Source organism: Anopheles merus, chromosome 3R (assembly GCF_017562075.2).
Source record: "Anopheles merus strain MAF chromosome 3R, AmerM5.1, whole genome shotgun sequence".
NCBI lineage: Eukaryota > Metazoa > Arthropoda > Insecta > Diptera > Culicidae > Anopheles > Anopheles merus.
Genome location: NC_054084.1, coordinates 4,444,460 through 4,516,548, shown reverse-complemented (window position 1 = coordinate 4,516,548; position 72,089 = coordinate 4,444,460). Strand labels below are relative to the sequence as shown.

At 47.5% G+C, this 72,089-nt stretch overlaps 1 protein-coding gene across 1 annotated transcript; it reads left to right on the top strand.

The window, feature by feature from the left end:
* The first annotated feature begins 11,734 nt into the window (after positions 1-11,734).
* On the top strand, positions 11,735-71,467 carry LOC121596836 (homeobox protein invected). Its single transcript, XM_041922129.1, has 4 exons — positions 11,735-14,021; positions 60,260-60,265; positions 69,719-69,861; positions 70,226-71,467. The coding sequence occupies exons 1-4, from the start codon at positions 12,476-12,478 to the stop codon at positions 70,532-70,534; spliced, it is 2,004 nt and encodes a 667-aa protein (XP_041778063.1). The 5' UTR covers positions 11,735-12,475; the 3' UTR covers positions 70,535-71,467.
* The last annotated feature ends 622 nt before the right edge of the window (positions 71,468-72,089 follow it).

Below are 72,089 nucleotides of genomic sequence, written 5' to 3'. Positions count from 1 at the left end.
AAAATCTTATTTACTTAAATAATTGTATCACTTTCTAATCTCCGTTTTTAAGTTATTTTCCATTTCATTGATTTGCTGTTCACTTTACTATTCTATCAAACTCTTCCCTCTTCCTCGTTGATATAATACTCATATTTCAGACACCCGGTAGTAGCATCAGCTTCATTTAAATGTGTTTTTGTTCCTCTAAGAAGATACGCCATTTCGTTCTACGGTCTACACCCGGAAGGTGAAGGTCCCCTAGCCCGCCCCACCAACAAACCAACCCTCGTAAAGTTGTGCAATTAATTAAATTTTATTTGATTAGTCAGTGGTGCGGAGTGGATGGTGTGCAGTCTAAATGAATGACCAAAATAAAGGGAAAAAACACAAAACAAAACAAAACAATGTATAAGGAACTGAGCCTATCCACGGACACGAACATCGAATTGAGGATGTGTCGTCCTCGTCGTACCTGGGGCTACTCAAGTCTTAGCATAGATGGTCGTTTTTTTTTTGGTTTGGACTTCGGACGACAAAAGCGACGATGAGGATAATCTTGGATTCCAAAAATGGAAGATGGCTCTGGAAGTGTCCGGAAAATTATGCGAGGAATGCTCGTGACACGGTGCAATAATTAAAAGTATGTACCGGACACGACGGTGGGTGGTGTGGCAAAACAAAAGGCAGAAAAGGTATCAGGAGAGCGAGAAAAAAAAAATCGTTCGCAACATCTACTGAAAGAATTCCGAAAGGACGCGCGCCTTCAAAAAGGTATGGAAAGTGTAAAAAAAAACAACACAGTGAGAAACGATATAAAATTCTCAAGATGGCGACAGAGCGTAAATTTACGGGTTTTAAATGCGAAAGGGCGAACGAAAAGTATTTAGACAAAAAAAAACACAACAACAACACGCAAGCGAAAAGGTAAATTGGTTGAGGTAATTTAGGTACACTTTTATTTTGGTTCCGAAAATGAAAACTAATTCCATTGCATCGCATTTTTTGTTGTCGAGAAAGGACAACTTTTATGTTGGGGCGGGCTTTGTTATGATTCAATTTGATTAATTTTTGATTAAAGAAATACTGCACAAATTAATACAGAAAAGGGTAAATCGTGATCGCAAATTAATAATTGAAACGAATTGAAAGAAATATAATTTTGGGATTAAAAGAAAGAGCATATTATCGACTTTCTTTTCCACGACCATGTTCATGTTGCAAATTTGAAGTCTACATCTCTGTTTGAAAACATCTTATATGCCCATTTTTGAGACTTTTAATCGCTTCCTCACGATTATACAATCGTTTAAGTGCATGTTTTACAAAATACATCGTGTTACAAACTCCATTTATGCACTTTCCCCCAAAAAAAAGCCGTTTGTAACTTTCCCCTTTAAAGTGTTTCGTGTCATTCGTGAAGAAGGGGAACGGGGAAGGTTTTCCCACTTTAAAAACACATACCTGTCAAACCGCTCATTTCATGGCCTCCGTGGATAATAATAATGATGATACTACTGCAGGGGGGGAGGACAACTCCCTCTGCCCAAACCTCACACATGGCAACGTCATGGCACACCTCATTATCGTTCGCAGTGCGTTCCGACAACAATCTCCGTAGTAGTACACCCACCGACACATGCGGACAGCGAGAAGGTGTCGTCTCCCGGAATTACCCTCATACGTACGTACGGTCCGGTCCGGACCGTGATGGCGGCGACCAACTCCACCCCCTTCCAACTTGAAAACACGCATTTTCAAGTGGATGTGGGGTGTGCCTTTTTTGGAGAGGAGGGTAGGGCGCTTGGGACATGGCTTGACCCCTTTGCAATGCTATTTATTGTTCCTTCGGTGTGGCCCGTGTGGCCATGTTCTTGCGACTGTGGGAAGGGTCCCATCCCTGCGAATAGCAACCTTTTATTATTTAATATATCGCAGTGCGTCGTCTTGGAACTATTTATTTAATATATCGACCACAAATGGCCGAAATGGATGGCACAAAACCCCTCGCACACACACACACACACGCACCCGGAGACACAGAGCTACAAGACAGCGAAAAGGGTCTTGGTTGGAGGTTGGAGGTTGGGAAAACATAACATTTAAATGGTCTATCGGAGAAAATGTATCGATGCGCGCGGGAGGGACTGTTGGGCAAGAAGACACGGTACACCATCACTCCCTTGATTGGCCGTAATTATTGGTATGCGTGAGGTGGACAAGTAATAGCTTTATACGGTGAATTGGGTGGGATATGGGAAAAATTGCTTCATTGATACTGATTCCAGAAAGGAGCCAGCTGGAGCTGGAGGCGCGGCAATAGTAGTTTACAGTGGGGATGTACTATTATTGAAGCAGTAAAGCATGTCTAGACAATTGCGGAGAAAGTATAATTATGGTACAATGGGGCATCATATTTTGTTTCGACCATAATTGCTGGAATAGGCTACAGTGAGGTGAAAATGGTGTACGGTTTGTAGGGAAATTGCTAGCTGTTGGAAGTGATCGAATGATGGTATTATAAATTTTGAATAAATTGAAAGTGCTACTTAAAGTCTTTATTTTACGACACAAAAGACTACTAAAAAGGATGTTTCTCAGCGAAGGATTACTTTGAATATTACTTGTTACGTTTAAGTATTATTGTACTTACTATCTCAAAGTTAGATCGTGCTCTGTGACATTTAAAAACAGTTGCATCCAACATATGGAACCATTTAAAGTAACGATCGTTCCATTTTCCAAACTGTAACACTAGTGCGTACAACATCGTGAGACCATAATGTAAGGACGGTTCATCCTTAATGTAAATGTGCGTAGAACATTCCACTTTAACGCTCCCAGCTTGTAACCTTCTCCCTCTATCCACTTCACCAAATTGTCGTCCAATTATGTGGCGTTGATTGCCTTAAATGCTAATGATAACATCGACTCCCGGAATTGTACCCCCGAGTAGCAACAAAGATGGCCGGAGCGAGTCGTGTACGCCCGTCCGGTGTACCGACCGTCGTGTATCGCGACACGGTCTCAATGTTTTTCGCGCCCGAATCGTGTCGGCATGTTTCCGGCATCCCCATTGGGCAGGACAAGGCGCGCGCGGAAATAATGAAGCGACGCGGTACTAACGACAGTTTGTAGCCGTCCCGTGTTGTGTCGACGTGGCCAGGAAACGGGAAGCTTATTAATGTAAGGCTCATTATTCGGATGCAGCAAGAGCTGCTGCTGCAAGGGAGCCGTTGGAGAGTAAAAATGAGAGCATTTGGTAGGAACAGATGGAACTCGATTGGAACACACGTGTGATCGAGCTGTAATGAGGCACAAGAGGTGAAGGAAGGTGAAGGCGTTTGCTTCGTTAATATAGTGGCTCCGTGGCTCGTGATCGGTTGCCGGGCCGGGCAACAGATTTTGCTTTATTGTTTGGTGTTGCGCACCCGTCCACCATCATTATCACATTTGCATGCCGTGCCGTGGCTGGGATGTGCATGAAAAGGTGTAAATTGTCGGAATGTGGTAATTAAAGGGATTTCTTTTGTGCATTGGCGTGACCGTGGAACGAAGCTGTGTGCTCTGCTCTGTGTTTTGCAATTAACTTCTGGTGTCGTTTTGATTTTATTCTAATTAATTCGATCGTTTCGGTACAATGCGATCGCCGATCGTACAACTGCATGAGACAGTTTGAAACATTCGTTTGATTCGAAATGTCTCCGCTCTCCACCACACGCTATTTAGCTCTAATGCATCATTTCCAATTGCACGTCCAAAGCCACGTGGTTGAGGCTTTGAGGTCGGCTTCCCTTTATTTTTCCTTCCGATCTCTAACCTCAAACAAGGCGCCAGTCATGAGATCCTCTCAACTGCTCATCGTTCAAACCTCCTCCTCCGGGTTACCAGATGTCCCAAATGTCGCTCGTGTTCGGTTTTGTGTGTGTGTGTGATGCTGTCATAATTGTTAATCCATGCCCAATCGTTGTCCGCTTTCTCTGCTCGGTGCACAACAGCGATCTATCACGGCATTACCAAAACCACAAATGGTCCGTTCCGCCATTCGGGTGGGGGGGAGGATCGTTTGCTCTATCAAAAAGCCGAAGCATAAATCAATCATAAACATGTTACCGCACCGGAGATTGACTGTTGCGGTCAAGTTTGGGGAGGCAAAAAAGATAGAGAGAACGCCAGAACGAACCCACCGCCGCTCGGGAGGATGAGTGACATTAATGATAGTTCCGTGATTGCTGGGCTCAATCGAACCGTTTACAGTGGTACGATGGGAAGCAAGCTCTAGCTCGGGAGTTTTGTGTGACATTAAACTGACAGTATGTTGTCTGCTAGATGAGACAATTCTTCAAACATTACGCTAATGAACACATGTCGTCAGTGAGGGAGGAATTCGAGATCACTGTCCTGCTCCAGCTCTGGTGCTAAATGAACAGAACTCTTTACAGGAGTTTTGGTTTTGTTTCGTCTTGTGAATGCAATCACTGCAATTTTTTTTAAATGTATTTCGCAACAAAAAACCTCAATCCTCCATATGTGGTCCACTGGGGCAAATTATCGTTGGCTAATGATATAATTAATAATTAACGTGTCAGTAAAGGTAGACGACGAACCTGTGGTGTCATGTTGTGGTGTGAAAATAAGCTCCTTCAGAATCAAGGACACCACAAAAAAGAGCTTCGAGGGACGTGATTGAGCATCTGAGGGCTGAAGAATGTATTATAACAGATGTTGGATTGGTTAAAATCCAGTTAAATTGTATTATTATTTAAAGAAGTAGATAATTTGTTTAAATGTTATATTATACTTTATTCAAAATATTTCAAAGTGAATATTCCAATTCAAGTCCTTCTTCATCTCTATTTTCTATGCTAAAAAACCGATCAACCCCACCATGTGGTAATGATTCTGTAAAGTGGTGCTAAGAATGGTGCATCAAACTAGCCGCCATCGAGGTAACTAAATCACCGACCACTTCTGTTCCACCAGCCTCGACAGATGCTCGACGACGTGCAAGAATCGTTGGTATGCTCTACACACACACACACGCACGCACACACGATCGCACGTAGATGGAGATCAATTATGTTCCATGCGCAACCCGACAAAGGCGTCAAACAAATACTTATCGCGTAGTCTTTTTTACTGTTTCCCTCTCTCTCTCTCTCTCTCTGTAGGGCTAGGCGGCCAGTGTTGAATCGTGAAGAAGTTAATTTCCTATTTGCTGTCTTCCTTTGAGCAGCGGGAATGGAGGCGGGCATTCTTTGTGCTTGGGGTCGAGAGCTTGGAAATCTCATTACAGTCCCGCCCGGCGGATGCTCCGATGCTTCCGGGCGACGATCGGGGACGATCCAGCTTTTGCTACTTCACACTCTCGTTCTCTCGTTCACTTGCGAACGTGACCGCTGCGGACGTGTAATGATGGTTTGGGCCACTTTTGGCGCCGTCCTTCTATACTGTAACCGTCCATCCGTCCGTCGGCAGGAATAGACGAAGCTACGGTGCGAACTCTTTTTTCCCCATTTCTTCTCCATCTTCTCGCCCACTCGCCCACACAGTGCGTGCGCGAGGACATAAATGGTGTCCACGGGATGCGATTATGCAAATGGTGATGCAGACATTCAATTGAATAAGGCATTAATTAGATGTGTTCCCAGCCGGCCACCGGGCCTGCGGGTTCCGAAGCGGAGCGGCGCGTTAACAGTCTCACTCTGGGGGGGGTGTTTGATCAAACCCGGAGATTGATTTGCCTGGGCCGTGGCGGACGCAATCTCGCGGGGGTTCTTCCATTTTGGGACACTGGACTGGGGTTTCCGTGATCGTGAGGCAAAGTGTCGATTGTGTGCATCTCGCAACTCCGCTCTTCCCCTTCAATTGAGGAGTTAAACACACAGCTCGCATCACACACAGTGCGGCGAAGAAATAAGGGGTAAATAAGTTTATTTTATTGACCATCCAAGATGCAGCAATTTTCTCACGCCAGATCAAGAAGAATGGCGGCAAACGACGTTAATAAGGTCCGTTTTTTTTTTAATTTGAATAACAGCAAGACAAGAGGAGAGAAATATTATCTTAATTGGTGTGATCTTTTATGTCATTATTAATTCGTTTTAAGTTCTGTTCAGAAGAAAATGAATAACATGAGTATTAAGATAAGGAAACCATGTTTTGTACTACTAGGTTTGGTAAATTCATTACTTTTACAAGAGCAACATAAAGCATTTGCTCATTTATTTTGGTATTTTCCCGATTTTTTTTGCTTTATAATTTCTTATGTATTTGATACCTAATCGAAGGGTCTTTTCGATATTTTAAAATATGCTACTTTCTGTAAAATACAATAAGTTGTGGAAAGCTGGCAAAAATCATAAAAAACTGTAATATTTCTTTCATTGGTCTTAACGTTAGAGTAAAAAAATAGCACCAAATAAATGATTATGAAGGCCAATTTGTCATACATTGCTATAAAACATTAATTACGGTTGTTCCATTTCGCTCCAGTCAATCAGCTATTATGATTGTGTTAAATGAGGTGCAATTATTCGCTTTATTCTCACTCGATTTTGAACACCCAACCGCCGCTTGGTGCGTTTCTAAATAGCAAAACTAAACCCATTCCCTTCGTTGGCGGGGAAAAGAACAAAGTCCTTCGCTGGGGGCGGGGAACGAGGGCTTTTTCAAATATTTACTCAAACGTATGCAAAACCCTTTGCGCTCGGCTTTGGGGTGCAAAAGCGAACCGTTTTACTGCGTACTGCAGTACAAAATACCTTTCTCCCGGGTGGCCAAAACCTGGGCCTGGGCGCCTTTAGGAAGCTGAAACTGCAGCACCAGCACCAGAAAGCGCCGGCTTTTGAAGGCGAGTCCTGTGGTTTGCGTGTGCGCCCGTTTTGCTGACAAATGGGAAAGCATAAATCAAACCACTACCGTTTCGTGGTTAGAACACGCGGTGGTGTGCTTTTAATGGGGAGCAATACAAGCACAAACTGATTCACCGTAAGCAGGTAAAAATGTTAACCAACGCCACACACTCTAGCACAAACATTCACCTTTTTCTATCGCTGTTTGTTGTTGTGGTTGAAGCCGAAAAAGCATTTTTAAGCAATTCAAAGTGAGTTTTGTGGTCGGAATGAATCCCGCCATTCGTGGATTGCAAATGCGATTAAAACGAGCACAAACTATGCATGCAAATATTTCGCTTTCGCTGGGCAATAATAGCGCTGAGGTTGAGGTTGTTTCTGAGGCGAATTTCATGCGTCATACGGCATTCAACACACAAACAAAAAAAGCTCCTTTTTCATCCGACGACTGCAGGTGTTGCCGGGGACTCTGTGTCCTTTTTTGCGGCTAAAACAATGTATTTAACTACACTTTTAAACTGTTTCAACCTTGATGATACGCTTGATCGGCAGGCTGTCGTCCTTTTTCCCCGGGTCAGGCGATTAGCTTTTCCAACCTCACACTCAGCATTTATCCGACCGTTTGGGAAAGGTTAGGCTGTCATAACAATCACCGACACATACACACACACGGGATCAAAACCTTCGGGCCCTTTGGGCGTCCGGATGTCCCGTGGCTTTTGGAAGCAATTTTCACCGACCAACCGTATCGACGTGTCCTGCGGGAGGGAACCCATCGGAACCGATTGTTGTGCTCGGTTGGTAAGCTGTTCTGTGTCGGCACTGGCGGCAGTTGGGCGTTAACTGTTTTGGCTGATGGCGAGCGAATGATGCGGGATGTGTGTAGTGTAAATATTTTGCCCAAAATAGACCTTTTTTGTGTTGAGGAAGAAACCGGCGTCTTGAAGGTTCTTTCCTTGCATTTATTTGATAATTTCGGTCGGTGTTAGGAGGAATTATAGACAGCTAAAATAGAATAAAGGAAATGGATGACAAAATAAGCAGGAGTTTATAAATATTGCACAAAAGAAGGGGAACAACATCAACTAGCAAAGCATCACGACTCTTCCCTGAGCGCGCGCGTGTGTAATGTATGAACAAGCCAACGGCAGCAGAGAACGCCCTGCCAGAACGACAGCGGACAATGGCAACGTTCGACATGAAGCGCAAACAAATAATAAGCACAAAACATAATCATGCCACCTCCTCAGTCCACCCATAACGCTCCATTGGGGGGGGAAAAAACACACACACACGCGAATGCAACACAATGCAACACGATCGTTAAACGGGAGATCATCCTCCCTGCCCTGCGAGAGAGGATGCTTTATGCAAAATTCGTTAATCGAATTCATGATGTCGATTGGTACGATTGTAGGTGGAGAAGATGTTTCGAGAAGGGATTGTGTGCCATCCCGTGGATAATAAGCACGCCAGCAGAAAAGAAGGTGACAATGGGCAGTAACGCTCCCGCGTTTCCCGCCACCACGTTATGCACGATCACGTTTCACGTTCAGTCAGGATTTGGTGGATTTTCTCCTTCTCTTCTTCGAGCTCCCGTTTTTCGTTTGCTGTTTCTGCTGTTTTATGTACACAAATTCGCAAGCTCCAAAAGGGAAGCGATATTTGATCTTTGCTGGAACAACAACAGAACCGAGCGGAAGAAAAAGGCGGAGAAAAAAAGCGCAACTGGAAGGAGAATGCATGAAGAAGTGTTCTGTTTTTGGTTTAATTCAATTTGCCTCCGTTTCGGAGCAGTCGTCAAGCTGTCTATTGGTGGCATTATTCTTACCCTTTGGCCAGTTCTGGGCCCCCGGTGGGGTTGAGCCTGACGCCCAACTGGCTCCCGAATACCGTACCCTGGCGGGGCCATGTTTGGTCTAATGAGGCAGAAATGGTTGTCAGGTTCGCGAGGGCACACACACCGACTGCATTCCCTTCCCTTGCTGGTTGCATCTGCTTTGCGATCGATCTTGGCGGAGTTTTTGGGCCCGAGCGATGGTGACCTTACATGGGAACAATATGATCGATTCCTTAACGCTTGTTTGCCCGTTTGCGTTTGGTGGTGAAGGTGTTTTTGTTTGCGTGTTTTTTTTTTTGGTCGATTTGCATAGCGAGGAATTTGCGTGCTCCTGTAGCGATCGGGACGCGATTTGCATTTAAGCAAATTAAGGAAACATCAAATTTGATGGACGTGCTGTGTGCGTTGCAGGGAATCGTTTATTTATATCGGAGACTGGAAAGGTTAAAAAGAAGGGATAACAATGTTTTATAAACGCGACACAAAAGAGTTGTGTTATCGAACTATTTTTATATCCTTTTTGTTGCGAACTTTTCTTTCCCAGCTGATGAGCTAAATCGATTTGAAACGTTTTATTCTTTATCTTAATCGTTTCACTATCAGCATGTCCGTTGCAAATCTAGTGCACTTAATGAACGGCGGCCCCTGAAGCAACCAGCGCTCTCCCGCTCTGCTACTTAACATTCCAGCTCGCGTCTATGCTTCGGCGATAGCTTTCTTAATCTTTCCCCCAATGCGAGCAATCCGTTGCAGTCCGTTGCTGTACTACATTTATCTGTAGCATTTACTTGCAGCTCGCTACAAATGCGCTAGCAAAGAGGGGACGATTGCGGGCAATGGGCATTCCAAAAAGTCAAGCCCCAAAGATTCATCTCTCCATCAGACTCCATCGGCTTTGGTGGGTTTGGAGCAGCGAGGTCGGTCGTGACGACGATGTACGTCGACCCGTCGACGATAATTTAGTACCAACTGCGGGGCACACACACACAGACACACAAACAAGGGGGCGAGATTGAAGGAGACAAAAAGCCGAAAGCAAAGTAAAAAGAAAGGAAAATCGCTACAACGCGGCAAAGTTGTGCACATGATGGTAATCATGATCATGGGCATGTTTTATCATCTTCGACATCGGTTCCTTGGGAGGATTGCGTTGGGAGCATGGGGAAGGGGGTGGTAGTTGGTGGGAGCGGCAGGAGAGTAGGAAAACTCGGCACAAACACTGTTGAATGGAAATAATCGTACAAAAGGGGTAGCGCTTTTCCATGGGACGGGAGGATGGATGAGGATGGTTGGTGGTGGTAGGTCGATGAGTGGAGCTCAAGTGTAGTTGGAACTGTTGGAACGGAGCAGAAACGACACAAAGCAGTGGTTTAGTTTGATTTGAACGTTGTTGTTTTTTTTTGTTTGCGCAGATTTGATTATCAATTTAGAGATGGATTTAATTGAAACTGGTTTAAAACGAATCTATCTTAATCGGTACTTTCAAAATAACATGGTTAGATTCGAATGGCTGCTATAGGCTTTAATTTGACGTTTTTTCAACTATTGAACCATTTTGCAGAACCCCATAACCCCATAAAGCATAAATATTATTAGTAAGTTTCTAAAAAAATTTGAATTTATCTATTTGCACAAATCAATTTTATAAGTTATTATGCACTCAAGCTTGTTTAATGATTTCAGCAAAAGCTTATTTTATGATGATTTTTTATAAACGAATGTTTACTGTTTGGTTTAATCCTCCCTTTTCCATGACAAAAAACGCTATCCCGTTTTTCACAAGCTATTTGTATCCGAATCAACAATCTCTCGCTATTTGATGCTGACAATCAGTAAACGATCGAAATCAGTAACAAGTAAAACGAGGTAATTTGAAACGTAGCCAGAGAAAACCCAAAGAGAGAGAGAGAGAAAGAAAGGGACAGCGACAATATGTATAAACACTTCATAATACGTTGAGCAAATACCAGAAGGAACCTTTTTTATTATTCCTCATTTCGGCTGGCTTTAGCTTACGCTATGTATCCCCAAAAAGCTTCGAATCTAGTGCCTGGCCAATGCGATACATCCAGCAACGAAAGGGGTAAAAGAAGCGAGCGGCAGACACAAGGCAGAGCTCATTAGCCCGCTGGAGGACTCGCGGCACCGACACGGCTACGCCATAAAAGTCCTATTTACCATTTAGCTTTTCGTCGGCAGCGGCCGGTGTGTGGAAGCTTTAAAGTCAGTTGCTAGCAGACGTGAGGGGGTGGGGGGGGGAATGAAGAAGGGGGAAAACAGCACATTGAAAAAACATGATGCCCCTAATTGTAGTTCTGTTGTGCCTACGGTTTGTGCTGTGCCATCAAAAGGGAGGCGAGATTCTGCAGCGCCACCGCTTGAGCTTTCATCCCCAATGGGTGGAGGGGAAGGAGGTGAAGAGCGCTAAGCAATGATGGCTCAACATAAGAACTGCTACATAAAACAGGCGCAAAGGGAAAGAACGAAACACATAAGCGCTACACGGTGGAGGGTGAAATAAAATCGCACGCAAACCCCTCCATCAAAAACACGCATGTGGCGGTGTTTTTCTCCTTCCATCGAGAAGCTTTTATCATCGCATCGAACACAACAGTGTGCGTGCGTGCGAGATGATGCTGTCAAGAGTGGGGGAAATTGATTGAAGCTGGTGTGCTGCTGCGCATGTGTTGCTGCGGCCTGCAGCAGTGTGCGTATCCACCGTGTGTAGCATAATTCCAATTAGAATTATGCTTATGCTCCGCCTCGAGCGGACCGAAAACCACTCCTACCGAGCTTTGCGTACACGAGCGCACGGTGTGTTAGTGAGGTGGCCGCTCACTGCCCGTTTGTTTTAGTGTGTTGGATATTAATTTAATCCAACGCAAAGGGCGCAATCGAAAGAGAAAAAAGGCATCACCGTCGCACCGGAAAGAGAGCAACCGAGCATGCGCGCGCACCGTGTGAGTTAGAGCGAGCGAGAAGCATTGTGTCCGCGCTGCGTTCGGCTGTCGGACGACGCCTACTACGGGCTGCTGCTGCTGCTGGTTGTGGGGATTTCTTATTGGAAACGGTTCTCAGTTGGCTCAAGTGTACCGCGATGGAACGACTGTTTTCGCGTTCGATTTTCGCGCTTGCCGGTACCACGCGCGAACAGTGTCCCCGCTTCCGTCCGTCCGTCCCGCATCCCGTGCCATCCTGTAGCACCGTTTAAAGCCCTTCCGCACCCCACCCCCTCCCTCGGTAAGGGCTTTCCCACCGCTGGCAGGGAAACCCGGTGCGGTTAGTGCGGACCGACCGGTGGGACAAGAAGCACACGGCGACACGGCAGTGCGCGGGACAAACGATTAACGCGGTGTGCTCCATGCTACTTAGCTAATTTTCACCTTAACCGCGCCGATTTTGCGAGTGTTTGTGCGGTGTGGTGTGTGCGCGTGTGTGTGCGATCATTGTTTAGTGTTTTGTTTTGGAACGTGACGAACACACACGGTTCCGGGGAGGTTTGCAAGCATTAAGGGTGCTTTTGTACATGGGAAGTTGCGATTGTGAAAATGTGGCTTAGAACATGTGTTCCGAGATAACAGAAATGTACTGCAAGAGGTGAACAGTGAAGTGTATGTGTGTGTGTGTGTTGCCAAATTGATTAAAGCATGAAGCGACGGTAGATGAGGGAATAGAACTTGCGAACAAGCACCAACAAGTAAACAAACATTCTAGTGGAAGGAAAGTGAGGATTTGTTGGGCTTTTCCACGCTGCGTCTGTAATGTATCTTGGCCAAACCCCCGGCAGTGGGTAGTAGTTACAATGGCCACCATAATGTCGCATAATTTACCCCTGATACCGCTTCCGCTGAAGGCGGGAGTGGCCCTGGCCAAGGCGAGCCTGATGCTGCCCGGCGCTGGAGCGGCCGGCGGTTTGCTGGGGCTTGCCGTGCCCCCGGAGTCGAGAAAATCGTCCGCCACGCCACCCGAAGCACCGCACGAAAGTCCCAAACTGCCGGCGGACGACGACGAAACCGATCGGATGAGCTGCTGCAGCGACGATAGCGAACTGTCCGTGGGCCAGGAGGTGCCGGATGATCTACGCGCTCCACCAACCCTGCACAGTCCACCGGATGACTTAAGCAACGACTCATCCCGCTACTCGAAAGACACTCCCTCGGAGTTGGAGTTTGCGGCTCGACTGCAGCAAACGAGCATGCTGCGACCGAGTCCAACCCGCCTGCACGAAGAGTTCCTTCGCAATTCGCAGCTCTACGCCGAGGAGCTGATGCGCCAGCAGATGCAGATTGTGGCGGCCGCCCGGGGACTTACCATGAGCCCGGCCAAAGCGGCGCTCGGTGGGCTGCAGTCCGACCGTAGTCCAACACCGGGCGAGCCGAGGATGGGCTTTCGACCGGCGAGTAGTGGCAATCGGAGTGATTTCTACCGCCAGGATGCATCCTCCCCAGGGGAAGGAGCAGGAAGCTTCCGAGGCATCCATTCGCATCTCAGCGCAATATCGCAAATCACGCAAAATCTCAACAGCGACCTCTCGAAGCTAACGTCACCGACGGCGTTCCGTACGTCGCGCGAAAGCTCGCAGTCACCTCCGTCGGCGGGGGCAAACCTTCACGGGCTGCATCAACTCCACCAGCATCAGCAGCAGCAGCAGCAGCAACACCAGTTGGCTCAGCAGCAGCATCACCATCATCAGCTAGCGCTGGCCGCACTGAACAACAACATTGCCGTGGCGCTGAACGACCAAAGCCTCAAGTTTAGCATCGACAACATCCTGAAGGCAGACTTTGGCCGCCGCATCACCGATCCACTGCTGTTGAAGCGAACTTCCAAGAGTGGCCAGCAGCACCATGGGCCGTCCGGGGCGGGAGCATCGGGCAGCAGAAAGCCGGCCAGCAAAAGCCCGTCGGCAATCGATCTCAGCGGTGGCGAGCAAGGTTCCTCCACGGCGACGCTAGCGCCCCTGTTGGCCGGTACGGGAAGTGGCGTGCCGTGCAGCATAGCGAGCGCACTGTCGACGGTGAAACAGTTCTGCACGGCGGTTAGCACGACGACGACCAGCAGCAGCAGGGCCAGTTCGGGATCGGTCAGCTCGGTCGGTTCGGTGGGCAGCGAGGACGTGAGCCCGATATCGCCCCTCTCGTCGACGGGTTCGCTGAAGGGTGCGGACCATCAATCGAGTGGCCAAGGTGGTTCGAGTGCAACGGGAGCGAATGGTGGTGCTAGTGGTGGTGGTGCTGGAAGTGCCGGGTCCAGTTCCGGGTCTGGCAGCTCGGGATCCGGTTCCGGTGGGCCGATGGTGTGGCCGGCCTGGGTGTACTGCACGCGGTACAGCGATCGACCTAGTTCAGGTTAGTGTTCAATGCTTTACAGTCCTTGGGGAAGAAGGGTCATGCAAAAGATGTAAAATTGAGTAGAAAAACCTTGAGAGACTGCCTGTAATGTTTCACGATTCTTAATACACTGCTTTTGGTGCTCCACTCAAACCCGCCCAAACTCGAAACGATTTCTCATGCAATTGCGTGTAACCTCCGCCTCAATTCTGAAGAAATTCGTTTGCTGACTTTGTGTTTTCTGACGCGCCAGGAATTCTGGGAGCATTTCTCGGAATCACCTGCAACCGTACCAGCTCCTCTCGTTCTCTGCACTGTCAAACGGTCGCACGGGGAATTTGTCATCAATTTTGACCGTTTGCTTGGCATTTCATTCGGATGCATTGCGGGTTTGAACCGGCTTGAAGATGTGTCTCGTGGAACACCAAGAACGGTCACGGTATTGCTGAAGCTTTTGCGGACAAACCCAACATCCTGACATCCCCGGGAGAACTATTGACATTCATTATGGTTGCGGAAATGCGATTGGAAATGAATTGTCCTCACCCTGCGATGGAGGACACCATAAAAGAGTTGAAAGCTGGGCTGGTTATGGGCTATTTTGTTGGCAGAAGCCTAATTATGCGGTGCAGTTTTTGGGTCCGAACGACGTAGTGCCCCTGTTCGCCGTAAAAGAAAAACACCAGTTGAATGTGTAATAGAGCAGCGAACAAGCCGGAAGGCTTAATTGAACCAGACATGTATCGCTCACAAGTGCAAAAACAAACGAGGTCAGTTTGAGAATTATTTTAATTGCCGCGCTGGACACACTCAAGACAAACGGTGTAGAAATGGTTTCTTGAAGTGCAGAAATAATTTAAAATGCATCTGTTGCTGGTTCCCTTAACGTGCAGCATTGTGATATATTATACATAAATCTGTTGCCTGTTCTGCAACAGGTCAAATGGTTAAACGGTTTGTGAAGCAAACCAGCTGGCAAAACTCAAATGGCAACTGTTTGTGAGTGTGCATTATTTATCAAATGCGTTTTACGATCGTTTGTTCCATTTGTTTTTTCTTCTCCAGCAAGAGAACAAAAAAGAGTCTTCCGATTTGTGTTGGTCGCTTTTTTGTTCGTTTTGATTTCTTCGCCTTCGCCGACGGACATTGTTTCACGCACCTTGAGAATGCGTTTCTTCCGGTATCCGGGCACAGCTTGAAGTAGGTTAGCCGAGGCACGCGTGCATGTGTGCAATGTTTCCTTTCTACTCCGAAGATCACAAGACCGAGCGGCCGCACTGGTCGTGAGTGTTTTTGTGTAGATTTGTGTTTTTCTTTTGCTCGCTTTGATCGACGGTGCCTCGTGATTCTGTTATCAATGGAACGGAATATTTGATTTGCTGGATGTGCTAGGTGCAACAAGGTGCAGTAGGGATGAATAAAAGGTTGCAGGGAGAAGACAAAAAAAACACCACCATACAAAGGAAAAGAAAGGGACTGCATGATCGATGGGGTGAAAAAGAGGGAACTCACTACAAACTAGACAAACAAATTAAAACATGCAGCTACGCATACTGCATCGAGCAACACGCCATGCCAGGAGGGTCTGGTGATGGCAATTAAGTGTGCGAAGTGGTACGAGCGCGTCTCTCCCTTTGCCTTTGTACGCAATGAACGGGAAAGAAAACAACCGCCCGGTCCTACTAAACACTGTGCCTCCATCCAAATGGAAATCGCGGCAAATCATAGCTGCACGAAAAAAAAAACAACAACAAACGATTGCATTCTCATGAGACACAAACAGGACCCGGACAAACGGTAGCCCAAACGGTTGGATGATGGCGTGCGAATTTACACTATCTCTCACACTGACGCAAGGCAGCGTGAACGGCCCCGTGCTTTCACCCTGGACCGGGAGAGCTCGCAAGACGCATCATTTAGCACGAGTGAACGCGGGTCACGATTTATTTTTCCTTTTGATCGTGCAATATGATATGCAAACCGGAGTGGGGGGTAAAAAGTGGGAGCAAGAGAGAAAAAAAGTGTATCGTTATTATTGTCAATTTTGTCTTTTAGTTGTGGTCCGTACGCGTTGTTCGTTGTTCTTTGCTGTAGTTTGCTACTATGTATCAATACTTTAAAATATGGAAAAAATGGAATAATTTTATTGGTCAGGAAAAATGGAAAACTTCACCTCTGCTCGGGGGTACTTACCGATTATTGAAATTAACCCAAAGAACCCCCTAGGAAAACGGCTCCTGTGTGCATGCTTATTTCCATTTTTTTTGCTCTCTCTGTCTCTCTCAAGTGTGTGAACAGCGAGCGAGAGTGGAAGAGCGAAAAAGACCCCTAGCCAATGTGCCGTTTGGAAAATTAAAATGTTTTATTTATGCACTGTGAAGCCTCGTTTACGAAAATGGAGCGGTGAGAAGGTATAGAAGGGAAGGGATTTGCCTCGCACCTTTTGCAAGGTGGTGGGGTCTGTTTGGACTCGGCAGTTCACGCGCCCCGGTCAAAAGAGTAATAATTTTCCCGCCTGCCACCTTTTGGGGGAGAGTTTGCAGTAAATGGTGCGGCGTTTAAGCACGAGCAAAGGGAAAAGCAGGTACTGTGTGGCCCAATCGATAGTGAGGAAATGGTACCGCTGGAGGAAGAAATGAGTTCGGTGGAATATGAATTTTCAGCATTATGGATACTTTACAATTACTTAACATGTTTTAAAAAGGTTTTAAACAAGTTTTATTGAGGAAAAATTGCACTTTCCTTTAAAACATGGGGAAAATTTCATATTATTTACTCAAATGCTCCCAATTTCTTCAATGAGCTCTACAGTGCTCAACAAAAATGCATCTACACTTACCAGTTACAGTCGTTGTCATTTTATACTGCACACATTAGCACCTCAAATGCAACGAACCAAAGGTGTGTTTGTATAAGAAAACCAGGAAGAAAAGGAGCGAAACGCCCAACACTACCAACGAAAACAAAAACGATCTCTACCGTTTTTGTTGTGCTTGCGCTAGGGCATCAAAAAGGCACACAACAACACAAGCTTCTCTAGGCCTCGGCTCGGAAAGTCGAAGAAAAGTGTGCGGATGGAAAACGACACGGTATTTCCTCGTTTAAACCCCTCACCCGCTTTTCCCCTACCCCTGGTTTTCCCCCCACCGGCAAGCGAGACACGACGATTAGACGGCAGCTGACTTCATTTGTGAAGCCCGCGTGGAACACGTTCCGGAGGACATTGCGTGCCGCTCGGCTGCACAAAAGCGTCGCCATCTCGCTGCCTGCCGGGACCCCTTACACCCTTCCATTTTTACAGGGGAAGGGGAAGGGGTGTTGGAAAACGAGGGCCGTTGCGTTTTTGTGTTTACCTCTTCCTCCTCTGCTCAGAAACACACACACAGACACACACAGACAAACTGAGAGCCACAGGAGCTCATGTTCCGGTGAGGTGGTAGCCCGCACTCGCCGTGTCCGTGCTGTCTGGCTGTCTTGTATGCAATTTTGCACTGCAACTGTTGTTGTTGTTGTTGTTGTTGCTGTTGTTGGATGCCGATGGTAGTGGACGCAATGTTTAGCGCGGGACCTGCAATCGACTGGGTCCGTCTAGGTTTGTGGTTTTCCATTCACAGCGGCTTTCCGCGCCGCCGCCGGCTCGAATGGCTCAATCGCACTTCCACGCACAAGATGTCCCGGTAGGATGTCGATTGGAAATTTCATTAGCTTGAAAATAAATCATTCATGTGTCACCTTCTTGCCCGGCTTTGCAAAGAACCATCCCTTTCTCGTGCTTCCGTTTTAATTGTCATTTATTGGGTCCATTTGTGGAAGTGGATGCAACGGTGTGCATCTGTGTGCGCCGATAATTCTGTCTCAGTTTGTGCAACGCCTTTCGAGCGGTTTTCTGTGTCTTCGCGGTGGACAGGGACAGGGAAGCGAGCAGCAATTTGCATTTCTAAGGTAGTGCATAAACGTCAATCACAAGTCAGAAGCGCCCGGAATGGGGAGGAATGGGGCAGATTTGCTATCCAGTTTTGGGTTTCGGGTAAACAGACAGGCAGGGCAATCGTGCCGATTGCGTTCGGTTAATTAGGGGAGGGCTAATGTATCGTGATCGATCGAGTGAATGAGCGGGAGAAATTGCTAAATGACACTTGGAGGCGTAATGGTGGGCAGTGCGAGCCGATCGAAGCGGGCCGATATGTCACAAGCTCGCTTCCAAGGTTTCGCTGTCTACGCTTTCTGATCGAAGAAGGCGATTTGCTGGACGACTGAGCGACTCCTTATTGAAAGTTCGGTAGTCCGGTTTCGCTTAATTAAGTTTCCATGGCCTTATTAGTACCAATGCAGCACAAAGTTTCATTAAAATTGCGCACTAATATTGACGTTTTTCATGACTAACCATTAGTCACACTATTAGTGCCAGAGCGGAAATCGAACCATTTGGGCACGATTGCCAATACCGTTCAAAGTAATGCACCCGTGCATCAAGGGCTCGGGACAAATCAAGTCATCCGCCCGCACACACACACACACACAGTCGCGGAATTTCGTGCCTTTGAACCGTGCCGCACTCGCAATGCCAGTGCAACGATTGCAAAGCACCGAGCAAAACCGTATCAATTACAATATCAATTACATAAAACCTAATCACATTCAGCCTGCATCACGCCGCCGTCGTCGTCGTCTTCGTCGTCGGTGATGTCGTCGTTTGTCGCCGTTTTGGTGTGTCGTTTGAGCGTAATTTACCGCCAATCGATCTGTCCGGCCGGTGGGCCGACTGGTGCATGCCAGGGTGGAAATGCCATGCCAAAGTGGTTGAGCGGGGCGGGCTGCTCTTTAGAGCTCGCGCGCGCGCGCACTCTTGCTCCCTGATCAAAAGCCTTCGAAGCCGCCAAAGCCTACCGGTGTTACGGTTGAGGGTTGGAAGATGGGAGGTTTGGTTTGTATTACGGCACACGGCAGTAGCTTCGTTCGTCGTCTTCATCTGCAGTATCGCGTTCTTGCGAGCTGCCAGTTGATGCGATTAGATGCAATCCGCCATGCCGACATACCGGGGACCGAAAGGTGCAATAAAAGTGCAACCATTTCGGATTGATTTTCGATTGATGCATTCCAGCTGGAGTGGAGTTTTGTTGTTCCTCTTTCCCCTTCTTAAAAGCGTCAGATTTATTGGAGTCAGTGGCCTCGTTCGCTATTGGGGATGGGGTGTGGTGAAAATTGTAAATAATCGATTCCGTTGGCTCACTCAGGCCGGAGTGCTCAACTTCCCTCACCGACGGATGAGTTTGGCACAGTAACCTTCCCAGCGGGGGAGGCACGCTAGGCAAGCACTTGAACATGGCGCGAGTTAATAGGAAGGTTAATTCAATCATCAAACTGTGCAGCAGTCAGCTCCTTCTGTACAACGGAAAGCATTTGTTCTTGCCTGATGAAACACAATCACAGCGAAAGCCACACACCAGAGTAAAGAAACTGGCGACGACAGCAGAGCAAGAAGCCGCAAATCGAGCAAATTATCTTTGCGTCCCGGTGAGTGGTTGAATACATCGCCAAAGCTACTGCCTTTGGGTCGCTGGGTGGTTGGCCAGCCGTCCGGGTCTGGTAGTAAACTTGCAGTTTAAACAAGGTAGCTCGGGAGTCCTCCAAAGTTGTCCAATGGCGTGAACGTTGCGTGAAATTCGCGATAAGAACTCAACGCCATGCGGGAAGTTCGTTCTGTTGCAGCCGAAACGCAATCGTTGCATTAGGAGGGCCGATGGCCACCACTGGTAGGCCCCTTGCTGAGCTGGTACAGGTGGTACAGGTGAATCAACCTGACCGATTGACGCGCCGCGAGCGTTAAAATGTTGATTTGTGTTTGAGTGTGATCTGGCGCTCGCGATAGCGCTCTTTGTCTGGGTGGGTGGAACGTGCTGACAAGTCGCCATTGTTTAATCCAATTTTTATGTAACAACATGAAACCTGTGCTGTGGAGCAAATTATTCGATCCGGGATGAGATAAATGAGGAAAGTAAACGAACTTTGCGGAGATATGAAAAGCTTCATTTAAAGCTGTTTAATGTTAACAGCTCGTTCTAATTGGCCGCGAGTCCAAACAAAGCCTGCTGGAGATAAGATAAGAGATTGATGCGTTTATTTGTATAAAATTATCTTGCTTCGTATAGTTTATACAACTTTATGGTCCCAAAATGGTCCACTCCTAGGTTGCATCGGAAGCGCTTCCCACCTGCCCGCAAATAGTTTAAACTATTCCATCATACCCGTTAATGGGCGCTTACAGTTTCGCGATAGACTCGCGCGGGACGGCAGATTAATGACCACCGACCCGTCGTGACGTATCATAAAACGTTCCACCAGCTTGAATTAATTCATTTAGCACACACCACCGCTAGGGGCACTCGTAGGCCGCCCGCGTGCATTAAATTACGATTTTTCATCGCTCACACTCCTTGCAAAACCGTGGCATTTTGATACCTGACGTCGGGCTGGACGCTAATCTTATCGCACCTGTTCCATGAGCTATGCTGCTCCCTTCAGTGACCCGGAGTTATGATTTTCCTTCCCGCACTCGTTTGCGCTATCTGAACGTTTTTCATTCGCAGATCACATTTTTTATCGACTTATCGCTCGACTGTGTGTGCCTTTTTGTGTCGCTCGCTCCACGCAGGGACACTGGAACGTTGGGTTCCTTTCTTCCGATCCTCGCCGCATGCTTACCTACCTGAACGGATTGTGTGGTAATTAATTGGTTGATGAATTAATTAAACCGCGCGAGACAAACGCACTGGCCGGCTCTGGTTCCAGTAATGATAGGATGTTAGTGGCGTCACCCTCCCCAGTAAGGTCTGACCACGCATCCTGTGTGTGTGTGTGTGTTGGTACGGTGCTTCCGCTGCACACATTAAGATTAATTATCGATCAATCATGCATCTTGGTGGTGGTGGTGGTGGCAGTAGCGATGTGTACGCTGTGATTGCAAACGCAACGGGAGTCGTCAATTAAATCGTCATGTACTTGTGAAGTGCACTTCCAGTTAATATGTCGTCGCAAGCCCCAGCATCTTCGAGGTGTTGGTAGATGGAGAGAGGGCGAAAGGCAAAGAAAAAGGAACAAAACGTACTAATCAACTTGCGAAAGGCTAATAGATTGTGTGGAATGTTTCGACTGTGCTAATCAAGCAGCGATCATAAACGATGCGGCTGCGGAGTGGTGCGATTGATTATGATTAATTTATGACACGAAGGCTAGAAAACTGGACAACTGGAAGACCCAAACACTAGCTCGGGTGTCATAAACTGGCGGTCTGTTTGTTTGGTGAGCCAGTGTAAAGGGGATTTTGGTTTGGGGTTTAATGAGCAGATGAAGCTTTTTTTGGAGGAAATTTCATTTTACGGCTTGCATGTGTGACTATCCGCTCTACTCGCTTTGCAGTTAGTGCCGCTCTCTTCGCTTCCCGAAGGTGCTGAGGTGTGAAGGGTTTTTTTTATGGCACCTTGGAATGTTTATGGTCCTCGGACCTTTTCCCGCTCTGTGCGGTATCGTTTTGTCTTTGGATGAACTCTCCTTCTCTATCTGTCTCTGTCAGTCTGCACCAAACGCACCACTCTACGCTCGAGATAGAGGAAAAGAGAAGCAAAAACACACAATAAAAACAACAACAAAAAGTTGAACACGCAAAAAAAGGAGAGCAAAAAACGCGCGTTAAAACGGTTCCGAGACGGCAAAAAGGCAACGACAAAACATATCGCCAACCGACCACCCACCGTGTGACCACCCAGCAAGGATATGGATGACGCCGTCAGCATAATTTCGGCATCCGTTTTCGGCCGGCGAGCGCGCACGCTCTAATCGCTTCGTTTATCATAATCCACCGATCACAAATGGTTCGAACCGGGGGCTACCCTGGGAAATCGAACGGGAAAGGAACGGATGGATGGGGTCTGGCTCAGCCAGAGTACGTGGAATGACATCCACCCGGAGGTGATGCGGCGAGAATGGACACGAAAGACACAGTAAAAGGCAGGACAATATTTGGACGGGAATCGGGAAACGGGAGGGAGAGAGAGGGAAACGCTAGCAAGATAGGGAAAATACCGTAACATTGCCAGCGGGATGTGCCCAAAGGGGGTTGCTCTTTGTTGTCGTTGTAGTTGGGAAGTAAGTTCTCGCCTGCTCTGGGCTGACGGAAGAGTTCTTCACTGCACCGTGGCGGGGTGAAACGTTCGTAGAGGGAAGCATGCATGTTGATGCAATTATTTTCCCCAAATTAATTATGCTGTACAGTCACCCATTGAGGTTATGATGATGTTATGATCACGAACATTCGTGCTTGATCCGATTAATTTTTGGTATTTTTTAATCGGTATTTTTGCGAGCAGAAATTAAACTTTTTATGGAAAATTGCATGTTATAATGGCTACCTCGCTCGCGCTCTTCCAGTCACTTATCAATCGTTGAGGCGAGAATGAGCCTCGAAACGGGAACGATTGACTGTTGTTCCCTCTATTTTGGGCACGAACTCGTTCAAGCGCGCGTATAAATTATGTCATAAAGATACACATAATTCGGGCAAAGACGACTTAACTGACCTAAAGGAATCGAGCACCAAACCAAAGTGCTCAAACGAAGAGCACGAGTGAGCAAGCCCACTGATTGAGCCGACTGTGAAACCAGAACAACGGTGCCAAGCTGCTGGTACTGGGTTAGTTTCTTCTCGTGTTTGCTTCACCGGTCAATTCTTTGGCTCGCTCGGCTTATCAATGAAGTCTCTGGGCTGGTTGGACATTTCCAACCACTCCTGCCCTGTGGTCTGACTCCGAATCCCCGCCGTTTGACTCCTCGGTAGGTCTCGCTGTGATTTTGCCCACCCACCCGGCACACTTTGAAATTTGTCACTTTTTGTGCGTGCTTTTGATGCGATGGGTACGTGACAGTTTCGGGACTTTGCTAAGTGAGACATAAAACCAGGCTCGAGTTTGGTGCGGTTGGGAGACGGTTGAAAGAAAACGGAAAGAGGCTGAAGTGGCTTAAGAAAGGTGGAATGTGGTTTTAGTGAAAATGAAACTGAAAGTAAGCAATGGAAAGGAAAGGTAAAAGAGAGGTACAAGAGGCGAAAAAGAAACAACAAAAAACATTACACAAAAGCTGGTAATAACAGTTAAAGAGCAATTCTAACGCACACAATAGGAACAGATATTAAAACAAATAAGCTTATATAGAAAACAGAGTCTAATTAAAAAGCTACAAAACGTGCACAATAAGAACTAATAAATCGAATGAATAATTCAACGTGGTGCGTAATGTCTCGGCGTACAGTCCCGGTGTGCGGCAAATTTCCCAGTGCTCTCCCGTGGCGCACGAGATATTATCTGCTCAGGTCCGTTACACTCCGCAAATGATTCATTTGTCAATTACCGAATGCAAAGCACCCCTTCAACCCTTTTTGATGGGAACTCCTCGGACAGAGCGGGAAGACGGAGAGAAAGAGACTCCTGAAACAAAGTCGGACTAAAAACCTTCGCGAGAAAGAAGCGACTGCCCAAACGGATGACGGGTCGGGCCCGGAATGTATGCATTTTAAGTGCAGTTCCTGAGTGACTCCAAAACTCATCTGTAAGAAGAAAAAAAACATCGTTTTCATGGGCGCAAAGGGGACCTTGCGGTAACGACCCTTTAGGGTGTGTGTGTGTCGGGTGTGAGCCGTTTTTGGCGGGAGGGAGAGCAACAAACAGGAGAGAAAAAAATACACACACAAGGGAGATTCCCTGTGCGGATATTACGGCAACAGGAAGCGAAGGCAGCAATGCATCAGTCCCCGGAGCACGAGTGAGTCAACGTACTGAGGCGGACGCACGGACCTGGAGGACCACCCAGGTCGCGCACTTGGCAATTGCTTCCATGTTGCAGTTTTTGACGAACTTCACAAGGGGGGGGAATTTGCGCACAGACCTTTTGGGGTACGTTTGCCTGTTTTCGAGGTCGTGTTTCGAGGACAGACAAACCCCTAGTCTTAATGTGTGTGTTTGTGTGTCTGTATTTTGGGTGGGTTCCTCAATTTTACGAGTGCCTTCACGGTTGTTCGGAGAATTGGTAACGGGGTGTTTTAATTTGCGCTATTTTCCGCATAATCCGGTGGCGGCTTTCGAGCGAAGGAGTGCCGTTGGAGGGTGCTAAGGATTTCTGGAGAAGTGACACTCATTTGCTTGTGAGACGAAGTACGACAGGCAAAACCACCGGAAGAAAATTAAACCCGCATTATTGCGAGTGTTGAAATAGAGCAAGCAGAAGCAGTGCCAATTATCACACATAAATCCTGTTCGAAGGACCAAATGTTACAGTGACGTTTCGGTTGAATGTAGGTTAAAGTGCAAATGTGACCCTTACGACGACGCGATCAAGGGCTTCGAAGCATTTGATCACCTTCGAAGACTTCCTGATTGCGTTAATTAACTGAATGTGAAGAATGTTTGTAAAATGGCTCATAAATAAGCAAAAGATTAATGCCATAATTGAACAATGCGACATTGAAATGTCGATCGGTGACATTCGATCTAGCAAAACGATCGCTAACACAATGCATTGTCAATAGGATGCTGTACTGCGAAAATCGATATGAGTGTAAATGTGTCGCAGTCGGTTCATTCCACTCGTTTGAGCGGCTAATCATTCAACGTGCAGGCACGTTAAAGCTCCTCCAACGATGATCACGCGATGATTGCGTAATCTCAATTAAAACGGTTTCGCCAGCCGTACCGTACCGTATTGCGCGTTTCCCAGGGAGTTTAGATCGAGAAGATGCTGCCGGTGTCGACCGTGATGTCCGTGGAGCGGATTTACCGTCCAAATGTAGCACGGTAGCGACAGAACGTTATAATTTCATCATTACCCGCTAATGGTCGCCGCACAGTGGACCGACCGGGTCAGAGATTGCCTCGCCAACTCGTTACTGCATTTTTCCGCGATCTCGCGAACTCGCCAGCGTACATCAGTTTTAATCGTGCCGTGAAAAGTGGCCGCCGCACCGTGTGCTGTACGCGAAAATGCCACGACGTGTTGATGCGACGATGATTAATTCACGTTTTCTAATCCATAAATCATCGGCTAGAAGCAGCTGACGAGGGGGAGCAATGGCGGGGGACACGAACGATCGCAAAAAACCCGTCGCAATTGGTTCGATGCTTACGATGCACGGGGAAAATAGCGTGGAAAATGCGAGAAAATGCGAGTGCACACGTGAGAAGGATGAGTGTGTGTGTGTTTGTGTGCGAAAAAAAAACACACACACACCATTGGCACATCCGGTGTGCGGTGTGCGTGCAACGGCGTGGTCGTCGCAAGCGAGCACCGATCGCGCAAGATGATGATGATGATAATGATGATGATGGTGGAATAATTTAATAATTGCAACCGTCTGTAATTAAGTGCCGCCTCCGGGATTGGACGGGATTGAATTGCTCAATCGTGGTGGCGGTAGCGGGCAATATATACAAAAAAAAAACACGCTACTCAGGCCTTCCGTTTGCCTGGTCGGGTTGGGTGTTGTCTGAGGCCTTTTTGTTTGTTAGTATTGTCGATTTTCCGCACCGCTCGATTGATGCTCGTACGTGGATCCGGTTCCGGGCTGCTATTCGGCATTGACGCCGAGCGGGGATTGCGATAAGCCACAGTCGTGTCCGCGTGCTCGTCGGCGTACGCGCGCGAGCGCTCGCCCGCGTGATTAACAATTCTAATAACAGGTGAGATCACCTGCGGTGCAGCTGTGACAGGTCCCGTGAGTAGGCCGGCGTGCCTAGCGGATGTTTTAATTGAAAATCGACGTCTAGCTCGAAACCGAATGCCGATGATTAATCTATTAGCTCGCGAAGAGGAGGGAGAACCGTTTGATCGATCGTGCGCCAGTCTGGTTGACATTTCGTGTTCGCTACCGGCTCGTGTGTGTGTGTGTGTGCGTGTATGAAGCTCGTTGTGGTGAGTAAAATATGCGAATTGGTAGATTCATAGTGCTGCCTGGGGGACAGTATGGCTGTGGCAAGTGCATGATTCAGCTCGTCGAGATGAAGAGGGGCGAATCTTTGGTGTTGATTGAAATTAATAATCTTGTCGATAAATTATCCAAAGACCCGGGGTCCCCCAGCTTGCTGGCAATCGTATCGTAAAGATCTTGATTAAGCAGATACAATTATCACGACTTTGTACGCATGCCAGGCGTTTTAAAAGACTTGATTAGACTGTTGAGTGCAGGCAGGCACAATTTATCATTAGGTCTGTGCGTTTTTATGCAACCAAAATTCCTCCTCAATCGTAAACATAAAGCTTAAGTAAAGATTCATGTTTTGCATGGTGCGTCCTTGGGACCAAATTTAACTACCACCTAGAGGACGGTTTTACATACTGTACACTTTCCACCAACAAACAAAAAGAAGACAAAGTGCACCCTGACAACGCTAATTAACATATGAATCAAATGTTGATCGCTCTGACGTACGAGTTTAATGGGCTCGACTCATAAAAAGTGACACGAAGCTATGTACCGTATGGAAGTTGCAGCAAGGCGAGCATGGAACGAGCGCGACGCTCTAGGGCCAAAAGCGGAAAGGCAAAACACAAACGGGGCCAGTATGGTGAAATGCACTTCAATGCACTGCACTGCAACGTCCGCGGGCACAACTTGCGTACACAGAGTGCATTTCGCGTCGTATTCGTGTTCGCAATGGTCTTCCCTCCATTCTTCGGCCTATGCACTTGGCTCTGCCTCGGAGTCTACACGGCTTCGTGGGTGGTCTCGGAGTTGGAGCGTAGCGCCGTTTTTCATCCTCTGCTCGCCTTTGGCACGGGAAAAAGGAACGGAAGGAAGTTTCGCGTACCGCGTACCGAGCACCGAACGAATGTGCTAACGATGCCCAATGTCAAGCCCTGATGGCTCATGGCAAACGGGTGGAACGAGCGGGCTCTCCCCCTTCAATCGCTGCTTCCTCCTCTTTCCATTTCCAAACTCATTTCAGTCATATTTGGACACGAATTGTCATAATACGGTTAGATGCGGGGGGTATGATGGGGTGGTAGTGCACACTGTCATATTCACCGACACATCGGAACGGTCACTCACGCATGCAATTCGACACACACACCGAAAGCTCGCCGGGTTTTTCGGTGCGTTTTGCATCCGATCATAACTATGCTGTTTCATGACTAATGCTGTCCGCTCGTTAGCCTTCATCCCGCTTGCCCCCTGTTTTTTTTTTCCTTTCGCAACTTTCTCACCACCATTATCAGCTCGGACTCGATATCGTGTGTCGAATCGAACGAACTGCTGCTTGTGTGAGCTGCTTCTCTCTCTTCCGCTGGATGGCCCAGGTCATTTTTCGCTTCACTCTCGAAAATTGAGAATTAATTTATTGCCGAGTTTTATGCTCGACCGTATCATGTTTTAAGTGATTCTCCTCCTGTGTCTCGCCGCCTATTATGCGATCCTGTTACATTGCCTGTTTCGGGAGGGTTAAATGGAGTTCAAAGTGTTTGGAGGGGAGTAATAAAACAAAAATTCATTCATCGCGATTTTGCATGCACTTTGGAAGTGTAAATGAAACCATTGTGTTAAAAATAAATTGTTCAAATATATAATATTCTTAGACATTTTTAGTGTAGAATATTTATTTAATTAAGAGAAAAGTTTTTAAACTGTTGAATCTTTTTTTATTACATTTTTTTAAACAAAACAACACGGTGGGCACAACAGCAAGACTCATAAAATACAACCCTAACCCCTTTCTCAATACTTAAGCCACAGTGCCAATAACAATAGCAGTCGGTAACCTTCACCAAGTCCCAGCGCCCCATCCTCTACGAACAACTGCAACTGCAAGCGGAGCATAAAAAATAATCTTCTTTAGATTGAAATGTCAAAATATTGTTTTTTATGAGTCACACCGTCACCCGTTCTCCGTTCCGTTTTGTCTGTGCTGGCCGACGGTCGGTCGGTCGGTGTCTTGTCGTTTCGGTCTTGACAGGTCCCTCCTTTCGTCCCTCCCGCCTGCTTATGCCTGACGGAAGGTACAGCAAGACGATTTCGGGCAGTGCACGTTGTACTTTCTAGTGCTGTCCGGAACTATTCCAAAGTGTGTTTGTGTTTTCCAAGTTTCTATTCAACCAAAAGTGCCAAACTTTTCTTCCAAAACACTCAAAAGAAACATGACCCCGAACCCCAGCCGTGCGGAGCGGGGCGGGATTGAGCGCTTTTTCGGTAGTTTCGATTTGGTGTGAAATACAATCGAAAGGAAAAACAGACATAAACCATTTAGGAAATGATTTATCCAGATTAAGAACGCAAACAGCGCAAACCCCTGGCCCACATCCCAGCAAAAGGTGGTCACAGACGCAGCGGGAGCGTTGTGCAACACGCAAAAGGACAGTGTGTGGTGAGCGAGAGACACGGCCGGAGAGGTGGACGGCACACGGAACAAGATACGGACGTTATTGCGGGCATAAAACGAATGAGAACGGACATAAGAACGAGATAAAGACGCACATCAACCGAGGACACCCAGCAAGTTCGCGTTGGGTGATCCGAATATGGGTTTGAGAGAGAGACTTTGGCTTTGCCGTCTTTGGCCGGCTGGATTTCCAATGTCTCCCTTCCCTCGCAGGCTGTCGCGGCTGTTGTTGTGTCAGTGGAGATCGCGATCGCACACCCGCTCGCCGGAGCAGTAGGTCGACACAGTGGGCTCTGTGGCGCGAAAGGGAGCCATTGAGCTGGAGAGAAGGACAGAGAGATATCATTGACCAAAAGGAACGACTCCCAGCAGCCTTCGGTCCTGCCTTCCATCCGTACGAGAGCCGCGGACGGTTTAAAACGAAATGTTTGTCACACGACAATGTAACCCGACAGGCACCTTCTGGCGCGCGCGCGTGTGTGTATACATGTCCGCCGCCTCTTGAACCGTCGGGGGAAGTCGGGACGGAGCATCTTCGGACCTCGGAATTGGAAGGTTTAGATGATTAAGATGTTACGAACGGTTTTAGATGATCTTCCGGGATAGATAAATAAAGTCTCTGCGGGATCGCACCGGAGATCTGATGGGTGACGAAGTGGGGTAACGCATTAAGGTTTTAATAAAGGACGTGAGGGACGAGAAAGAGAGAATCAACGAATCAACGAATCAAACGATGAAGTGATTCGATGGGAGGTCGAGAGAAGAGGCATCATTCATGGAACTATTTGGGGAATTGGTTTGATGGGAGTTTTGGGCTTTTATTTGATGAAGTTACGAGTAACGACGAGAGAGCCCAAGTACTTCAATGGTGTGTCCAATGGTTGTGCGAGTTGGTTTGTAGAATGATTCATACACCTTCTGATGTCAGGGGACAGAAATTTCCTATCGATGAGTTACTGACTCCAGTTCCAATAACCAATTCCTTCAGCTCATAGTCATAGATCAGCTGTCGCTTCCGTGCCGTGCCCTCCCAGGTTGCTGGCCTATGCGTGGCCCCTAGCAAAACGCGACAAAAGCTCTCCCATGCCGTGCCGATGGACCACCGACAGCGAGGCAACTGTCACGCATAAAAATTGCTTAATAATCTACGCTCCACCGTCCTTGCACGCGGCATTGTTTTCCACCGGTGGCGTGGTGCGTCCTCTCGTTTCTGTGCTGAGCTCGCACCGATTAGCCAATCACTCCGAGGTTCCGACGGGTTGGTGGATAAAATGCCTTGCGTATTGCGCTACCGGTTGCGTTCGCCAAAACTGTGCGCCTCATCGCCGCTGAGGGACAGAACCCAACCGAAGGGGACAGCTGAAACAAAATAAAGCTGAATAATTTATCGACCTCAATTGGTACCGCGTTGGTGTTGTGTTTGGAGTTAAGCAAAAGTCGCCGAGTCCTGGAACTGCTCAGGACGGGTCGTTACCGTGGTACAGAGTTATTCCCAACCCTGACCAAGCATTGCTGGATCTGGAAAGCGTTTTTTTGCTGCTTTAATTTATTGATGGCAACACGTAAGCGAAAGAGAACGTATTGCGAACAGTTTGAGGGTCGCCCAACTTACTGTAGTATCAAAATAATTTAAACTTTAAAATAAATTTGCCCTATTTTATATGTATTCTGCCCTCGCCAACTGCCCTCCTATTAGCGGTGCAAATGTCAAACACATCAGCGGCTGGTGGTTTTGTGGTTAGGCGTTCGTTTCTAAATTTAATTAAACCACATCGGCAAACCGCATCGACGAATTCTGCTTTCCGTTTTCTGTCCACCCGTTTGGCAGTTGGCAGTTTGGCAGGGACGGCTGCAGATTGCTGTTAATAATCGGGCAAGTTCGGTTGGTGGAAGACGCCGCTTCACGGATTCGATGGCAAGATTTATGCGTTTTTAACAAGACTCAAGGGTGTTGAGAGGAAATCGTGCGCCGACAATGGGACGCTAACTGCAGCAGCAGCAGCAGCTGCTGTTGCTGCTGCACTTGCCCCGTTCAATGGCCCCCAACTGGACGCACTGGGAAGGGGCACGAGTGAGCGAGTGAGTAATGGATTTATGCGATTGTGGCCACCGACGGTGGCAAGCGAATCATTAACATTTCACCGTCGATTGACTTGTCGCCTGGATGGCCGGAGGGTCCCCGGGGCCGCCTTCTGTGTGCGTACTAAGTTGATGGCAAAATAATAGAATCGATTCTAATGGACTCTCGTTTATTTCTTCTTTTTGCAGGTAAGAGCGGATGATTGGAAACATCAGATGAGCTAGGCGAACGATTTGCAGCATGGAGTAAGAAATGCTGGGGGAATAATTAGAATAATATTTACGAATCTACTCAATCTGTCATTTGCCTTTCCGGCCAGTTTACTCTCTAATTGATCAAAGAGTGTCCCTTCGTCGTGATGATGGGAAGCAATTTATATTTATGACCCTCCAGCGAAACCACAAATTGGCACATTTCAGTCGGATCGATCTTGTCCACCCTATTTTGATAGGATTTAAAACTGTTTTACTTTCAATTCCTGGGATATAGTGGCATCTCTTACATGCTGAGGGGCTTTAGGACCTTCAGATTTCATCAATTGCTTCTGTATCTGGTTTGTCCATTTCCCACATGTGTACAGATGCAGATGCGCCACACTAACCACTACCGTTACGGCTGTTATTGCTGCTGGTGATGATGGTTATTGTTGTTGCTGCTGCTGCTGCCGCTGCACTTCTTTCTGCTGCAGGAGGTGCTTGGGATGGGATTTGCAACTGCATTGATGTTGTAGAGAGATTCTTCGACAGGACCCTGTTTTCACATCAAACTGCTGTTGTTATCCGTCCAAGATATAGATCACCGCAAGAGGGGCCGGAAGGGAGAAAAGCGCAAAGATGCGTTCGTTATGCGGGACTTTGATATTCGGTCATTAGGGAAGCTAATGACTGGTAATGATAATGATGAGGTTAATTACGATCGATCCAGCGATGGGTTGGTAGGACGAAAAATCTGGTACACAATGTCTCTACCAGCAGTCAAATCCGGTCTGGCTGCAACATATGCTGCTCGGGCAGGAGAGAGAAAAGCTGTAACCTCTCTCACTCTTACTCTCCACACTACAGACTGTGTAATGAAGCAATTTTTGCAATTGAAAGATATTTCTGATGCACAAATGATACTTCAATGTGTTGTGGAGATAAAGAAAAGAGTAAGACATGCTTGAATCTTTGTCGGTCAAGCGAAACCTTGAAGGTCATCTCGGAAAGTTCAAAGGATAAACCTGATGGAAAGGGATAATATCTTTCTGTTTCTTTTATCTCGTCAATCGATGACTTTTATTACGAGCAGGTTCGTATCAGCAAACCAACCATGAACGTGATGATATTATGTACTGCTTTTTTGCTAACCGATAAGACCCGATCGGGTGTGGGAACGGGATAAGGTCAGCCCCTGTCTCAACCTAGACGCGGTTGGAAAGTTAGTGCAAAATAGCTGCACGAGTGCACGAGCGATCATCGTTTTCGCGAAACGAAAGTGGCAAATGACAACCGTTTTGCGGAAGAGCGTTCAATTGCATTCGTGTGCGTCCATTACGTCCGCACAGTGCAAGTGCAACAAACCGACCATGCATTGGCAGTGCAACAAATCGCACACCACCAGCGAACGTGTGAGCATTTCGGCATCGCAGCTGCTGCAGAGTTTGGTGCGGGTTTTGTAGTAGTTGCGGCCGTTTTTTTCTGTTGTTGTATCCGCGACGTTCCGAGACGTCAACCATCAAGCCCCCACTGCCTGTTGTTTTTTGCTCCACTCCCGTTTTTTTACTGCATGCACTTCGGTCGGCACACACAGGTTGTGCACCAACACAGCCGAGCGAGCTCACGAGCGGACGCGCGCGCGCGCGCATGTGCAACGAGAGCGCAAATGCTAGACCGAAACGACAAAATGTTGCCCTTCTTCGGGGCGTCCGGCGCTTGACCATTTTGGGAAGCGGTTAATGTTTGGATTCTGCGCGATGATTATTGTTTAATGGTTTGGAAGCCCAGGCCGGAGGGGGCTTTTTGTCGTGTGTGTGTGTGTGTGTGTGAGTTGTGCAGGAACGGATCTGACATTAACCGTAGCTGCAATTAACCAACGGAGCGCTAGAGGCAACAATGTTGACCTAGCAAAATGTCATTCGGGAGCTAATGAACATTCACTAATGGGCGGTATTGCTGTTGCCTCGTGTAGATGTCCACCGAAAGCGATGAGTTAATTATTATTTACCTCATTTTCAAGACATTAAATCGCTTTTCAAGGTTTCTGTAAGCGTCTCTCCCCATTAATGAACTGATACCAGTGTCAAGTAAAATTGATATTTTATATGTTTCAATCAACAAAAGTCTCAATTGTATACATTTTTAATGGTTTCAAGAATAGATATTAATTGATTTATTTTGTATATCTTTCCATACTTATTTGCAACTCTATTCTCTCACTCATTCGGCTGCTGCTGCTTCTCCGGGATACATGAACCCGTCCCGCGCGCCGTTATTCATCGTTGCGATGATTTAATATGGTGCGCCTTTTTAAATACCCAATTTATGTCCCTATCGATTTGAATATTCGTTTTCGCTCCGTCCACCTTGGGATTATTTGTGACGACTTCTGCGGCCTGATGGTTCATGCGATTTTTGATTGCTGCCAGCCTCGCAACCCGTGTGGCTGTGCGGGATGTAAAATATATGTATATGATCGGTTTCCTTTTTATTTCCCAGCTAGGGTCCAACCCAGCTTACCGCCCAGTAGCTGATCGGGAGCTGCCAGCTGCCAGCTCACTTGCTGGAAGGAAAGCGGATATTCTGAGCTGAGTTTTTGTGCCGAGTGTCTTCTCAAAATTTGACATTCATTGAGATGCGTTTGCAACAAACAACCACAAATATGAAGGTTCAGCGAAAAAGTGCATTTGATCTGTTTCGAAACCATTCCCTCGAATGCATCTTCATTCGGACGTTGAAGTTATGGGGTCAAATTTCCATTCAAGCTGTACTTCTCCCTCCCGCAAAGATATCGTTTTTTATTAACAATAATTTTTAATCGCCAATCTTAGCTGAACCTCAGCATGCTCGAGGAGCGACAGAATGGACGGGTGGCGGGCGACGCAAAGGGCACTCGCATATCCTTCTGCGCGTGTGTTTGTGTGTGAATGTTTGTGTGTTGCCAATTTATTAGCGTTATAAATTTCTCATGGTTTCGGAAGCTGCGATTTGGCTGTGCAAGATGTGTGGCGGAGGGGGCGTTTTTTGTTTATTTATTTTATTCCCAACCCAAGCTTGCGTGCGTCGGGCCGGGGTCCCCGTTTGTCGGGTGGGGGCTGCATTCAAATTAGCGGAAATTGAAAATAAATTTGAATAATCCCCCAAAATATAAACTCATTTCTCATCTTCCAATTAAAATCCGCTCGAAACGAACTCGTTTTCGGTTTCGGAGGCTTTGCTGACATTGCGGTGGTTCCTCATTTGGTTCAGGTTTTTTGAGCCGGCACGGACAGACTGGTGACTGCCGCATGCTAGAGTAATCGACGAGTCTGATGGACAGAGAGAGCGAGAGAGAGAGAGATAGAGAGAGAGAGAGGCAGAGAGAGAGAGAGAGAGGCAGAGAGAGAGAGAAAGCTATCTCCAGTGACCACCAAAGTGGACAAACTTGGCGCATCGCTTAAAACCGGCCCGCGACCAACTTCTGCGGTTTAGGCCGCACTATACACACATGCTTTTCATTCATTCGATACCGTCCGATCACAGCTGGTTTATGTGAGGACTGTCAGCTTAAATCACAAATATGCACGCGAATTGCAGACGGTTTGGCCCAGCTTCGTCGGTGGTTCAGGTGCATTCGGTGCTTTCGCTTTGGCGGCGGCTGCATACTCCTTAGCGGAGATTTGCTTATCGGCGCCGATGTTTTCGTGCGAGAAGCTGCCGGAAGCTGACCTGTTAGGGGCCACTTTTCAACCCCATCCCATCCCCCCGCGGTACCTCCAACCAAGAGGAATCCATTTAGATAACTGAGTGCCAATATTTGTACCGCGACCGCCTCCGAACGGGGTGGATTATAAATGGGCGTCAGTGTACAAATGAGGGAGTCGATGCGGTGCGCCGGTTGGTAATTAAGCCATTTAATTGCAGCACACTTAATAAGTGGTTTCGGCAGAACGATCGCCTGTACAACGCAGCGCAAGCAATCTAAGTGGCGTGTTTATATGACACTCACACTATCAAAGGGGTGGTCTACCACTATCGGCGTCGATCTAGGTGGTAGTTGGCGTGATGGTGGCCATGTTAGCATGTGCAAGAATGTAGCTAAACATATTAGCGGAGATATCGTGGCGCTTAGATTTGGTGTTGGGAATAGCGTGAAGTGGAAGTAGAATAAGATTACACAGGTGACAAATAAATCAGTTTAGCACGGTGTCATGTCGCTGAACGAAGGGAAAGTTGTCAAGCTGTACAAGCAACAATGTGTCAAACTTGTTTGCAGCTGCAAAACTGACTACAATAGCTAAGAAAAGATTCATTTAGGGCCAGTAGAGCAGCGCGAATGGAATCACAGCTTGGCTACAGATGAGGCCACCCAGTCCAGAACGGTCCAGATTTAATGGACTCACATTAATTAGCTGATGTCTCGATCAACTAAACACCGATTGATCAATGTGAATTAGGGTCGGCCCGGTCATTAATCTCACCCATCGTGCAACGTGTCGGTGTGTCGGTGCAAAACACACAGCAGATGCTCACGCTTAGGGAAAAGACAGGAAATTAGCATAACGTACTTGTTAGCCACTGGACCCAATGCCAGTCAGCTCGGGGCGACTTGCGCGCGAAGATGCGTGAGCTAATGGTAACTATCGAATCGATATAGTGATGCATTGCCATTTGCAGACCCAGGATGGGGCGACCCGGGTTGATAAATGACCGATAGATAGCCCCGAGCCGATGCCTTTTGCCGCCGCAAGGTGCATTTTAGCTAGTCGAGCATTTGCTGTAAATCAATCAGGACAGGAAGAGAAATGTAACGCCAAGGCGTGGACTGGCCGCCGGGCACTGGTTTTTGCTAAGCCCCCTTCCATGCGGTCCGATGTCTTCCGCAAACGGGATACGCAAACCCGTCGCTTGCGTCACTAGCAAACGGCGGGCAAAATAGGGTGGACAGGTTTCCACGGTAAACTGTTATCTTTCACGCCATACCTTACTGGCGCATACGTGCAGGTTAGTAGTCCTCCTGCTAGTGGTGCACCGAGCGTCAAAATCCAACCGTGACGTTTCGGTAGCCGCCTTCGGTGGAGTACACGAGTGCGAGTGGGTATGTGTGTGATTAGTGCGATAATAATCATAATTATTATTAATTGCTGTTAACAATTACGATCGATAATGTTGGATGGGTGGCTTTCTCCTTCCCTGTCTTTTTGTCATGGGTGGTTATTCCTCTGCCCAGGCCGCGTTTATCGATGAGATTCATTTTCCCCGTGACCGGTAGTCTTTGTCTTAATTTTGAAACATCAATTTTCCGTAGTACAAGACATTAAACGCATTTATCAAAATACAGACAAAAAACTACATGATGCATTAAAGCAAATGATTGAAACAAAAAACGTTGGACATTAAAGAAAAGACCATAAGAGAAATAATTGCCGATTTCAGTCGGTTTGTTGATAAACTTTATTTACGGCGTGTTTTGAAAGAAGCTGTAGACGGCTTTAATAACTATAATCAACTTTTCTGTAAAGTCTCGAACGATCGTCTTAAGCTCGACTAATGAAACCTGAAAACCTTTAATTTGTTGACAATCTTTTAACTGTTTAATTAAAACTCTTGCTATATTGTCATCTCTCTCTCTCTCTCTCTCTTCCTTTCCCCTTTCCTGTCACTTGGGTGGTTCTCTTGACTTCTCCAACCGGATCGTTAAAGCCTAATTCGAACGGTTTGAACGATGGACGGAATTAGTTGATATCAGTTAGATGGAAATTTATTCGTTCATCCGGCAAAACGTTCGGCCCGGGGTTTGGATACTTCCTCCAAACGAGCGCTACGAATGCGCTTCTTGACGATTCTGTTTTGAGACGAACGTCGCCCGACTGGCCCGTTGGGTATATCCCGAAGCAGCACCACCGGTGAGTCACGCCGGGCCGGGGGCCGTTGCGTGTGGCGTGGACTGTTTTATTGTTTCAAATGTTCCTACATTTATTTCGGCTGCAGTGGCAATGATTACAATAATTCAATGTTGGTTTTTGAAATTTGCCCTATAAATCCCTTCGTTCGGCCGTAAACAATTTGTAATGCAACACGGCCCGGGCAGCGGAAAATAATTACTTAATTTTGTGAGCCTTTGGGGCGGCCAGCGTCTCTCACGAGTAAGGAAGTCCGGGCGGCATAATCTCCACGATCCTCCAGCTCCAGTTATATACAAAGGCACGCAAAAAGGCAAAAACACACACACACAACAAACACTCGCAAATACAAACACAAACAGAGCGAAAAAAAGGCACGGGAAGCAAAACATGCAAACAAAAAAGAAAAAAAGACGGATAGAGCAAAAAAAAAACATAAGATATTAAGCAACTCCACACGGCAATGTCCAGTGCGGCAGAGTGAATACACATAGCGAATAAAGCAGAAAGACAGAAAGAGAAGCAAACAAATCAAAAACAATAACACAACCAACAGCAACAACCGTCCCAGACCAGACCCCAGAACGCCGACGGGCCCAGCGCCGGAGACGAAGAATGATATCGAGAAGCATTGTGGTACAAGTTTATTAATAAAGACCACACATCTGACATCTCGGACCACCCAGCGTGCACCGGTGGTTGTGTGTCCGAGGCTTCGGGCTCCAGAGTTTGGGGCTCCCTCGGGGTGCCTTCCCCCCACAGGGCACAGGGAATGCTGACTTCCCTATTGCTTGCTCTTTCGCTCGCTGTCTCTCTCTCTCTTTCTCTCTCTTTCTCTTGCTATGTATTTGGGTGGAGGTTCACTTTCCCTTTCCCCCCTGGCGGGAACTTGAGAAGCCCTGGCCAAGTTTGACAGTTCGGTGGTGCTCTGCGAAGAATTGCGAATGTGAAACCCAAAAAGGGTGATTAAGATGAAAAATGCTCGTTGATGTAAGAGATGTTGTCGATTGATTCTGCAACGAAGGTCTAATAATAGACATAAGAGCATAGATATCATGAGGAGTGCAATCAGCCGATGATAAAAATTAGAGCACAAGAGGTGTCAACACGTCCCTGGGAAAGCCTCTCAGGCGGAAGTGTTTCCTGGGCCCACCGCAAGACCCTAGTAAGACCTCCAACGGGATGTCCTCATTTGCGGTCGTACGAGCCGAGCTTTTTTTTTCGGGTGACATCGCTTATCGTACCAGACATCTTAATTAATTATGTTGTTGTTGGGTGCTCAAGTGCGCCAGCCTCGCCGGCTCTGCATAACGATCCCCGTGGGTTACGTCTATCCAGCCCGTTAATTACTGGCTGTGGCTCGTCGTTCTTATCTTTGGCTGGTTCGTGTTAGCCACGCACATGCCCGCCTGTGTGTGTGCGTGTATTTTCTTTTGTTTATCCCTTTTTCCAACGGCGCTTCTCACGTGCCAGCGCGGCTAAGGTCAATGGGGGCGATGAATGAAGCTGAACGAAACGAAATTGATGACGGAAAGTCGCAAACGGAGCGACGAACAGAGAATGTACGCTGTAGAGGAGAGAGATGGCAATACTTTCTACCGAAATGATCGGAACATATCAATTTACCTACCGCGCCGGTGCCGTTTAAGGGCTCAATTTAGAGCTCGCACACAGGTTGTGTCGGGTTCGGAATTCGGTTGCCCGGGATCGGGTTCCCCGCGACGGAATGGAAAGCAGGGCACAGTGTGAGAGTAGAGCCGCCGCTCAAGGGCTCTCGCTGTGCTTCTCGGGCAGCTCCAATAGATAGCCCCGAACGGGATAATAATTAATTATTTATTAATTAAGCACAGTAGCGCATCGGCTGTTGGGCGGTCGAATGTTTGAGATAAAGCCCGGGCACTCCCGGGGTGGGTTGACACGAATGCGCAATGTCGTGCGTGCGTGTGTTACTTGGGAGCCGATTTGCTTACTGGGTCAGATGACCCAAACAACGACGGAGAGACCGCAGCGCAACGAAAAGGAAGTACACGATCGGAAGCGACCGATCGGTCCCTTTTTTGTGCCTTTTTAACGGTGTGTCGCGGTTATCGTGTGTTCGAATGTTTTATTGGCCATTTTATCGCGACGATTTATTATCGGCAAACACAACTGACCGAAGATTGGTTGCGGTTTTTGTACTTTTTCTTCGTTCACCCCTCTACCCGCAACACTGTCCTACGCACGGGTACCAGTTTCATCGAGCTGGTCAGTTTCACGGTCCATGTGTTTCGAATGTCAACACACCGGCACGAACCGACACCTGCAGCACTTGGAGTAGCAGCAGCAGCAGCAGGCCGGAAAGGAGAGCCTCCGAAAAGGAAGCCGTTTTTGTAGATGAATGTGCCGCGAGTGTCGCCGTGTGCGTCGTGATGATGCTGATTTGTGTGAGTGTGTGTGTGTGTGACGAGTCGAGGTGTACCGCAGGGCTCCCGCACCATAAATAGGGGTTAAATTATTGAGGATGAAAACGACACTAATTAGCGAGCGGAGGGATGCCGGTGTCGTCGGAGCGCGCGGTCGGATCAAAATGAAGGGTTTTTAGTGAAGGCTAGGTAGACGATGATTAAGCGCTAGGGTGAAGAATTATCACATTTGTACGGAACGGAGCGAACGAATCGACGCAAATCGTCACCCGTGTGTGAGCGTGTGTGTGTGTGTGCTTAGTTAAGGCATGAAAGGAGATAATTGACAACGGTGTTAAGGTTGGCGGGAGCTTTCGGTTGTTAAAGTTAAGTGAAGAAAGGATCGTATATTTGTAGCCGCTGGAAGGTATCCAATTAACTAATGATGCAGACAGTATCACACTTGAACATAAATGTATGGCCGATTGTGAAGGGTATTTTATGGGCAGAAGAGTTTTATTTGATTTTTAGAGTTAAATCAATCGCACCGTAAAACTAAACACACTCTCAACTTTGAGTTGTTTGCACGTTTTGTGCTTGAAATTACGTCACTTTCTGTACACAACCAACATTCAATTGTTATTTTTTCTCTCCTCGGTAAGACAATTTCCTATTCCACCTTCCCTTTTTTTCGCCTCACCATTGTCATCCATTTCTTTTTCCGCGGTTTCCGTCTGTTTTCACATTCGCACACCGCGCCGTGTGCGGAAGCTTGTCTACGCTTTGGTTCTGCTGGGCTGCCATCCACCGCAAATGCAGCATCAACGGGGGGAAAACGTTTATCCCAAAGCCAAACAACGCCACTCGTACTAGCGCTCGTTTCCCTACTCGCAAATTAATCAATCCAACTGCCCAGTAATAGCTTCTGACAATTGAATGTATCCGCGGCCTTATGCACACAACCGTGCGCGGACCTCCCTCGTTGCGGCCTGCATCCCGGATGCGTTCGAGTAAAGCGCGCGAAAATGCACTTTCGTACGAAAAGTCGCCCCCAGGGTTCGGCGGGGGTTCGTCGTCCGGCCGGCGGGTTTCGTTTTCGTTGTGGAATTCTTTGCCCTCGCATCAAACCGTCTTCTTTACGTCACGTGAGACATTAAACTGTACATTTTGCTCTTCCACCGACTCCACTGGTTGGTTTTCTTCCCTTGTCTTGGGGAGCGACCAAACCCTGGAGAGAGCGAGATAGATCCAGTCCAGCTGACTGGAGGTTCAATTTTCTTTGCGCTACGTTTTTCCACCGCGAGACACTTTCCTGTCCCCTGTTGCCTGGCAGGGCGCCCGGTGACCCGAACGTCTAGAGCGTTTTTTTTTGTGCACGGGCTAGACAGACGGCGGGCGATCCGAGCGAATCCGAGTCTAGTTTGCATTTTTATTATAATGTCAATTTGTTTAACTAGCACGCGGCACGTTTCCTCACCCGTTTCGCCCGTGAGCGCTTGCGCTAACAAGCCCCAATCGAACCTGTCCGTAAGAATGGAAAATCGTTTAGAAAATGCACCGACTGGCCGGGCTGCGGGTGGTTTTGGGGAGGGAAATACAGTCAGCGTCAGCGGCGATGCCCTTTCTGATCTACGGTCGAATGCCCTTAGCTGCCCTTCACGCAATAGCGTTTGCGGTTGCGGAGCGATGTTGCGTGAGTGATCAGTGATTGTGAGGGGTCGCTGAAGGTTGGTGAGTTTGACGTAGCATAGAACAAGTTGCTATTCGATTTGGAAACCAGCTTGCTGGAAATCGTTTCTCGGTGCTTCTTGGTTGAGTGAAGTCGTTTCGGACACGTTTCCCGTGTTGGAAGTCGGACATAAATTTCTCAAATAGATACACAAATCTTTTAAAATTCACGAAACATTCAATCGAGCTCATCCTCCCACCGACAAACCCAGCCGATAATCATCGCCACCATCAGAAGTGACCGAAATGAAGCGCTTAACGCACCACCGCCGGGTCAGATTGATGTGATAATTTGCTCACACATTAATGTCGGCTTCGATCGAGCGGTCGGTGCGCAGAATTAGGCACTTTATGATGCCCATTCCCGATAATGGGGCCGGCGAACGCATTCCGCAGCGAAGCGAATTGATCGCACCACATTAGCGCTAACCCACACCCGATCGCACGATCGCACGACAGCCCCAGCCCGCGCATATGGCAGGTTCTTCTCATTTCGCCTGCCCGAATTTGGCGAAGGCTTGCAGGGGAGGGTTCGCCGCTACGCCACAGCTACACGCTCTACCTATAAATCCTCCCGAATGAAGTCACCCGCTTTGCCCGAAGGATCGTGCGGCCGTGGGTTTGGTTGTAGGCGCGTAGGCGCAGCAGCACGATCAAGGGGCGGCTGAGCATCTCGTAGTCATGTTTTTGTGGTTCAGCTACGCGCAGATTATCGATTAATCACGCGCTTCTAGGAAGTGGTTGTTGGGCAGAAGGGGGGGTTGTGAGCATTGTGGATCAAATTTGTTATAAAATGTGAGATCTTTGCTAAGCAAAAAATGCGGTATTGATTCACATAGCAAAGATTTTCCGCAAACGAGAAGGAAGAAAGCAAAAGAGACATTACTGGAAAGGAAATGGTCATACCCGACCTTCCCGTGATCGATTCACACTTCATAAATTTTAATTTTTACTTCCCCTACCCTGAGCTCTTCTTCCTTTCCAATTCCACCATTGCACGGCGAGGAAACCTCACCGGGAACAAGATGGTGTGCGGCGAGCGTGCTGTCGACCGGTTTCGGGTTCGTCGCCTGCTAACTGTTGGCGTTTTTCGTTGCAACTGTAACTGTTGCACACAATTGCTGTCCATTTTTTTGTTTGCTGTATTTCAGCAGGTACAGGGTTTGACCACTCCCGGTTGCGATTTGCGCGTGTCGTTGGCAGCGTCTTCTTCTCATTCGTCGTTGTCGTTGCCGGCTTCCCCCTTGGCGACAGGTTTCCATTCTCACGAAGGAAACGGTTTTGCAGTGCGTCATTCGAGGCAGGTTGCGCGAGGCGATCAGCACTCGTTGATGTCACCCAGATGCGGGGACGAACGCGCGACGCTGCTTAGCCAATGATCCAGCAGCATCGCGTCGAGGGAAGGCGGTAAAGGTGGTTTCGTTCCCCAAATTCATGGAATTAAAGCCGTTCGCGGGACGCGGCAAACAAAAAACCGGTAGCCCTAGCCGGTAAACAGTAGCATCGTATCGGGCATGTTTTCCTTCCAGCTGAGAATGTCGTTCGTACGGGCAGTTGCTTCAGCACCGGGACAGGAGGAGCGTCATCTACCGGTGTGCCCGCGAGCCTGTGACAGGTGCGGTGGAGGAAATAGAAATGTTAATGAGTTAATTAGTGGTCGGACGACAACGGTCGGCCAAAACCCGAACGAAGATGTCCGATAGCGTTCCACGGGAAGGTGCCAGAGGAGGTTGCGGGAGAAAATATACTCCAAAGGCCCTCCCGGTCGGAGGTGCGTACGTTGTTGTCAGGTTGTTTTGTGTGGTTGTTGTTCGTTGTTCGTTTTTGTTGAACCGTTGCACAATCCTTTTCCCACTTTCCACGCTCGATCATGCTTGTGGACAGTGCCTCTTCACACAGCTGCTTTTCACTGTGCAACAGGATAGTGTTGGGTTCGTGGCTTAAGTCCACTTTTACTCTTTACACGTGTGTCAGCGTGTTGACGAAGATTTGAAGATTTTACCGCCTTTAATTGATCCTGTTGACGCACAGAGGATGTCGCCGATCCTCAACAACGCTTTTTTTGTAAGTGTGATGAGATGAAAAACTCCCTTTTCCCACCAAAACCACGAAATTAATGTGCGTTACTTTCCATTCGTATGTTCATTTATCCAGCTGCAACTCGTCACTGCGAATGCGTGTGTAGCCTGGAGTATATTGTTTAACACTAATTGATCGAGGGAAATTGAAAAAAGCAACCACCGCGTACAACTTGATCGTGTGGAGCGCGAGAGCACGGAAGCATCAGGACGCACGGAAGGGGCGTGCGTTGATTAATCAAGCGATTTAATTAGACGTCATGCTGATAACAGTGCTGATGGAGCTGTATGTAGTACTGTTTGCCGCCTGCGAATCATTTGCGGGCTGATGTCTTCATTAAGGCTTAATGAGTCATGTTCCGAGCATTGTGCGGTTTTATCAAGACGATGACAGACACTGCCAGCATGTGTGCTAACTGTGATCGGAGAGAAAAATCAGTATTCAAACAAACAAATTCACAAAAACACACACACAGCATCACCGCACGTTCGTTGACCCACACAACCTTGACGGCGTTGTTAGCGGACATCGCGGATAATCGCAGGTGTTATCAAATGGCGAAATCTTACCCTTTTTGCTGTCCCATTAAATGTGTTTTTAATAGCCACTAAACGGTCGAAGCCAGGGAGTGTTACTGTGGCCAGTTGCCAGTCTCGTCCGCACAGGAAAGCGCAAAGGAAAGCCGGCGTCGTTGCGGTGCGGCGGGCCGGGACCGAAAAGGGATCCCGAGATCAAATTTCTTCCACACGCCCCGCGTTTGCGTTGAAACGTTTTACGATCAAAGTGTCACAATTTTACGGCCACGGGCTTTGGTTTTGTTTGCATTTGAAGTGTTGACGAAGCGGTCCAAGCGCAGTGGGAAGGAAGCTGGGGGAAACGATAAACCCGATCGTGGACTGATTGATTGTGGTGCGTGGATGCGTTTGATTTTATTGTGCGTTTTATTGGCTGGAAACATCGTCGCAAAACTCCTACATTATTCATTTATGCGCTTTGGACGAGCTTGATCTGCCCTGCGATCCCGGCGTTCCCTCTGCGATGCGAGCGAGGAATGATCGATTGATCGCGTCGGCTTGTTTCAGAGCGACGGGGAAGCATGGGACGTTGGATAAGGGTAGATTATGGATGCTTTATCCAACACTGGGCCACCCTGGCTGATGAGATCGTTTCATTTTATTTATCCCTCCCGGCAGATTAAGCCCGAGATTGCAATAAAAGAGGACTTTTGATGAGCCTGTGGACGCTTACACGCCCAATCAACCTATTTTCGAACTACATCTACAGCAATTTGTAGGTTATGTCACGTTCGGTCGAACGTGTTTCGCTCATCTAGACAAACATAAAGCCACTAGGAATGGAATGTCATTTTGCAGTTGTTTTAGGCTACGAATATGAATACCATTTGATGGGTTTATTGGCCGTCTCTCCAAACAGGGAACTACGGAAAGATTCTCGAAAACACCTTTCCGTCTTATTAAGATTCCTTTAGCCATCGATCATGATAGCTACCAAAAAGGAGAGCGAACGAGCGGCAGAAGAAATGCACCCGCTGCCATAAACAGAGTGAACAGAAAAGGGATCTATTTTGTAATCACTTCTCGACGCCCATCAAACTTCAATCTGTTACGGACAAATGACCCGAAATGGGGATTGCTTTCCGATCGGATCGGCTCAATTCCCTGGCGCACGCACTGGGTGAAGCGTGCTGGCGAAGCCGGCGCAATTGGCGCAAGTATCGCACCCTTCAATCGCGATCACGTGCAACGATGCCAACGGCGTCGCGTGGTGACATTCCACCCAGGACGGACGCTTTCACTTGCTGGCGTGACATTAATAGAGACAAATAGATCGAAATCTTTTCCCTTTGCCTTATGTGGGCGGCTGGATTGGAATTGGCCCAGAGGCAGACCGTTGTTTTGGCCCAGACTGTCACGAAACACGATGACAAATCAGCTCTGAGCTCTGTTTCAATCCTGGGCTGAAAATGAAACCTCCAAAAGACTTTTGCTGGAAGTCTGGAAGGCACCCGATGTCTTTATATCCGGTGGGACTTTTCCCCATCAGTGCCGTTTCCAAGCACATTGCCAAGAGCCCGGAGATTTAGGGCTGTAGGGCAGTGGTGCGAGAACGCCAAGATGCGAAGCCTGCAACAACGCAGCACAACAACAAAAAGCGGCTGCCCATGTTGGGAACCAGAAGTGTTTGCCACCGTGCGCGCTCACATTCGCGTAACTCACGGTTGCCGGCTCGCTTCATCGCTTGCTGCTGCCGCTGTTAAGGCCGCTTTGTTGTGTTGGGCCTTCTATAAACCTTCAACACCACGCCGATGGCCCCAGCGGTTGTAAAAGCGCGCTCAGTCGAGGGAGAAAAACACAACAGCCAACATATGGAGACCATTTTGGGACCACCCAAATCGAGCGCACCCAACACCCCTCGGGTGAAGCTGCAGAGAGAGCGGGTGGCGTATGCTGTGCGGAGCGCTCGCGTTCCGTTCGAGCAAGCGAGCGGAATTGAATCGTAAACACATCAGACGGATCTGGCTGCCCGGGCTTGTGCGGAAGATGAGGAGTTCGTCAATGCTGTTTTCGGGGGAGTTTCGGGTGGAAGCGGCCGCGCAGAGAATGGTGTGTTTGATGTTGCGTCTGCGATGTGAAACTGTGCAAGCGGGCGGTTGCAGCCCGTGGGCTGGCTAGGAGCGCGAAGCTGATCGTTTCATTTACAACATAATAACGTGCCGCGAGTTATGACCAGCAGATGGAGGGTTGGGGGAGCGAACGTTGGTGGAGTTTTATTAGATTTGCTTTGAGCTTGCTAATTGAAATGTGAGATGATAATTAAGACGAAGCTCTCGCGCTCGGATCGAAGGAGGAAGGAAGGGACCGTCAAAGAGGAGGCAAACTCACGACGTGATGCAATTCTTCGCTGTTTTGTGTGTTTTATGTTGCAATTTTGTATTGTTTTTAATGCTTTGTGTACATTTCCATCCCTCTAACTTTTCAAGCAACTTTTTTGCCTCCGTGAGATTTCGTTCATTCTGAAGTTCCGAACATTCCAGATGTTTCGATGGTGGGGCTCGGATATAAATAGCTTGAAGGATCACAAACAATACCTTGCAAGAAATGACATCAAACAAACATGACATTGATCGCCTGCAACGCATGACATTTAGACGATTAAACACAGGCAACACAATCCACTGTGTACAATTAACTCCGGAACCTCCACCCGGTGGAATCGATACAAGCTAATGACACAAACAGTACAATGACTTCCTTGTGTACTGACCAAAATAAAAAAAAGACCAAACCTGTTACTTCATCGCTACTCCAGTGGAACAACCAAGCAGGCATGTAATATCCCCCGCGTGAGTAAAATTTATCACCTCATTTGCTCGGGTCCAACCGTTCGCCTCTCGCATGTGTCACGATTCGAACGCGAACCCTACAAATGGCTTATTACGGTTTATAAAATCGGCCACAAATCTCTCGCACTCGGACATCAATTCGCCAAATCGTCTTTGCATCGGTTTCGTTTGGCTTTGTTACGTGTTACCTACGGCGAGACCAGGCCGACGAAGGAAACCCGGCCAACCAACCCTTCGGGACGTGCTTATACGCGCAGCTCGAAACGCTCGTCTTTGGGCGCTCAAGTCGTTGCCTTTCTTTCACGCTCGTTCTATTCTGTTGCTATGCACCCAAGCACCCGGGACTGCGACGTGGGTGGCCAGCACGCTGGCAATTGGCATGCACCGTGCACAGTCACAGAACCAGATATGCACGACATGGCATGGCGGTGCATATGCAAGCGGTGCAGCCTGCAAACGATCGGCCATTGCGAAGGTGTAAATTAATTGAGTTGTAAATTTTTCCACGTTTCCGTTCGTCGTCGGCGGCCTTCGTTGCGCGCGGGTCTTCATCGCGCGGGGTCGTTTATGTTGATGTGCGCCCCGTACCCAAGGCTCGGCATATAAGGCCCGGAAGGTCTTTGATACGCTGGTGCCTTCCCTTGCGCCCTGTCGCCGCCCGGTGGACATTTACGGGAATCAAATTTACCGCTAATTTTTCTTTCCCTTTTCCCTCTGGCTATGTGTATGTGCTTTTTTTTTGGGGTCGATGTAAAGTGATGGAGAGGTTGGAGAGCTGGGAATGATTCGTCCGAGCGAAAGGGACAAACTATCGGTTGACGATAAGCTCCCAGCAAGGCAGCGCGATCGCAGATCTGCCCTTTTTTTCTCTATGGCAGTCAAGTTGTGTGCAATCTTGCTCTCTTTTTCTCTCTTTATTTCTCTCGTTTACTTCGTCTATCTGTTTGCTTTCTTCGCGTTCGCTAGGCATTGATCATAGCCGCCGTGGAATCCGCCACCGAGACGAGTCGCGTCGTTGGTGGGCCGGGATTTGCCCGGTTCGCCCGAGACACTGGGAGAAACAAAAAGGAAACATATCTAAATCAATCCCAACCCTCCGGCGGAGACGCGAAAAGCCGGGGCGGGTGGGAAAAGGGCTGCCAAAAATTAAGCCACCAGACTTCCAGACGATTAAACTTACACGCACATAAGCGTAAGCTAATCAGTGGGACGATCCATCAAATTGATTAGCGTCACCCGGGTAACCGATCTTCAAGGTTCATTAATCCACGTGCGTCTATGCAAATGCTGCTGCTGCTGCTTCTGAGGACATTTGTTAGTTCTTCAGGGTAAGCTAATGGTGGTGGCCTGTTTGCAGCAGCAAGACATGTTCAAGGTGGGTGGGCACTCCTTTGCATCGACCTTGTCGCCGAAATCCAACGAAGAATTATCCCCCAACCGGTCATACTTCTTCCAAGTGATCCTCAAAGTGGGTAGGCGCCCCGGGGAAAAGAAAACATTTAGATAATTTCACCTGTACGTGGCGATCTGTCATAATAGTCGTCAGTAAATCCATCAAACAGGAATCCGAACGGAACCATCGGTCTAATGGGTTAATCTAATTCTCAACCTCCTCGCAACGAAGTGTTTCCAAATTCCTCTTCAGAAGCTCCGGCTTTATGACCACATTACGGTTATGAGTCATCGGCTCGCTAAGAGGATTTAAGGCAAAGAAGAACAGAGAACCGAACCACCTCGAGCAAACGACGCTCCAATGAAGATGTCAGAGCTTTGGACACGACCTTGACATGCTGTTTCGTGCGCGGCGTGCTGGATGATACAACGAAGCGGCGAAGCCTCTTCCAGCAAAGCGACAGTTCTTGAACGGTCATCAAGCGGCGAACCTGATTGTAGGTTTTAATCTGTCCGGAGCATTGCGAGTACAATATCATTACCTGAATGGGTGCATTTAATTTCGTTGTTTTTGTAGTGGAGTCGTATTCAGAGAGACCTACACCACGCTGGAAACGCGAATTGCCCGCATCAACTCGCGGGTAGATAGAGCAGATGTGAAGAAGTTCAGACAAGCTGGACCATGCGATCTTTTCGTTGTCTTGTGGTTTTTTTTCGGGAAGTTTCGCTTCTTTCGCCAGAAAACCCTAACCTCTGCATATCGACAGGAGGGCATAGAGAGAGCAAGAGTGTGTAAGACCAGGCGAATAAGACAACCTGACACGAATAGAAGAAACACCTCAGAAGACAGACCTCCATCGTTGCGCACGGTGGTCGATGGGATACTGTGTGTGTGTGTGTGTCGATTCCTTTTTACCGTACCCTCCGCCCGCGGGAACTTCGCTACCGGTACGGTCTGGGACCAGGGTTGCGCGCCTCCGACTTAATAAATATATGTTTTTCTTTATTGAAAACTATTCATGGGGGCATTAAAATGATTACTATATTCATTTGAATTTTAAGATGTCTTCATTAGGTTTCGGTTTTCCCGTCGTGTGCGATCGGGCCGACGCGATCGTCGAGCATCGAGCCCAAACCAGAAGAGATAGGAATGCAACATCAGAAAAAGCCCCAGACCAGAGGGAAAGAAGCGAAACGAATGTCTGATGCGAGGAGGAATACGAAAGACGTGAAGTTGTGATAAATAATCAGCAGCTCGTTGGGGATGGGGCGAGCACAGAGCGACAAGGGAAGATCTAGAGATTTGTTGATCGTCTGTGTTGATTCAGGAGGATCACAACTTTTAGCACGAAGGGCATTCGTACTGTTGCGTTGGATTGAGAAAAAAGAAGCTAATGAAGAGGACGGCTTTTTGTGTTGGAACGGATTTTAGACGGATCTATTGAGTGATATGTTCCCGGCTGCTGTCTTTTAAGGTCAGCAGATCTCTTGGTGCGCTCGGTACATGAAAGACGAGCACCGTGACGTTGTCACTTTGATGCACTACTGCGAGATAATTTAGCTGTATCCCTTCCCAGAATCAAGCCCCTGGCACTGGCTTTGGTAACAAAATCCGTCACACGAAGTCACAATGCAACGCACAGTATCCAGCTCTACCCTCCCTTGCTTGATGCGTTCCGAGCGACCGGCTATCAGTCATGCGCAACCGATGACAAGGGCGACGACGATGATGCGTATATGCAAATAAATGAACGCAAAAAAGCACGCCAAAAATCCGCTCGCATCCACATCCCACACCGATTGTGTGCGCGCCGCACTGCATAATGAGCCGAATAGTAAGATTGCGTCGAATATGGGCAAAAGCGAAGCGAAGGAATTAAATAAAGCCGGGTACGGGTCGGGTGGTACGACGCAGTGGAGCCCCTCCCCGGGAGGACGACGAGAACCGGCAGCGAAAAAGCGCGCGCGAATGTTGAACTCGCCGTCATACATAAATCACATAAATGGTGTACGGTTCACATTAGAGCTGAACATTATAGCATTACGAGCGGAATGAATGCCGTGAACATGCTTAATTGGGCCCCCCGTGTTGGATTATGTGTGAGGTCCCTGCTCGGAAGGAAGGTTCGAGCGCGGAGCACATGGGGCGGCGTGCATCGAGCGGGGCGCGGATGAGAGATGACAGAGCGATGCAGAATGGAAAGCCACTCCTCTTCTTGGGTTGGATGAATTGGAGCGCAAATTTGGAGAAAGATTGTGGAGAGACTTGGCAAGGGAAGAAGGAGCCAGAAGTTTGGGATTGTTTTGGCATGCTTCTGCTGCATCCAGCCTCGTACAATGCGTCACAAAATAGTGATTTAATGTTGAGTTTCAATAGAATTAATTCTATTATCTTTTTTTTTTGAAAAAAATTAAATTCAGTATTGATTTTATTTATTTATTTATTTATTTATTTATTTCCTCAAAGAAGGATATAACTTTTTGGCAAATGTGCGTCGTCACCAAAATTTGTCATCACCTGTACCCTGCGAGAGCCATTTTTTGCTGGTTGCCATCGGAAGGATCACACACAAACACACACACACACACACACACACACACACACACACACACACACACACACACACACACACACACACACACACCACACACACACACACACACACCACACACACACACACACACACAACACACACACACACACACACACAGTTCGCCTTCGATCGTCCGGCTTTAATCTCGTGCTCGTATGTTACGGCCTTCTATGATAACATATGTGGAGCATCGCTACTGCCGCTGGCAAGGCACGGCACGGTGTTGTGGTTGCGGTAGATCGAGCTCGCGATCGTGCGTTCCAGCGGACCAAGAGGAATCCTCCTCGCATGTGGTCACCGAATGCGGCCCGAAAATGAAGATATTACAGTTTGATCCGAAAAAAATCAAGCAAAGCCTTGGGGCGGTTCAGTTTCTTTGCCTGCCGTTTCCTTCCCACCGGGGAACGATTTGGTTTGTTGGTTTTTGGGCCACATTGGAAGTTTTGTTTCTTTTTTGCTTGCTCGCAGCGTTTTGATTAGTACAAGCCCATCAACCGTTGTGTCATGTGTTTTGAGGAATGTGTTTGTGTAGCATTTTTAAATCTTTTGATATGTTTTATGGTTTATCTTTGGTTGAGATTTAGAATGATGTCTATAAACTCCACCTGCTTTCTCCTTAATTGATGTCTTATGTTAAAGATCTCATTCCAAAGTGAGGTAACAAATGTAGTGAATTCTGCAACGTTTATCCCCCAGCAGCTTTGCATTCCCTTTGCTGCCATTCGCACCATGTGTCCACCGGCAAGCGAACCACATCGTCTTGGGAGGTATGCATCCGTCAAACGGATTCGCCCATCGTCTGTGCTCGCCGGCCCACAGCCAAACACACAAGGCATGGCCTTCGAAGAGTCATTCATGCCTACACGCCGGTTGAAGCCGAGCAGCGCGAAAGAGGGCAGAGGTGGTGTAACTGTTTGTAAAATAAATCAATTAAGCCATCGATCGTAACTGAGCCGACGATCATCTGGACGATCGGTTGGGCATGCACAAGCGTACACACACACACACACACACACACACACACACACACACACACACACACGCAGAGCGTAAATAAATATCGAACGCCCTGACGGATCATCGATCGGATGGACAGCTCGATTTGAATCGCGATTGTGTGGAGTTGTGCGACCCGAGGGGCCTTCTGCATCGTTCGATAAGCGATGATGCGTTTTGTCCGTTTTGCAGTGTTGCGCTGCACGTTGCCAAACGGTGCGATGCGAGGGGCAATCAAAGGGAGACAATGCAAAGAATACGGTCGATGATGAGATTTGAGTCTTGATCAATGGGTTTTTTGGGAGTCTTTTTTTTGCTGCTGTCTGATGGAAGCTGTTTTTTTTTCGGTGGAATCGTTTACTCAAAAATCGTCTTCATTCGGGCATTTGGGGTTGGCAGCATATACATGTACACATTGTGATGAAACCGGCGTCAATCGTTTCTCTTTTCCCGGCGGATCGGTTGAACGGTGGAACGCACGTTTTAAAGAATCGGGGTGTACGTGTTGTGGTGCCCGTTGGGTTACCGAATTCATCGGCGGCTTCGTTCGTTTCGCTTCGTTCCGTACCGTGGCCGTTGTGTTTCGTCGCTTGTTTTTATTCCCCCGTACACGCTTTTGATTGATGTACGGAGCCAAACTTTAATGTCTTAATTAGTTCGAACGCAGGGAGACGGCCACGCTGGGTGTGCTGTTCCGGGAAGACGAACGAACAGCATCCAAACATTCTTGGCGCTCTTTTGTGTAATGGATACCGGGGCGGGAGCGTTTTTTTTGGGACAGCGGCATATTGACAGCGAACTGAAATGTCATCCTGCGCGGTATGATGCACTCGCCGCATGTGCATGTGCGATCAAGTTCAGTGACCTCCATTGTGTGCGCAAATGCATGTGTGAGTGTGCGTGGTTTGTGCTAATTCATGAATCTTCCATTAGATGATTGATGAACAAGCGTCATGGTAGGTGGATTAAACCGTCGCCCGAAAAGAGGGAGAAAAAAAACACACGCACACAGCTTCGAACGAAACTGTCGTCTGGGCAAAGAAAATTGATTGAAGGTGTGCGGAAATGGAATAGCTTAAGGAAACGCCAGCAGGAGAAGCAAAAAAAAAGATTGCCAAACGCACGGGAAGTTTTTATTTATCGCTCCTTTCGTCGCCACACACACACACGCGGGTTGTTTGGTGATTCGCGGAAACATCAGACGCGCACGTCATCGAGAACGGCCGCCACACAATGGATCGTTTGGGAGGTGTTTGGCTGGCCGTTTGAATGGATTTTGTTAGCATATTTACAATGATGAATGGATTTCTTTGCGCTCGAAGGGTTAATTCAATGCTAATTCAAGGTTACCGCTCAATTATGCAGCCTGCCGGGGCGGCGGAGTAAGGGTTTGAATTGGAGACGGTTATTTTGAAGCTGTTTAATGTCTCAATCGTAGGATGGATGTGTCGATTTCAAGAAAATGGAATTAGATACAAATTTCAGAACGAAACGCTAATTAGAATTAAATGTTGAAGCTCGATGCTGTTTTATGAACCATAAGTCAATCATTTGCTTTAATCTGATCACTTACAAATGTTCACAATTATCTCGCAACGACACGACATTCCAGCAACACGACACATCGTCGTACAAGGCAGTCATAAAACAGTGATTCTGTACATTCTGTAACCAAACATGCACACACCATTGGGTTGAGAAGTAATAGCGCTGTATGAGCTGTAAAACATTAATGCTCGTCGTTCCTGTGTCGCAGTGCTGTGCAGCTTTTATTACCCTGCTCGTCTGTCTGTATTAAAACCCATACAGCAGGATACAGCGTTGCATAAAATGGTCATAAAATTATAGCTTTTAAATCGTCCATCCCCTCCCGGTGAAGAGGATTTCTAGCGAGGAGTGCCACGGCACTTTAAGTGTTTATGAATCTGAGCAATGAATCATAAACACTACGGGCGTTGAATCGGAATGGTCGATCAAAGCTCGGGCGCAGTTTATGGCATGCATTAGGAAGAGGCCCTGCATGACGCAACAACACCTAAACGCTTAAGCTAATTGTGGCTCATGAACATTTGAGGGAAAAACCAATTCAATCAACGTCAGCCTTATCCGAACGCAGGCCAAAATCTCAGACCGCCCAGGGGTTCTTCGGTCCGAAAATTGGCACCATTACCGATAACCTCAAACTAACCACGTAAGCATATGCTTCCTATCTGTACCCTTCACAGCAGCTCGGTCCGCCTCATAAAAATGCGCCTTGTGAGAAGCGTGTGGCCACTTCAACCGATACTGCTCTTCAGATTTAGCTCTCAATTATCGATAAACAGAATGTGAGAGTGCGAGTGTGGGCAGGAGTTGGTGTTAATTTTCTGCCACCGAAAGCAAAATAGGAGAAAAACAAACATCACCATGAACCTTCCGGATCCGGTCGTCCTTTTCGTGGCGTGGCGGAAGGGGGAAGTGCGTAAAAATTTAATAAAAGTAAAACACTTCGGGCCTCGGCGTGAGGGTGTGAAGTGACTGCTGACACACCAGCCAGATGATTACCCCCGATGGGATCAAGGGATACTGTTGTTGGGCGTTGGATAAACCAGTCGTAGGATGAGGGTAACAACAGCCCTAATATTTCCAAGTTGGTCCAAGTCGCCCTTCTCTTCCTTGCGTTGCCGGGGGAAAATGCTAAAGTGAGGGCATTCCCGTTGCTATGGAGAGGAGAGCGAGAGAGCGAAAGAGGAAAATTGAAAATCATTGCCGTTTACCACGCACCGTGCGGCGTAGGGAGGGGTAGCGGGTAGAGTGTCGAAACGATTTCATGCTTTTCTTCTGCCACCGTTCAAGCTGGAATGCTTGTGCTGTAAAAAAGAGGGGATGAAAAGAGACAGAGCACATGGAAAACTTTTCAGTGCATCTCGCTTTCGCTCTTTGCGCTTTTGTGGCGCGCGCGCTCGTGAGTGTGAAAAGCATTATGTTGTGCAAGATAAACTCAATCGATGGGATGGGTAAGAGGAACAGTGGAACTGAATGCTGAAGAAGCTATCGGAAGCAATCGTCCATTAAATGGAATCGGTACGGGCAAAACGGCGATGGGTCGAAGGAGTGCCGACCAACGGAAAATGGATCGATTCACTTTTGGCACGAGAAGTTCATGAATTCGGTATTATATGACCGCTTTTTTCCCCCTCCATCAACGGCAACGAGCCAAAGGGGGAGCGGACAGGAGCGCATCCCTTTTGGAGGCAATTTCACACGAAGGGCACGAAGGACTGCTGGGCTGGATTGGACACGATTAGCCTTATCATCGGCAGCAGATCCTACCACCATTCGGTCGTAAAGCAATTTAGCTAAAAGTGTGAGTGGATTATTCAATTAAACGCTATTGGTCTGTCCGAGGGCGTCCGTATGGTGCGGACAAAGGATCATTAGGGTTGTGATTTAACCCACTCGATAAAAGAAAGCGTTGAATGTGTAGCTGTATTGCTATTTTGAGACTGTTATCATAATTAAACGAACTCTTCTCTTGCCACCGCACAAAACCGCAGCAGATCCATTCCATGCGCCACATCGTTTTGTGTTGGGCACATCGTTCTTTGTGTGGTTGGAATAATAAATAAATACACAATTAAATTACACACCCTCTTGTTTTCGGGGTGTAGCTTTTGGGGCAGTAATTGTTTCCCACATTGTATCCACTACTAAGCTAGCTTGTCCAGTAGTGCTGACGTTGATGAAACTGCTAGAATGATTGGTGACTTTCGCTGTAAATTTAGAACTCTCGAGCCATTTTAGGGGGCGTAGGATGTTACTACGCGCAAAATACACTCACCAGGAAGCTTAGAATTCATTCACGCCTTCCACTGACGGATGGTTGTTTGGTGTAAAATGTGATAATATCCCATTCACTCGGAACTGTCTCTAAAAATGCATCCAACATTTAGCACGAAACCCACCTCGCCCACTTCCGGAGGGAGTCGCTTTTTCGCTACAGTTTGGAACGAATTTCCACGGAACGAATCGAAAATGTTGGCATTTTCCCTGGCAAAGCGTGCCGATTGTACAGAGCGGGACGGGAAGCAGCAGAACAGACACAGCGACATGAAGGATTTAATTAAATTTAACTTCATGACAGTTTGTTAAGATGTGACGTTTGAAATGAAAACCGGTGGCGATTGAATTCGGGGGGAAAGGACCGGGGGAAGTTTGGGCGAGGCTGCCAGCATTCGTTTCGCGCACCACGGTACCGTGGTGGAAGGTGGAAGAACATTCGGCTCGATGTTGCCGTTTTTCGCCCCCGGAGGCAGGATGGACCACAAGCGAACAAGGATTAAATGTTCAAATCTGCAATAGTGTGGCGTCTAAGCTGGCATGGCCACTAGCTTGGGATGTTGGAGGCAAAGCGTGGCAGCGAACACGGGCAGCGGAAAAACATGACAGATTCAGTTTGAAATTACATTTTATCCCAACCTCTTCACTACCTGTTTGGGTTGAGTGTTTGCGCGTAGATGTTTTGCGTGCTTTTTTTACGCTGCTCTAAGGGATAAACTCCATTGGCGCTTTTCGGACGGATGGGAAAAAGATGGGCAGTGAGTGAGCGAGAGCGCCCACTTAGAGCTTGTAGTGACATTCTCAGCACGGAAGAACAAGATCATTTCGGCTTGCCAAAAGGAGGATGCAAAGGGAAAGGGACGCATGTTGAGCTGCTTAAAATACAAATAATTAGTTACTAAACTATGTCTAATTAAGATTTTGACGATGTTGTTATGCTGCGGCGTTGGGGGTTTCCCTTTTCTTGTAAAAAACGATGTATGTCGGTAGTGATTTTCGCACCGTGTTTACTTCCTGGGTGAGGCCGGCGGGTTTTGGGAAGGATTTGCTTTATTATTAGCCGCACTTCTTGAGATTGGATGTTGGAACGGTTAGGTTAGGAAAATTGGTGCCAATGCTGGGATATTTTTGGCACACTACCGCGTGATACTGGCGTGAAGAAACCGACCCGTTAATAGGTGTGAGTATGCTGTTAAACGTTTGTGTTTTGTTGAATGGAATGCCGGTATTGTTTTGCGAATGAGCTCCACGGACTGTTTGCGTTGATTGATGTTGATATGAGTTGACATGTACTGGGCATTAATTAATCCTGAGCTATTCGATGCTTTCAATTCGTTTGATTGACGCAAGAGGAACCATGCTTGTGCTATTGGAATGTAATTTTAATTCAATTTTCAGTTATTTTAATTGAATATCGGCTTGAAATTATTCACAATATACACAATCTACACGCTATGAAGACGTTTGCACGATGACGACAGTGCTTAAATGTGTTTCCGTTTCGACAACGTTACTCAGCGGGTGACATAAATTCGCTTCTTACTACGCACGCGGCCGATATTTGATACATTTAATCCGTGATTTATAAGCAAATCCACTTCCCGGGCGGAATGGCGTTTAAATCCTTTTTTCCTGTCCGACAGTAAACCTGATCACACACAGCAACGTTACCTTTAAGTCGGACTAAAGCCACCAACTTGCTCTCGTTCGCTACCTTTATCTCCCACGTATGTGTTGTGGACCATTTGGAGCCTTGGTTGGGGTGGTATGTTTTACCAAGGAGGAAATGCTTGACGGCGGTCAGGCAGCAGACAATAAACACACAAAAAGCACACTCACACCCGCGTGGCGAACCGTTGTGCCACTATAAATAATAACAAATCGACCAAAAATAAAGCCATTAAACTGTCAGTATGATATTTATTGCGCCGCCTACTGGCATTTGTCAGGACCTGCGATCGGGCAGGGTGGATGTGTGTGTGTGTGTTTTTGATCATTTGCGCATGTATGATCATCGTTTCCCTTGGCACGGTTGACATTTTGTGGCAAACAGTTGTTTGAGTGTGTGGGCGCGAGTCCGGAGCGAAATGTGTAATTCGCACAAATAAATTCTGCTGCAAACAATGTGCAGAGTATCCGACAGACACACAGAGCGGCTTAACTACCTCACTTAGCAGGTGCGTTGGAGTGCATGTTGCGACTTTGCTAATTAATCTTCTAAATTGAAAGGATATTTTGATGTGTAAAGTAGCAAAATAAGTGTATGATTTGTTTGTTTTGCACACCTCTTTGATCTAATACTATGCCACTTTTCCCTCCAAAACGAACAATCGTCTCATGTTTTAAAGGTGTTGGATTATTGGACCAGTGTTTCTGCACTCAGGCGTCGGAGGTCGAAAAAGGCCTTCTTAAAGCCGCCCTCGCAACGACCTTTAATGGCTGTTCGAAGTGGGATCGGTAGAGTGTTTCGATTCGGCACGGTTTTCTATCGATCGTTCATGCTCACGCTGGTCGCTATCGCACAGCCCCGGCGCGGGCCACTCATAATTCATACTATTTACGATCCACCAACGCAGATTTATGCTTCGAATAAATCGATACGAAAAATCGGTCGTTTCCTGGGCCCATAAACTCCACTTCGTTGTTGTGTTGATGTTGTGCTTTATTTATTTACCTTTTTTTCTACACCGACCGGACGGTTTTCGCTCACCTTTCAGGAAGGCCCCAGCATTACGTAGCAGAGGAGGAGGTCCCAAACGGGTGGATGTTTTTGTCCTCGTTGTTCCTACCAGAGAGCCAAAATGAAGGAAGCAGCCAGTAGGCTGCTCATAAAGACATTCCACCTGTCTCGTAAGGAATTCACCGTCGTCACGTTCCGTACCGCCACCGATCGTTATGATTGTTTATGTTGACCTCCTACGGTATGTGCGTTCCCCAACCCCTCCATCTGAGGTTGTGCATAATGGATCAGCCCCGGTAGAGAATGAATGGTTGACTTGGGACGGGAAATGCCGCTTTTCTTTGGCTGAACCAACTACCCTTTTTTACGACCAAATCGGCAGTAAATATATCAATTGGTTGTCAAACGGTGACATGCTGCCAAAACGATATGATGATGATGATGGTTGGTGGAGCTGGTTGAAATTGCGTGACGATTATCGATTTGTGGTCTTAAAGGCACAACAACAACAAGCTCTTGTAGAGGGAAGACTCCATAAAATGGAATCAAACGCAACAGAGTGGTGAAATTTCTTGTCCTTTTATCTAAATCAATTTTATTGATTTTTAAGATGACAAGCTTCATTTGTTAGGCAAAAATAATATTGTACAAAAATTGGATTCCTACTACAAAACCCTATTATTTTTACATAATTTATGCAAAGCTCACAAAACATTACTCAATTGATTGCTTGACTTAATACACTATAAAACGCGAAGCCAGCCTTCCAAGAGTCTCCATCACCGGAGCCTTTTTTCCTATCCAACCCCCTTGATAGTGTTGTAAGATGGGGCGTTGACGACGTTGTTACCCGTGTAAAATCAATAAGCAATAAATCAACACCTACGGATTGTCGCCATTTTATTTTTCATCCCATCCCAAACACGGCAAACGCGATCGAACCGGCGTGGCCGTGCTTTGGGTCGGAGCGTATTATCGAGCGTTCTTCATTTTTGGTATGGAGTTGATTTTTCTTTCGGGGCCAGAAAACAATCGATATTCCACTCACAACACACACACAGGACGGGACACACTGGACGGGCTGATAAAATTCTTCACCGCACAAGACAATACCAATCAGTCTGTGAGGGGACTCGGGGAGCAAGAATGGCAGAGAAGAAGCAAAAGAAAAAAAAGGCACGCACACTGATTCGTACGTACCACCTGTCAGTGGCGAAAGATGGAGACGAAGATTTATTGCCCTTTGCGCTTTGCTTCAAGATCATTGATTTTTCCAACCAATAAAGGGCGTACGTACGCTTTTTGGCCCGAGTGAATTGTATCCTCCAAAAGAGCACCGGTGAAAGTGGAGCGATGTTTTATTTTCTTTCTCCGTATGGTTCTATCTCACTGCCTGCAGACATGGCCGCCCTTCTTCCAGTTTTATGCGAGATTTAAAGATGGATTGACACTTTAAAGAAAGAATAAAAAAGCGCAGCAAATAAAGAATTTGTACACAGACGTCACCGAGAATGGGGCTTTCTAGCTTTTCCAATAAACTGCCACCGGCAAGCTGCTGCCTCTGCTGAAGGGCGAATCGAATGTTGATTTATTAGCTCACGCAACCCCTTTTTCCTCAAGGATGCTCGCTGGCTTATCATGCAGTGGACTGTGTCTGAGGACTGCTGCGAGGGCAAAAAATCATAACCCTAACCTATCTCCCGAGTGCCACCCTCTGTACTACAGGGTGTGAATAGCTTGATAAACCCCAAGGAAACAAGTGTGTACTATCAGCCCCGTCCCAGCAAGCCGACTGTTGACACTTTATACCCGTGTAATTCAATAAAGATTAAAACACACACACACCCGCAACAAACTCCTTTCTTCTCGGTTACCGCGGAGGAAGTGTCCTGATGACACTTTAAATCCCCTGGATCTGTTTGTTTATCCCAAACCCCTACACAAACGCCAGGGACTGGGAACACGTGTTCTACAAGAAAGATATTTGTTCCCTCGCAGTTGTGCCTGTGGTTCACCCTCGGCAGCAAGAAGTTGATGGGTTTCCTGCCTGCAAAACGGTATTTGTTGCTACTGCTGCTAACAGGTTTTTCCCCGGTTCCGAAGAAGCAGTGTCGTGTCCCCGCAGAAGAATGGCAATTTTAGAAATCGGGCTGCCGTTTCGGTTGCTAGGAGAATGATTTTTATTGGATTAATTTGAGGATTATTATTGCTTTATTACACCGAGCATAAGGACGTTCGCTCTGCTTTCCCGGTTTGAAGGTCACACCGTCTCGTCGGATGGTTTGGAGTGGATTTTCGGGTGAAAACTTTCAAGAACGCACATTGAAAGTCGAACGATTCCGCCCGAGAGCTCCATTTAAAACGGGCAAGCAATTTGTGGTGAATGGGGTGTAAACGGGCACGACGGCATCTTTGGGACGGGGTAATATCTTTCCGCTCAATAGAGTGCGGGATTTGATGACTTCTTGGGGTGCGAAGGTTTTGGAGGGAGACATGCAGAAAGATAATGTTTGGTTTTTGTTGGTACGCAGCAGAAGGAGAGAAGAAACGTTTAAGGACTTTAAATGCGAGAAGATTGCATAGAACGCATTTTTAAAGAGTTTTGTCTAGAACATGTATAATAATAACTTATTTTTCTCTATTTCTCTTACAGGAAGAAGTAAGTACTCGATGAGCAAAGCAAGGCATCTTCAACCCATTCTCAATAATATCGTCTATCCGTAAGTATAGAACTTCCTTCCTTCTGTTCCCAACACGTCCCCGAATCGGTGTTGATTGCGGAATCAAGCCATCACCTGTGGAGAAGCTGTCAAATGGCATTAGCGAGTGGTAGTCTTTATGGCCATAAATCCGCTCACAAACACACCCAGGCACAGATCGATTACCTACCGGATCAGCACAACGAGCGCGAAACCCCTCGTCTCCTCCCATTCGCTTCGCTTGTGGTTTCGGGCGCAAGGCCACCCGATCCGACGACGGGATCAGAAACGTGTGATCCCGTTGTCACTTCCGATAAAGGCAGTCGCATTCGTACGATTGATCCTTGTGGCGATCCCCCGTAGCTCATTTGCTTCCTCCGCAACCGTTCTCCGTTCTGGGCGAGCACCGGGCGACAAAATCCAATTTAATTAGTACATTAACACATTTATTGACGGACACGATCGCCGGTTCGATCGCCGATCGTGCGACAGGAAGGGGGGCAACCTTAATGTGCAAAAATAAAATATCACTTTCATGTCATACATCACAAAATTGTCAACGTATCGAGTTACCAATCCGGTGCGGTCGGCCAGAGTGTAAATTTTTTGTCACCTCTCTGTCTGGGCGAGAAGAGCGATATTTTGCTGTTGGTTGTTTTCCTCCCATTATTCCTGTTACACCAAACGATCGATTCCCGTTTGCCGCCCGTAATTACGTGATCACGATCGTCACGGGTGCGTCACATGGGAGAAACCTGTTTTGGATGTTCTTATTGCAACTGACCTCAAGGGAAGCTCATGTTGTAAGCTTAACGGTGTTTAAGTGCATCAGATCAACAACAAAACGGTTTTGGGTTGATTTTTGACATTTTGAATATCGTTTTTTTGTTGTTGTTAACCCTTCACACGCGGCAACAAAACCAGAGCAGCAGCAGCAGCAGCAGCACGTCGAAATAAACCTTTTAACCTTCGGGGCTCGACTCGGGTGCGATAATTTCACAGTCGATTGCTCACCTCCAGACGGCGTGCAGTGTGTGTGTGTGTGTGTATGTGCATCCCATGTGCAATCAGCATCAGCGCACGGTGAACGATCCGTTTCAGTGACAGTGACAGTGACTTTTCACCACCAGCCACGCTGCACCAGCCTGCTCCACTTGAACCGAGGAGATGAAGAGAAAATGTCAACGTCAATAATTGCCGCTTCCTTTCGCAATTAATTTTTATCCGTTTCGTCATCGTCCGTCCGCGTACACACACGGCTGCTGCTGCTGCTGCAGCGGGCTCTCGGGACGCAAAACGGTTGGACCACACACAGCGTGGCACTGCACCGGGAGCAGCACAACCATAATATTTGGTTCCTGTTTGGTCGTGCTCGCGCTGGGTGCGTGTTGATGAAACACCATTTTTTAACCGCCACAGCACGTTTCCCTTGGGACGGGATGCTTCCCCCACGTTTGCTCCCTTTCGCCCCTCAGCCGATCCGGTGCAATTAGTGCATTGGTCCGATCCTTGGCAGGGAGCTTTTCACGAACCAGCAGTTTGGCGTTGGCAGTACGCATTTGCTTAATTACTGGTGAATGTGTCACAGTACGTCAGCATCACGGGTTCGTGTCACGATTGGGAGTAGGGCCGAGACTCTTGCCCCTCTTGCCCCGGTAGCCACAGAGCACGATCGTTGTCGAGCTGCCAAGACGATGTAATTAATCCATTTTCACCGGTGCTCTTAATTTCGCATTTTTGCAAACCCCGGTTTTCGCTGTATTGGGGATGAAGAGTTTGCAAAACATCCCTCTTACAGAGGGAGAGAGAGAGTACTTTACAGTGGGTGTGTGCATTTTACAACGCTTCATAATTCTGCGGTACAAGTGTCATCGTGTTACGTTTGGCGATCGTCACGCAATTGACCAACGTTTGTTTTTGTGGACACAAGGGACGAAAAATAGAGAAGACAAAAAAACGCTAGAGAGCTAATTGTTATGCTCAATTTAGCCGTTGGCTGAAATGTTAATTAAAGCTAGAAGCTAGATTCACCCAGTTTTGGGTTGGGTTTTTGTGTGCCGTGCTAGTACGTCACGGATGGCCTTTCCCTTGCAGAAGGTGCGCCTCCCGACTCGTACGAATTTCGAGCAGCCGTATGAATGATTTGCGAAATTTTTGCCATCTCAACACACACACACACACAGAGCACGGGAAAAACATGCATATGAATGATGGTGAAACATTCCCGCACCGGTGAAAAAGATTAGATGGCACGACAGGGCTCTGTGTTTGTGTGAAGGAATTTTTTTAGGAGAGGATATGAAGAATGGCATGTCACACACGGCGTGCACTGGGAGTGCATTTGAGATTTTGACATATTTAAACACGGGAGTGGAATGTTGATTTGCTGCTGAACACTCACTGGGAAAAGATTGGGAACGGTGAAGGGGAAGCTCCCAGCACAAATTGTGACACGAGTTTTGCCTATTCCCTTCGCCCTGATCGGCGGTGCAGCTCGATCGCTAATTAAATCAAATTCAACACCTCTGCCACGGCTGGTGGTCCGATCAGCCGCCATTGTGTGTGTGTGTGTGTGTTGTTGTTGTGCATATAAAATGGCTTAATTCGTGTGATTTGTTTGACATCTCTGTTGCGTGAGCCGTGTTGTTTTATCCATCCATCGCGTTGGTTGTTTTCCCGCCCGCAGACACAACCTCGTCAGTGCCGAAAGAGCGTTCAGCGCAATCATCGCGTGTGTAGGTGTGACGCGTGTGTTCTTTCTAAAAAGGAAAAGCCTCCCACCTGCCCACTTTTCGGTAAAATCGGTGTTTTGCTGTAAAGGTGAGGTTTAAAACAAAAGCAACCTTATGGAGCGGTTGTCCGGAATCCCTCGCTTCTTTCCTGTACAGCCGATGATTATTTATGCCCCGATCCGAAGGGCCCTCTTCCTACGGTGCCCTGATCCCAATCACCTTACTCGACGCGATTGCGATGGCGGAACCCATTACCACATCTACCACATCTTCACGGCAGCACAACCCCGCTCAGGGAAGGAAAGTTTTCAAGGGGCTTGTGCGGTCTGGAGTGACTCTTGAGAAAATTGTTGGAGCTAAATTTGAAACTTTTGCTATTCGCTCGCTCCGCACGCTTCCGAACGGTCGGTCGGTCCACGGGGAGGCCTCCCACGGCTGTACAAGAAGCTCGGAATTGAGTCGGTACCGGGAGTTCGTTACCCAAAAGTAACCCGCATCCAAAACATCCCTAACAAACCATCCATTTACGAGGTTGTTAGATTTTACGGTGGAAAGATTTATGTTGCTCATTACTTCTCTGGTCCAGCTCCAGGGGTGGGAGAGAGGGAGATGGTGCAGGAATGCAGTACAGGGTGTGGTACGGTACGCTGGGTTCGTTTGTCGGGGGCTCACAAAGCAATTAAGCATTTAAATTTTAGCCAAATAACTCACCGGTACATGAATCAGCAGCTCGTCTACGGTCGTCCCCAAAACGTCGAACGAGTATCATTACTTTCAATTGCCACTGGAAACAAACCGTCCGGAGCTTCTCCAAGCGGGTTGCCAGGTTGGTTGAAACTTCATTGCTTCCCTCTTTTGGGTCACTTTTGATGGGGTCAGGGGGAAAAGGAAATGCTGCTTAAAATAACTCTCCAGCTCTCCACAGCTCTGCACAAGGGAGTCGAAAAGTTGTCCCAGTGTTTTTAGGGCCCTCTTGTGGTACGGCATGGATTGGGTTGGGGCGTCGTAAAAGTGTAGCTAATTTCTCACCCACGGCAGCATGCCAGTCCAGTGGAGGCCTATTTTGAACGTCTTCAGGAGCATGGCGTTTGTGTAGCTGTCGAATTTCTAGACCTTCCCCCGAGTGCATGTCTTGAAAAGTACTTTCGAAGCGTCCTGATGGGGCCATTTCCTCCTGAAGGATACACCCTGGCCCCTTTTACACGTCTATTTGTGGTTTCAATTTTGTGCCGCTTGACAGTTGCCGATGTCATTGGGTTTTTGGCAGGAAAGTTTGCTGGTAAAATTGTGCTCTTTGTAACTGTTTTGTGTTGGGAATGGATGGAAGAAGTTGCTTCGATTGCTCTATCGACATCATGCTCACACACTGTTCTGTCTTTTTGCTGTAGCTGAAGAATGTTAGTTAAATGATTTGGATCCGGGACGAGTTGGACGGTTTTTAGGGATGTTGCTCCTCCTATTGTTGGCTTTCGGCAGCTTTAGTCGTTCGGTCAAACACTTCAATCGATTGAGACATATTGAGCAGAGTGAAGCTTTCTGTGCTTCAACCTACCAAACCAAACTGCTCCTTTTCGGAGTGTGTTTTCCAACTTCTTGAGCTAGTCATGACAAGCAGCACATTCTTCGAATGGCACTGCAAACGGTGTGGCCGCTTGAAATTGAACAGTTTTCGATTTAATTAATTGTTTTAAGTTTTAATTAGAAAATTCCATCGCTCGGGCCAGGGGGATGGTTTTTTGTTGGGAAGGGATGGGGATGGTTTCATTCCCCTCTCTACGGTGGCTTGTTGGCGCCCGTCTCAGCTGATGGGCCGTGATATAAATGTTATTTCCTTTATTTGTGTACGGTGAGTTGCCCTCCGCTGCCTGACTGCTCACAGGTCGAACAATCAATAAATTATCGATTATTTTTGCAGTGCTCGAGAAAGCTTGAAGGCATTCATTCGCTGTTTATCCTGAAATGTGGAATAATTGCAACATCGCCGTTTATTAGCCAACACCGGCACGGAGAGTTTTGAAAGGCCGAGTTTAAAGGCTTAAGCCAGTTTCAGTTTCAGAGTTATGGATCGTTTTTTTTGTGCTGCTTTCGCGCATAGCGTAGCTGCTCATGCCAGATAAATAATCGGCTGCATTTCACTCCGGGCAGCCTGGTCAAGAGCCGAGCTAATGAGGATCATTTCTTTCAAGGATCTTGAGCGTTAATCCGACGGCAATCTCATTTCCATCACGAGCCCACAAAATCAAACAAAATGGATGTCTTCGACCCATTCGACGGGGGGGGGGGACTGTCGATCGCGTAAGAAGCACTTTCCGACGGGGGGGCGGACACAGCGAGGATGCTGGCATACATTTTCATACATTCTTAAATGGTTCGCTGACACAAAAATGTGGGACCAATTCCAAAAGCTCGGCAGTGTTTTGGCTTGGCTGGATTCTTTTGGCGTGTTATGTGTACCCGCTTATGGATGCAACATGTGGCTCAAAGTTTGTGCCTGATTGCGAACGTGATCGCGAACGGTGGGAAGAACTGGTGCAAAGAGGGGAACGGGAGATGGGGGGTCTGTGTCGCTTTGGATCCTTTCTCCCTTCACCGGTACGTGCAAAACGCTCCACAGCCGTCAGGAGCAATTACAATAAAGCGATATATAAAGAAATTCCGGTTAATGTTGCTGGGGCCGGGACCACCCACGACGGTATTGGCATCGGGCCTGTCGGGATGCTGTCCTGGTTGGCATGTATCTTGATTTTGCTCGTGGTCGTGGCACTTTATTTCGACCATTTTTTTTGTGCGTGTCTTTTTTGCTTCCGCTGCTGCTGCTGCTGCACCCAACCGATGAAGGATGAGAAGATGTGATGGAAATCGATGAGAGATGAGAGGCTATGTGGTGTGTGAAATGATGGAAGTTGGCCGAGTAAAAAAAAAAACAAACCAAACAAATGGGCTGGAATGTGGATGGGAGTTTTATTTGCGAGCAAAGAATTTGGTCGTGAGCGAAGCAAACCGTACGAGGAAGAAGCTAAATTATGAATAAGGAGTGAAAATTTAACAAAATTGATTTAAAAACAGTGATAAATATTTATTGAATGTGTTCCAATTTGTCGTACTGACGCATATTTGAATTCTTGTGCCGCTTGTGCGGTCACCTTCTTTTGCTGCTGTTTTCTTCTTCCCACTTCCAATCACCTTCCAGCACCACTCAACGATCGTGTGTGCATGAGTCACCGCGGTGAAGTGTTTGCACGGCGCTCGTACCGATCATTCTTCTAATAACCTTTCGATGTTGGGACAGTGGGAAAAAAGCAAACATTAGCAACAGAATCGAAGAATCGGTCTATCTTCGAAAACGGAGGGGCACAACACAAAGAAACAACATAACCTTTTCCACCAGTCAGTACTCCGAACGCACGTCATCGACAGATCGAGATCATAAAAGGGGGAAATGAAAACATTATGCGGTGTGTATTTTTATTCAACCTTTCCACACCACTCGGGCCATTGTTGTAGTTCGTGTTAGACTATTGAATAGACAAAAAAAGGGATCTAGAATGGGGGAAGGAAGTGCAAAAGAGTATTTTTTCTAACACTCTCTTGAAACGCCCCTCTCTTCGGCAGAGGAATAAGTAAACACAGGCGAGCGAGAGCGTTCAATCCTTTTTTCGAGTGTTTGTGAACATGATCCAGAATAGAGCGGGGAAACACGGACGCTTGAAGCCTTCTAAGCGAGTTTTGATCACATTACTTTCCTTGTGTTGCCACAAAAATGCAACAAACCCACCAGCACAAAGGGAAGCGGCGATCCCTTCGCGTAGGTAGTGCAGTGTACCACACCTACTCTTTCAAGGCGCATCTTTGTTTAGGCGCATAGAGCGCGTTTCGCAAGCGTTAGGAGCGTAGAGGAGCGACTGTGCGAAGCGTTCCGGAAGGACGGGGCTTTTAATTGAATGAAGTAATAAAACATCGTTTATGAATTCAAAAACAATTAATTACGGTTGGTAAACTGAAACCCTACTGGTTGGGGAGGCAGCTGGAGCGGCGCTGTAAGGAACGCGATCGGTAGTAAGGAATGCTAATTGGCCGAGTTTTACGATCGGACAGCCGGCATCATTTCCCATCCAAGACCACCCACCAGGAGCGCAAGCCAGTCCAGTCGATCAGCCGTGCCTGCCTGCCTTCCTGCCTGCCTGCATAGCTGGCTGTGTTTCTATGGGCCGTTGCACAGTCGATCACACGGGACCGAGGGCCCCCGGGTACTTCTGGTGTTGAGGAAATGGGTGCGTGCGCGCGAGCGGTTCTATTTACTTTTCCTTTGCGCAATTGCGGATCATAACAAACGGAGTGGAGCAGTTTTTCTCAGCTGGCCCGCTGGCAGCTACTGCGGCCCGAACGAAATGTGGGTAAAATATTAAATGTTTGATTTATGAAGTCGGGGTGTTGCAGAAGTGGGGTGAAGTTAGTCTGTTTAGATTTATTTTGTGACAAAAGCCACGGGATGGGGTATGCGGTATCGTTTAGGTCCAGCGGGATCGTGTTTTTGTCACGAAAGTTGACCGCACGCTGTTGCTAAACGGTGCACATTTCGAACACCATTTGTCGTAGGGGCCGTAAATTGTTTCCTCGTAGTTAAAGAGTTTGTATGAATTGTGTGACATTCATTTTCCCATGACGCTTACGTGATGCTAAGCAGCCAACAGACGACAACAATGTTTGTTCCATGCCTTTTTCCACCCCCTCATGTTGAAACCACCGTGTTCAACATTTAATAATGATAAGCATCTTGAAGCACTCCATCTTCTACAGCTAATCGCCCATTTGAAACAAAGATCTCGCACGACAAAGTCATCGTGACGAACGCAATCAGACTGCGGATCGGTGTAAAATTATCACCTTCATGCATCGCCCGCTTTCTTCGCTGTTTGGCGATCATTTCCGGTACAAGGCGTTTGCCCTTTCCTTTTTTTGAAAAAACTGGTGCCTTTTTCTATGCCCTTGGTCAGTCGTGTGGTGGGACGGTCGTCAACACGAAACAATTTTAGGATCAGGCTTTACTCAATCAATCGAACATCGAACTAAGTGCCCGGATCCGAGCAGCGCTCTCTCAGCTCCGATGCAAACGATAGGGATTCAAGCTCATTGAAACAATATTAAACAACAGTCTTGATCCATTCACACCTTTGTTGGTGTGTTTTGTTTGTTTAGTTCGTTTTGTTGATGTAACTAGTTTTCCACATCCTTTCCTGCAGTGTTTCTCTTTCCTCTTCAACTGTGTCTGGATGTTTAAAAACCCCACCAGCAAGAGGATCACTCTTGAAGGGCAAATGAACAGACACACGGTATGGCACGGAGCGTATGCAGCGCCGGTGGCGTCTAGCCCAAGCCCAAGAGAAGAGTAGGAGTTTTCAGATCCTTGGGAACTCTTCCCCCTTTGGGGTGGAGAGCTTTCCGAGAAAAAAAAGCCCCTTTGGCACACTTCCACACATGCCCGTGGTCACGCAGCACAACACCACTACCAGTATCGTCATGATGATGATGATAATCATCGCGATCATAAAATAATGCACGACATGATACTTGAAGGTCTTTGCGAGAACACAGCGATCGAAATCACGGTGATGAGCCTGGGGTGAAGCATAGAATCTCCCGTGGACCCCGTTCCTCGGATCCGTACGATGTGGCGCGATGGGTTCAAGTGGCATACGATAAACAAACAAAAATACCACAAATGGGCGAGTTATTGTTCCCGTGTACGCGCAATCCGTGTGTACCATCTGTATGCGGTGAAGCTGTTGGGGAAGACATGGAAAAGGAAGAAAAAGGGCCTCCCCGCCTCCCCGGGTGTACCATCTTGGCAGGAAAAGCAAACAACAAACGATCCATAACAACATGAGCGCAAACAACATGACGACAGGCTCATATGGATGCGTCTTTCGTCGAGGTTTTCCCTGTGACTGGCTTCACTGTGTCAGCTTCTTTTTTTTACGACTTTTAACCCGCTTGTGCGCAAACCCGCTTAGTACCTTCTGGCCACTCAAACTGTCTCCAGTGCCGGTGTTAGTTTTTTGTGTGTTGGTATTGTGGTGTTGCTCGCAGCGCTAAAGACCTTATGGTTTGGGTTTGGTTCGGAGTTGCGTGTGGTGTAAAAACCGTTCCCAGCTGGCGCTTGGGAAAAGCGCTGGGACAGGGGAGCACAAAAAAAAAACCCCCGAAGGTGGCCACCTTTTGGGCGCCATAGGGCACACCGGTGTGCCCGGTGTCTCGCGCGCCAGCATCTTGACGCAACACTTGAGAAAGTGCGCGGGAAAAATCTTCCCAAAACTATCCCGGTGGTCCACAGCTGCCAACCAGACAGACGTACTTCTTTTCTTTTTTTTGTGGGGTCAATTTCCGTTTTCCCTTTTCGCTTTCTCTCCAAGACGCACACACACGCACACGGAGTTCTGTACAGACGGAAAGGTTCTAATAGCCCTGTTACCCAGCCAAAGACGGAAGAGACGCTATTTGTACATCAATTATTACGCATCGCTACCGTTTGATTATTCGTTCGCATCGGTCCGTGATGAAGTGCTGCAGCGAGCGCTCCCAACGAGCGCCTTTTATTTGATCCCTCCCAGCAGCGCCCTGCCGCTTTCCTAGCACCCTACTAACGAGATCTTTCCTGTCCTCCTTTTTTCCCTCTTGTTAAAGGTCCACGGACGCGCAAACCAAAGAAAAGCCCGGCGGAAAAGAGTAGCAGCGGCCCGGCACAACAGAGTGCCTCCGCGGCGGCCCTCGCCGATGACAAGCGACCCCGGACGGCGTTCAGCGGGCCCCAGCTGGCACGATTAAAGGTAAGAGGTCTGAGGGGGGGAGTTCACTTTTTATTTCGACCACTAAATACTTTAATTGCTGTGAAATGTAACAGTGAGGTGGAAAATGGTTGGTAGCCTTTCTTTTGGGAGCATCTTCAGCAAGCAACGGGAAGTGTTTGGGAAAGCAATTTGGTGGTCTTTTTTTTTTTGGTTGAAGTGCCCCAGAACGAACGCTCCAGTTCTGTTGAGGTTGACTTAACGGTGATCTTGCTACTTGCTACTTGCCTTAAAAATGTGCTAAACGCTCATATTAGACTCATAATTATAATTGGAACAGAATTGTGTGGAATTTCAGTTTAACCCTAGCTTTTCCTGCTTTTCTCTTTCTCCTTCCACCACCCAGCACGAGTTTGCCGAGAATCGGTACCTCACCGAGCGCCGTCGCCAGCAGTTGAGTGCGGAGCTGGGGCTGAACGAGGCACAGATCAAGATCTGGTTCCAGAACAAGCGCGCCAAAATCAAGAAATCGTCCGGCCAGAAGAACCCGCTCGCCCTCCAGCTGATGGCCCAGGGTCTGTACAATCACTCGACCGTCCCGTTGACCCGCGAGGAGGAGGAGCTGCAGGAGATGCAGGCGGCAGCAGCGGCGGCAGCCGAATCGCGCACCGGATCGGCCGGCCCGGCAGCTTCCGCGACGGTAGCGAATGCGTAATCTCCGTTCCACGAAGGCGATCGGAGCCTGTTCGGACTGACAAAAACCCTCCTTCGTTGCATCACTTTCAACACTATTTATTAATCGTACTCCCAGGGTTCGCGAGATGCAGGTGCATAACAGAGAGATAGAGAGAGATAGAGAGAGAGAGAGTGGAAGACGAGAACGCATGAGAAACTATGGCAATATGAAACGTAGCGCAAGCGTGCGCAAGAAGCGAAATATCTGTGATAACTAAATAATTGACTACTGTAGTGATTAGTACCATGGCATGTAGCATGTAGGCACATCGTATGTTCGACCCTTGTGTTCCGTGCAGTGCAGTGGGCAATGTGTGTACAGATAATCTTTAGCTGCTAGTGTATGGTTCTGTTTTTTTTATTATTATTTATTATTCATAAAGAGAAACGCAAAGGAAAAGCTGCTCCTTCTTCTCCTCAAACCTAAACCTGACCATACAAACACGCTTAGCCCTGCTGTAAATGAACTTATTAAAACCAAATCGTCCTATTATTCAGACACGCACACACAACAAGCGTTCCGAGCGATAAAACGCAAACCAAAATTAAGTCATATCTAGTTGGAAAGGAGTCCCGGTATCACGAAAGTTCAGGTAGTCAGGCCCGAAAACTTGTGTTGTTTGTGAAATCGTCGTCTCTTGCTATGAACTTTTACCTTATCGTGTGGAAAAGTGTAGGCCACCAGCACAACCACCAGCACAATCATCCGTTGAAAGTAATCCTTTCCTTCCAGAACCGAGGCAACGCAGAAGCGAAAAGAAAGCGTTTGATTACAGCGCGTGGTTGAGTGTACAGTGCAGGCAAACGAGAAAAGCGAGCAATTGCAGGCGCTTCTGCCCGCTTGGCTGGTGTGGTTTGGCAAGTTTGGAGGCAACACCCGTAACTTGGAAGTAATAAAATATTCATAGTTCAATTAAAAGCTGTTCGAAACCGGTCCGGTTGCGTGCGTTGATGTTTGAGAACGAAAACAAACAGACAGAACATGAGAAACTTGGACATGCAAGTGAAAGAAAGTTCAGGGTAAGTAAGTGATTAAAGGCATCTTTTCTACGAAATGCGAACCTTCTGGCTTTGCATTATTGGGCGGCATTTGTTTTTCCTCAATAAAGCAATCAATCAATTGCTCTTATTTTCCCATTTAGCTTGGTACATCAGGTGAAATTCTATTTGTTACTGGAATTGCTTCATCAAAGCTCGACGCCGAATGGAGTGGAAATATTTGAGAAATTCAAACACAGTGAACTTGGGCTGCTGCCGATAGCAATTACTTTATTAGAAGGGCAACTTGACGGTGACGGTGATTGTGTTTGGTTTTTGCAAAAAAAAAAACATACTAAGCCCTCCTTCAAAGCGTCGCCTAACACGCAATGGTCTCGTTTGCACCGCAAGGAGGTCCCGACGCCAGGTCTCGGATCGATTTTCCCCGATAAGCTGCTGACGCGCCGGCTCATGCTGATTAAGACTCCTTGGTGACGTGAAAGTATTCCAATTCCAATTACACAGGTTTGCAGGGCTGGTAGTAGTAGTAGGTAGCT

What these genes read in the sequence shown, in the direction of transcription:
- LOC121596836 (XM_041922129.1), top strand. Translation starts at nt 12,476, where the DNA reads ATGGCCACCATAATGTCGCATAATTTACCCCTGATACCGCTTCCGCTG. An exon ending in CCCAGCTGGCACGATTAAAG is followed by an intron (nt 69,862 to 70,225) that starts GTAAGAGGTCTG and finishes TCCACCACCCAG; the next exon opens with CACGAGTTTGCCGAGAATCG.